General features: G+C 38.6%; 1 pseudogene; it reads left to right on the top strand.

Annotated features, from left to right (window-relative positions):
• The first annotated feature begins 5,705 nt into the window (after positions 1-5,705).
• Positions 5,706-36,984, top strand: LOC118842632 (annotated as a pseudogene).
• The last annotated feature ends 29,448 nt before the right edge of the window (positions 36,985-66,432 follow it).

Raw genomic sequence — 66,432 nt, 5'->3', positions numbered from 1 at the left:
ACTGGAGTAAGCTTGTCGGCCCCTTCACCTTGCTTCCCTTGCTTAAGCTGATGGAAAGAACCTGTGCTTTCCCGGTCAACCCCTTCACCTTGCTTAAGCAGATTGAAAGAACCTGTGCTTTCCCCGGCGTACCTTACACCCCCGCAAAAGCCGGATGGTTAAAAGCAGCTCCTGTTGGAGCCAGAGGCTGCTATAGCTATAGCCACAGCCGAAGCAGGAGCTGCCAGTAGCAGAGCTGACCTACGGGAGGAAGCTGAACAAAGACTTCAGGCCAGTGGGTAATCTTTTTACCATAGAGGGGGAAGTATGATTTTGCTTTATGCAATCATGCTTCTCTGTAGCCTCCTGGTTACTCTTTCAAGGCGTACTTATTGGGCCTGGAAGCTTTTGATCAATATATCAAAATGGGGTTGCTGGTTCATGGGTTGGTTACTGTGGAGCCTAAATATATGTTTTGATTCTTTTGCCTTCTACTTTGAGAGTTTCTTATATCCGGCGGTTCCGAACCTTTCAGACATGTTTATGATCCTCTTTGAGATTATAAACTCTGCCCTCCTAATACATTTGGCGACGAGGATGGGATCGCTAGGTATAAGATCTCTATTTAGAAGCAGAACAATTCCAGAGGAAGAGATGAATACCCCAGGATGGGAGGATCCATTTTATTCCTCCCTAGCAAAAGAATTGGCTAAAAAAGCTGGACCCTGTGAAAACTGGGAACCAAGGCTACGGAGAGGAGATCCTAGGGATTTAGAAAAGTGTTTACAAGAAGTTGGGATTCAGTCAGGGGCATCACTATCTAGGCAAAGCTGGATAGTGTTATCAGCCTACCGGCTAGTATACGAAAGATTGAGATTAAGTGAAAGACATGGGGGCACTCCTACCCCACAGCAAGAAGGGGAATCTCAGATAGCAGGAGACCAAACTGACTCAAATGAGAACTTTTCTATTAATGTTGCTAAGAGCAACAGGAGACCAAAAAAGCCCAGAGTGCATTTCAACCCAGCCCAGAAAGAGCCTGACTGCCTGCTTCGTCCTAGCCATGGTGGCAGAGGAAGTGAGTGGGGGGAAATTGAGACAACGTTAGGGGTCGAGGCACAAAACACTACTGGGGTTCAGGATGTGCCTCACACAGAGAATAGGAGATGGTTAAATGATCAGACAAGGGCTCGACCCATACAAAGGAGGAAGACAGAAACCCGAGGTGAAGATTCATTTACAAGGGAAATTCAGGAAGATTTCTCACCGCAAGAGGTCACAGATATTTTGAGTAGATTCAGCCAAAGAATAGGAGAACCATTGATATCTTGGATGGTAAGACTCAGTGATCAAGGTGCCAGTGGAATATCAGTAGATAGGACAGACTGTATGAGATTCATAGGTATCAGCCATGATCCTCTAGTTCAACAAGCTTTTAGGGAACATCATCAGCAAGGAGATGGTGATAGCAGGACTACTCTGTTGGCATTAGCCGCTGTGGGATGCAATAAGAGATATGCTACTGATTCTATGTGGCCCACTGAGCACAGACCCTGGTATTCACTTAGAGATTGTATCATGAGACTAAAGGAGGAGGTGATGAAGACTGCCATTATGATAGGAACCGCAGACAAATATTACAATGATCCAATGGGACTGCCTCATAGGAATTTAATAATTAGGACAGCTCCCCCTGCTTATAAACAACTAATTTTGAATTTATTACTTGGAGAAGTAGGGAGCCGTCTTACAACAGTGATAAATAAGATTTTACAGTTACATGACTTAGGTGACTGGGGAAGGGATAGATCTCCTCGAGAGAGAAGGGTGAATAACCAGCAAACTTGGCGCCAAAGGAGAGTAACAAGGAAAGAAATGTTTACTGCTTTATTGAGAGCAGGGGTAGGTTTTGAAATGATAGATGGAATTCCAACCAATGAATTATACAGAATGTATAGAGGACTTGATAACAGGAGAACTAGGGAAATAAGAACTGCTCCTGCAAGCCCACAAGCCACTCAGACTGAAGGTGACCTTGTGTGATTAACGGATGAAAACTTGTACATTTGGGGAAAGGCTGGGAGGACAATCCTAGTCTCTATCTAGGATGGGATCCTCTTAGTTTAATTTTCCCATTGTGTTTCCTTGTACATTTGGGGAAAGGCTGAGAGGACAATCCTAGTCTCTATCTAGGGTGGGATCCTCTTGGCTTCCTCATTATGTTCCTTTTGAAAAGAAACATTTCCCACCTGAGTTTGGCTCTGATGTTGGATCTTTGCATAACTGAAATCTCAACCAAACTTGAGATGATTTTATTTGAAGAATAATAGTCCATACTTGTCTACTCTTTTTGCCCTTTGTTTTGGCTAACCTTGTTGCTAGTTTTGTTTCCTTTAGGCTTAAGCACCCTGCACTTTCTGGTGACTGCCTAAGCACATAGCATTCTTGGAATTCCTGCCAGCTCCTTAAAGAACTGACCTCTGGAATGGGACTTTTTGGGGGCAGGGCCATCTCTACATCCAATTTCAGCATGAAGAAGCTATGGAAAATGAGATCTTCACCCCTTGCCCCAAGATTTTGAGCCCCAATCGTTCAAGGGGGGTGGGAATGATGAGAGTGTTCTGTTTACCTATTTTGTGTTATCCTTGCTGTGTTGTTTTATTGTTATGATATTATGGGACCTAGGGGTGGATCACATTTGAATCATAAACCAATATTTAGGAATGTCACCAAATGATATGTTTTGCTTTATTATGAATGATATGTTTTAGTTTCCTTTGTAATTGGATCACAATGTATGTTCTAGGATACATGGCTGATTAGATTATGTATCCTATAACAAGGGGTGGAGAAGTGTGTTGGCAACCAAAAATGGGCTCCTTAGCACTTAGTCAACAAGTGCCCTTGACTAGTTTGGCTTTTTCCCCTGAACTGAATACTGTTTGTATGTTGGACTGGAGTAAGCTTGTCGGCCCCTTCACCTTGCTTCCCTTGCTTAAGCTGATGGAAAGAACCTGTGCTTTCCCGGTCAACCCCTTCACCTTGCTTAAGCAGATTGAAAGAACCTGTGCTTTCCCCGGCGTACCTTACACCCCCGCAAAAGCCGGATGGTTAAAAGCAGCTCCTGTTGGAGCCAGAGGCTGCTATAGCTATAGCCACAGCCGAAGCAGGAGCTGCCAGTAGCAGAGCTGACCTACGGGAGGAAGCTGAACAAAGACTTCAGGCCAGTGGGTAATCTTTTTACCATAGAGGGGGAAGTATGATTTTGCTTTATGCAATCATGCTTCTCTGTAGCCTCCTGGTTACTCTTTCAAGGCGTACTTATTGGGCCTGGAAGCTTTTGATCAATATATCAAAATGGGGTTGCTGGTTCATGGGTTGGTTACTGTGGAGCCTAAATATATGTTTTGATTCTTTTGCCTTCTACTTTGAGAGTTTCTTATATCCGGCGGTTCCGAACCTTTCAGACATGTTTATGATCCTCTTTGAGATTATAAACTCTGCCCTCCTAATACAACCTGTCATCAGAAAGTTGGCTAGCCAAACTTGGAGATGGCTGACCAGCAAGGGATGGATTGTTTGGCTGGAGAAACTTGAGATGTGACAAAATGGCAGATGACTCAATACATATAGAGTGATAATCTTCAAAGCATGCAATAGTTTGTGTGAATATCATCATCCTCATTCTGAAAATGTAGAAATTGCCACTCAGAGAAGAGACCTTGTCCTAGGTCACTCTTCTCTTGTCACATCAGAGACCTTTCAATTTAAATTCAAGTTTTCTTTTGCTTAATCAAGAGTTTTCATCACTCTAACATGGTCCCCTTTTAGACTGAATGCTTCTTGAGACCAAGGCTCATTTTTCATTTCTTCTTTCTTATCTCCTCCATGGCTCAATGCAACGTTTGGCTTTATCCTTAATTAGTATGTGTTGAATAGTTGAAAACCAGCATCAAGAAAGGATTTTTATATGTAATGAAGAGACATTGTTTCAGAAATCAAAATAGGACTCATAATTATGCAAAGCAGTATAGATTAGTGGGTTGAGTGATGGTATTGGGGTCAAGGAAACTTAGGTCAGGGTTCAAGGTCAGGCCACTTAACCCCTCAATGTCAATGAGATATCTCTAAGACCAAGTTACAAATGAGTTGCTGATTTGATTTGGTAGAGGGAATTTCAATATTCCAGGCTGCTCCCCCAAATTGAAATTATTATGAAATCGTATATAACTGAGTATTTCTTCTTGAAAATCTTAGTTATAAGTAGTTAAAAAGCTAAGATTTATACATTACTTTAAGGTCTGCAGAATGTTTTACAAATACTATCACAGTCTATCCTCACAATAATTCCTTTTGGAGATGAGGAAACTAAGGCAAAGAGAATTTAAATGAATTTTTCAGGTTCACATAGCTAGAAAGTGTGTGAAGCAGGATTGGACCTCAGATTTTCCTGGTAGCCAATCGAGCACAGCAACCGCTATATCACCTACCTGGATGGACAGGAGTCTCATTTTCTCTTCTCTCCTCCTCTCTCCTCCCCTCTCCTTTTGTCTCCTCTCCTCTCCTCTTTGTTTTTTTTACTTACTGAATCCCTAGCACCTTGTATAGCACTGGCTATATAGCAGAAGCTTAATAGGTGCTTGCTGAATGAATTAATCATAATGATAACAACCCCTTATATATGTAAATTACTTTAAAATTTACAATGCACTTTAAATACACTGTCATATTTGATCCTTAGTATAAGATTCCAAGGTATGCTGTAGAGTTATTTTAAATGTGCAGATGAAAAAAACCAAACTGAGGCTTAACTAAAGCAGTGAAGTTATTTTTCCAAAGCTCCACAGTTAGTGAATAATCAAGCTAGAACTGGAAAATGTAGGCATTTATTTGTCTGCTTGTTCATTCATTCATCCATTCATTTGTTCATTCATCTATTCATTTATTTATCCTTTAGCTCATTCATTTATCTATTTATCTATATATTTAGTGAGTTATCTGTTTCTTCATTTATTCATTTATCTATGTATTTATATATCTGTTTATTTATTTTTGTCTGTCCTTTTTGGCGATGGTTAGAAATCAGACTGCCTACTGCCTCTTCATTTACTTATCCATGAAGGAAAAAACCAAATAAAACAACAGATACACAATAATAACAACAATAACCCTCCATTCTGAGTTAAGAAGAGAGATAGGTCACTCAGTTCAGGACCTATTAGACATAGGTTACTACTAGTGAGACCTGATTATAGTTGTTTTCTTCAAAGTGATAGTCCTTACCATCTGCCCTCCCATTCTCAAGTCTGGCATGCTACAGATGTGTTTCCTTATTCTCCAGGCTTCTTCTCCTTAATGGTTCTTCTTGCACTAAAACAATCAATTATGGATCCATCATTTTTTTGTGGCAGCTGCTAATGATGCTGAACGTTTTTATCATTATAGACCACCCAACCCAATCTCCCCTTAATCAATACACAACATAAAAACAGCATTGTGGTTCTATGCATCTGTGAGCTCCCCCTGAAAACCCAGCTCCCCGTTTGGAATGAATTAACATCTAATCAGAGAGCAATCATGCCTAATAATTTTTAGATTTGTTTGTATTTCAGAGTCACATCTGTCAAAACAGTGTCGATAGAACAATTATAGAGTCTATCCTCATTAGAAGCTGCTCAGTTATAGGAGCATCTTTCCTATTGTTCCAACTATTACTCAAGCTTATCATGGGCTCCAGCTCGAGTCTGAGTAGAGAAAGAATGAAGAAAGCTCCCACAGAGGCTGAACTTGACAGTCACACGGATTTTCTTACACAGATAGTGCCCACTGTAGCTCATCAGTTGCCATATCGGGTAGGCAGGGCAAATACGGATAGTGCCATTTGATGGATGAAGAGATTAAGGGCCAAGGAGACAAAATAGCTTAGAAATCTTACAACTTAAAGCTGGAGGATGCATTTAGAAATCATCTTTTAAAAAAATTCTCTTTAAAGGTAATAAAATCCAGCTATTCTTAATCTGAGATGTTCATTTATATGTACATACATATACATACATATATGCATATAACCATGTGTGTCCAGGCATACACACATTACGTATGTGTGTATATTTGTTATTGGTCAGTCATTCAGTAGCGTATACCTCTTTGTGACCCCGTGGACCATAACACACCATTGCTATTTGTGAACTCTCCTTGACAAAGATAATGGAGTGGTTTGTCATTTTCTTCTCCAGTAGATGGAGACAAACAAAGGTTAAATGATTTGCCTAGGGTCACACAACTAATAAGTGTCTGAGGTCAGATTTGAATTCAGGTCTTCCTGACTCCAATCCAATTTATCCAATGAGTCACCTAACTGCCTCCGTGTGTGTGTGTGTGTGTGTGTGTGTGTGTGTGTGTGTGTATATGTGTATATATGTATATGTGTGTATATATATGTGTGTATGTGTGTATATGTGTATACATGTATACATGCATGTATACATATATGTATATATGTATGTGTGCGTGTATGTATGTGTATATGCATATATGTGTATATACATATATGCATATATAATATATGAAGATATATTAGTATATATGTAAATATGTATATATAATGCATGTGAGTATATGTCTACACATATAGCAGGTATGTATGCATGTTGCTGTGAGTGTATATACACATGTGTGTATATACTAGGTCCATTTTCCAAAGAGATCATAAACAAGGGGAAAGGACCCACATGTACAACAATATTTATAACAGTTGCTTCTGTGGTGGCAAAGAACTGGAAGTTGAGGAGATGCTCATCAATTGGGGAATGGCTGAACAAGTCTTGGTATATGAATGTAATGGAATACTATTATGCTATAAGAAATGGTGAGCAGGTGGACTTCAGAAAAACCTGGAAATATATGATTTGGTGCTGAGTGAAGTGAGCAGAACCGGGAGAACATTGTACACAGTAACAGCTACACTGTGACATCACCAATTGTTAGACTTAGCTCTTCTGAGCCATGCAAGATTGTAAGAATTCCAAAAGGCCCATAATGGGAAATGCTATTCACATCCAGAGAGGGAGCTATGGAGTCTGAAAGCGGATCGAAGCAGACTATTTTCTTTTTTTTTCTTTTGGTGTTTTTTGTTTTTTACTTTCTTGTGGTTTTTACATATATATGAAGTCAATTACACAAAATGTTTAAAAAATACCTGATCTATTCCTTTCCATTTCGAAACAAGGAAACTGAGGTCTAGAGATGGGAAATGTTTATGTTTTTCAAGGTAATACAGATAGTAAGTGAGAAAATTAAGAACTAAAACCAGGTTAGCAGTTCATCAACAGGTATTTATTAAGTGCTTACTGTATGCCAGGTGTGGTGCTAATTACTGGAGATTCAAAGAAAAGCCAGTTCATAATCTCCACCCTCGAGGAGCTCATATTCTGATAGTGGAGAAAATATGCACATAATTATTAATAGATGAGCTATATACACATTAAAATAGTGGCTATTTCAGAGGGAAAGAACTAATTCTAAACTCTGATTTTCCATTTGTCTTACCCACCCCTGATCATCTCTGCTTCACCTTCCCTTCCTCCTAAAAACTCTTCTGAAGGGAGAGAGCCTTGGAAGTTTTCAGCACTACATGGGGATGTTGAGAGTCCTTGGCTGGTAGACCTTGGGTAGCAGGGGTGTGAGGGGGGGTCTGCCTTTTCTCTATCAGCTATCGCTCTCATTTTAAAAAAATAATATTGTCTTATTGAGTCCAGAGCCCAGTGGGAAGAACAAAAGAAAGTGGCAGATGAAATAAAAAAAAAAGATTAGGACTGAGGAACTAAGGCCTATAAGAACCCAGGGGTCTTTTCTGAGCCTTCTGGTTTTGAGCCAAAAGTATTTGCATTCACAACTTGCCTTCACTTTTACTTTTCAGAGGATTATTTTAAGCCAAACTGAGGCTGTGTCTATATGCTCCTAAATCATTTAGTGAGTTCAATGAAGAAATCAGTCCAATCAGCCAGTTGTTTATCAGTAATTACATGGGTCCTATTTCCTCGACTGTACTATAATCCCCTTGGAGGAAGGGAACCACGGCTTGTACTTTGTATCTCAGGCACTTGGCACTCTCATGAGAGAGGGGAAAGTATGCTTGTCTTGCAGTCAAAAGATCTGGGCTCAAATCCCAGCTTTGCCACTAAACTGGCTGGATGACCTTTGGGCAAGTCTCTTCCCATCTCTGGGACTCATCTGTCAAAAGGAGATAATAAGCCTTGTCTTGCCTAACTCACTGGGTTGTTGCGAGGGTGTAATGGAGTAATGGATGTATAAGGCTGTGTAATGTAAGATAAATGTGAACTGTTATAATTTTTAATGCCTAGTAGGTACTCAATAAATGGTTGTTAGTGTTTTAGCATGGTGATGTAGGGGGAATAAACAACACCAACACTGAACAGGGGGCCAAGAAACCAATGTTCAAATCTTAGATCTGACATTTAGGAGTTCTGTTACTTCGGATAAATTACTACACTTTTCTAAGATTTAATTTCCTCCTCTGTAAAATGGGTTGCAAAAATAATTGTACTGCCTACTTTACAGTGGGTATTGAGGGGACTCGATAGTGACATGTGAGTATAATAGAGACATATAGAGATGTCTATCTGTATGTATATATAAGTATGTGTATGTCTGTATGTATTCGTGTCTGTGTGTGTGTGTGTGTGTAAATTTTTGCTAAAATTTTTCATTGTATCAATGTGTAGTGAAGGTAAGCCTGTGCTATGTTGAATGGAACACAAGGTCTGGTAGGTCCTGCCACCTTGGAAAAATCTTCACATATGAGCCTAGAAATTGCCTTTGTGTCTGTCAGCTGAGGACCGGTCTAGCTAAATGTGGCCACCTGGAATGGTTTTGTTGCTGTCGTTTTGTGGAAGCACCTCATGTATATTGTCTGCTGAAGCATTCAGTGGTTGCAACTCACATTACGGTAGGAGAGCACACATCAGGAAAATCACAGACATCTGAACTATCATAAATAGTAATGAGATGATGGCTGACACACCCACAGAACTTTTTGGTCTCTCAATGGAAAGATTTCTATAATTACTTCCCACAGAGAGACAAGAAGTGAATTGCTATGGAGTATTTTTTCTGAGTTCTTAGGTGGGTCTTGATAATTCCCACATTGAACAATTTTCTTCCACCTTCTGGATGATAACTGAGATTCCACCATTAAAGCTTAAGCTTATTTTCTGTTATGTAGTAAATATCTCAGTTTAATAAAAATAACAAAATCCATTTCTATAAGGTTTAAAGTCTTTTAACATGCTTCCCCACATCTTTCTAAAGTAGATAGGGAAAAGATTATCACTACCATTTTACTGATTAGGACACCAAAGTCTTGAGAAATGCCTTGTCCTTTGTCCATTTTTTTGTTGCTTTTGTTTTTTGGATCTTTGATTTCACTGAGATAGGGAGTTTCCAATGGAAATTCCCTCTACTAATGCTGACAAGCAACTGTTCTGCAACATATAATCTGAAAGAGGTGCCTACGGGCAATAAAAAGTTAAGCAAATTGTTCAGGATTACACAGTCCTTGTGGTCAGAGGGGACACTAGAATCCAGATCATTTTGAGTTCAAGATTGACCTTCTATGTGTTACGCTATGCTGTCTCTCACTCAGAGATAATGCTCAGGATTTTCTGTAGAAGAAAAATGGAGGTGGTCCAGACAAATTAATAATGACTTTGTGAAGGATCTATGATTTTGGCAATGTGGAAGATCTCCCAATATGAAAATTCCTTTGATCAATGTAGACCATAAACCATCTTACTGGATAAAGCCAAGGGGTTGATAGAAGCACATAGATACTGAATGATTTCAAAGTCACACAGAAAACAAGATCAATGCAGGTAGACAAGGCCAAGATTTAGATGTGGAAGTGTCATATCCGTGGTTGCAAGTCACATCAAAACAGTGCTCAAACCAATCCATAAACATTTATTCAGTACCTATTATGTGCCAGGCCCTTTGCTAAGCAATGAGAATACAAAAAGAGGGTTCCTGGCCTCAAAGAGTTTGCAATCTAATGGAGAAAACAAAATGCAAACAAAAAATATACAAAGAAAACTATATAAAGGATAGATAGGGAATAATGAACAGAAGGAAGGCATTGGAATTAAGAGAGGTTGGAGAAAGTGGGGTTTCATTTGGGACTTAAGGAAGCAATGCATTTCCATACTCAGAGCAGAAGAGGAAGAACATTTCAAGAATGGGGAACAGCCAGAGAAAATGTCCAGAGGTGAGAGATGGAAAGTCTTGTTAGTAGAACAGCCAAGAGTTTAGTGTCAGTGGATTGAAAACTACATGTTGGGGAGTAAGGTGTAAGAAGAATGCAAAAGTAGGAGGGGGCTAGGTTATAAAGGGCTTTGAATGCCAAACAGAGAAGTTTATATTTGTTCCTTGAGGCAACAGGAAGCCAATGGAGTTGATTGAGTAGGAGGTGAAATTGTTGGACATGTGTTTTAGGAAAGTCACCTTAGTGGCCGAATGGAGAATGTACTGAAGTGTGGAGAGACTCAAGGAAGGCAGACTCACCAGCAGGTGATTGCAATAATCTAGGTGTGAGGTGATGAGGATCTGTATCAGGGCGGGGACAGTGTCAGAGGAGAGAAGAGGATGTATTGGAGAGATGTTTCAAAAGTAAAATTGAGAGACCTTGGCATCAGATTAGATAGTGTGAGAAAGAGTGAGGAATCTAGGTTATGACCCTGGCTCATTAGGAGGGTGATGTTGATCTTGACAATAATAGGGAAATGGTGGGGGAGAAGGTTTGAAGGAAAGATTAAAATGTAATTTAGGGGGCAGACTAGACATTTTCTTTGATCCTCACAACCTCCCAAATCCCTCCAAAACAGAACTTATGCACCAAAGATAGAGTAAATTCAGTCATCTCTGTAGTTAAGATGCCCAGCATCCAAAAGAACGTTTCTGTTGTTTTATTTTTTTAATCAAAAAACAAAATCTAAAATCTGATGCTCAGTGGCCTGGAGGTCACTCAGCACCTGTCCCCCACGTTTCATACTACTGGCAGTGAGGTAGCATTAGCAGATCTAAGGACATGACACAGACTTGCATCAAAACTTACCCCTGCAGCTCAGCCCTCCCCACCCTCTTTCCAGTGCTATGGAAACCTGGGATCGCAGCTGAGGTAGTTTTCTTGGGCCTCAAGAGCCAGGTTGTCCACAGCCCTTCTGTATCAAAAGCTTGCTAGATGCTGAAACCTGGAAGCACCAATGTTGGGGAAACCAGACTCTGCCAGTGCCAGGAAAAGCAGGCTCTGAACTGCTGGTGCTAGGCCAGAGAGCCATGGAGCACAAAGAGAGGGATAGGTCACCAGAACAGGATACTCTACTGGTGGGGGAGCTGTTCAGCACTCCATCAAGCCTGCAAGCATCCAAGTGGGGTCATTTTTCACCATGCAAAAGGCAGTTGATGCAGAGACCAAGGCTGGTGAATCATGAATCATTCAATATGGAAGGAGGTTGAGATGCTTTGAGATTCAGCCTCTAAGAAAACCCAAACAGAGAGAGGGAGTCAGCAAGTCAGTGATAAGGAAAATAAGGGGAAAAGAAGATTGAAACTACTAACATTTTCAGGAAAAAGAAAACTGAAAAACCTTGAATATAAACAGATAAATCAACAGGAAAAATAGTAACAGCGGAAGGAAATAAGGAAATATGTGTGTATGCATGTATGTATGTATACATAAATACACATATGTATATACACATACATACACCCGTACATAAATATTAGCCATTCTTCAATGGACAAATAAATGGTCAAAAGATAGGGATAAGCTGTTCCTTAAAATGAACAAGCAAGTAAAAAAAACTTCAAAAGCATTCTCAAAACTAATATATATATATATCAACAACAATAAGAGAAATGCAAATTGATGGAACCCAGAAATTTAACCTCCCATACTTCAAAAAGGCAAAAATGACAAGAAATGGCAACACTACATTGGAGAGTTTGTGGAGAGATAGGTAAATTAGTACATTGTTGGTGCAGCTGTGAAATGGCACAAACATTTCAGGAAGCAATTTGGAATTATGTAAATAAAGGGACTAAAAGTTCTTTACACTTTGAATTAGATACTCCATTACTGAACTTGCATCTCATGGAAGTTATCAACAAGAAAAATGTCCCCATATAATTTAAAATATTTATAGCAGCATGTTTTGTGATAGTTAAGCATTGTAAACAAAGTCGATTCCCATCAATGGGGGAATGGCAAACAATTGTGGTACATGGATATAATGAAATGTTACTATGCTGTAAGAAATGATGTGTGTGATGAATATAGAGAAGCGTGGAAAGATTTATGTGAACGGATACGAAGTGAAGTAAGCAAAGTCAAGAAAATATACACAGGAATCAAAACTATATGAATGGAATGAACAATGACAAGAAAATCAAAAGCAAATGTAACAAAAAAGTAAAAGAAAAAAGTAAATGTAACAAAGTTACAAAAATCAAACAAAGCCTTTTCCAATGTATAGATCAATTTGCTGACCTGTTTTCCTCTTCAAAAAGTACTATTTGTCATATTGGATGACTCTCTGGGAAGAGGAGGGGGAGGGATGTATGGGACACTATGGAGATTTAAAAAACAGAAAATATCAATAAAACTCAAAAAAATATTTAATTGGGAAATGTTTAATAAAACTAGTAAAATTATAATAGAATATAGATAATGCAAATTTGTGCTTTTCTAAGCCAATATGCAGCCTGAAGCAATATGTTTCTATTTCAGTTTGACACCTTTGAGTTGGGCATTGTGCAGAGTCAAAGGGTTTACAATAGCCTAGAAACCTCAGCAGCTACAACCCTGGCCCTTTTCCCTCTCCCTCCTAAGCAACAATCTTTTTCGGCAGAGAAGAAACCTATCGGGGTCACTTCCTTCCCCAACAGTACCATAACTGTCCCTATTCCCTCTGAATCTGTCCCCAAGCCCCCACCCAGAAGCAGTCAGAGTCTGAATTTGAATTCAGGTTTTTGGGACTTCAATCCACTGGGCCACTTAGCTGCTTCTTGGTAGCTCCAATGCTTGGCACACTCATCATACGGGAGAAAATATACTTGTTTTGCCATCAAAAGTTCTGGGCTCAAATCCCAGCTCCGCCACTAAACTGGCTAGCTGCCCTTATGGTGCTTGAGATGCAGCTGAAAGGAAGAGAGATTTTTCACTTGCCTCTGTAAAATGAGGTTAATAGCAGCACCTACCTCCCAGGACTGTTGTGAGGTTCAAATGAAATATTATTTATAAAGTGCTCAGACTAGTGTCTGGCACGTGGTAGTTAAATACTTCTTCCCTTTCCTCCATGTAGGGAGTGGATTTCAGGAATGTGGGATGGTCACTGAATAAGTGAGAGACAGGAAATGGATTGTCATGTGTAAGAAACAGTGAGAAGTGAAGTTTGTTTGGATCTCATAGAGAATGAGGGTGAGTAATTTTTAACGAGGCCAGAAAGATAGGTTAGTGCCAGGTTGTGTAGGGCTTTAAAAGCTTTTTAAAAAAGAGTTTATATTTTATGATAGAGGCGATAGGAAGCCACTTGAAGTTGATTGAGTAGGGGAGCCATATGGTCAGATGTGCACTTAAGGAAAATTACTTTGGCAGCAGAGTGGACGATGGACTGGAGTGTGGAGAGACTTGAGTCAGGGAGACCAATTAGGAGGCTATTGAAATGATCTAGGTGAAATGGAACGAGTGACTGATCTGGGGTTTTTAGCTGGGTGAGTAAAGTTAAGGGAGAGGATATTGGGATGTTGGGAAGGAGGACAAGGCAAGTTTTGACCATTGATTGGATGTGTTAGATGAGGAAAATATCAAGGTTAAGAACCTGTGAGATTGGAAAGATGGAAATGCTTTCAGTAGTAGTAAGGAAATTCAGACAGGGCACAGTATGGTGGAGGGAAGAAGATGATGAGGTTAGTTTGGGACATGTGGAATTTGAGATGTCTCTGGGGCTGTTTGAAATGAAAAATGATGCAGCAATGAAGTAAGTCCAATGGCCATATCTGCCAGGAGTCTGAGGCGCTGCTGGTCAGGGCAAAGGTTGAAGGGTTCTGTGTGTATGTTTGTGTTGGGGTAAGGGGGAGTTCAGGGGTCAGACCAGCTTTCGTGTTTATTTGCAATGTGAGATATATAGAGCTTAAAAAAGCAATAAATAAGGCTGTCCTTGGTGAGGCCATAGCTCAGGCAGGGGGACTTCTCACCTCAAGAGAAACAAAATACATCAAGGCCAGAGGATGAAGTGGTAAATCCACAACCGAAGACCATAGAGGAAAATAAAAACTCATTTCTTGGGGAAAGATGTTTGAGAGTTGCCTCTAACTTTGAATTCTATGTGTGCCTACACGATGATGGGAATATGGGAATTCAGGGTTGATGGGGAGGAATAGAATTGAGTAGAGAAAGGATCTAGCTGCACGGATAGGAAGATGGAACATAGACATCAAAGTATGAGAAAGTACAGCATCTGTACTTTAATTAACCTAATAAGATCTCTCTCTCTCTCTCTCTCTGTCTCTCTCTGTCTCTCTCTCCTCTCTCTCCTCTCTCTCTCTCACTCTCTCTCTCTCTCTCTCTCTCCCCCCCCCGTCTCTATCTCTTCTGTCTCTATCTTTCTCTGTCTCTATTTCTGTGTGTCTGTTTTTGTCTCTGTTTCTCTCTCTGTCTCTGTCTCTCTTTCTCTCTCTGTCTCTGTTTGTCTGTCTGTCTCTCTCTCTCTACACACACACACACACACACACACAAACATACACACTCACACACACACACACAAGCATGCATGCACACATGCCAGTAGGGAGATACCTAGTACTACAAAATGATTAGGGATTAAAAGAGCATCCCCTTCTGCCTTTCCCAAAGATCCCACTTATAATTCTTTTCCCTTTTACCCTTAATTCCTTCCCCATTCCCTCAACATTCCACCCCTGTTACTCCTAGCAAGTATCTACTCCCCATAGGATAATGAGTATCTTTGTGTTTGATGTTGGATAACAGGAACCTGTTGGAGACACTTTGTCTGATGACTTGGTTTGTACCAGTCTACGATGCATCTCTGAGTATGAAATTCTGTTCCTGTGAGATAAAAACAGTAGGCACTAGGAGCCAATAAAAATTCCGCTATTGGGGTGAGATAACCTCCATCTTCTCTGTATAACCCTCTCTATCCCTCCTTTCCCCACCTTGATGTCTCGTAAACTTAATCAAGTATTTCATAGAAAAGTCACAGAGCAGAGAAAGGTGTGGGAAATATAGATGTTGCATAGCTTCTGATGTGCATATATGTGTTCAAAAAAGGAAGTTAGAATAGGAAAAGACATTAAAAAGCCAAATCCTTATATTTACACACAAGAAGAAACTAAAACTAGAGAAGTGATAGTTTTACCTGAAGTAAAATTATCAGTAAATAGAAGAACAGGGATTCAACCCTTATCTTCTGATATCATCCCTGATGGATTTTCGACTATTTTCTGCTCCTTTGAATGAGAGAGAAGCTTGATTTGGAAACGTGATGATAGCCAGGTGTATGTATATATTTCTACATCTATCTACCTATTATATACATACTTATGTGCACACACACATATATACACATATATTCATATACACATATACACATAGACATATCTGTGAGTATATATATATCTATATCTATAACCATATCTATATATATATCCACATATATATATATATGTCTGTGTGTGTCAACCCCACCATTTTCATTTTCCTACACTCTTAGATTGAACATTAAAACTTAGATTTTTTTCCAACTCATGCCTTGAAGAGTGAAAAACTCACCTATATGTATGATTTTCTTCACTGTCTTCTCCAGATCACGATTCACCTTCCTAATTTCCATTCTTCTTGAACCGCTCAAGAATTTTCATTTCACACATAACTTTTTAGTCCTATCTATCTATCTACCTATTATATATATACTTATGTGCACACACACATATATACACATATTCATATACACATAGACATATCTGTGAGTATACAGATCTATATCTATATCTATAACCATATCTATATCTATATCCACATATATATATATGTCTGTGTGTGTCAACCCCACCATTTTCATTTTCCTACACTCTTAGATTGAACATTAAAACTTAGATTTTTTTCCAACTCATGCCTTGAAGAGTGAAAAACTCACCTATATGTATGATTTTCTTCACTGTCTTCTCCAGATCACGATTCACCTTTCTAATTTCCATTCTTCTTGAACCGCTCAAGAATTTTCATTTCATACATAACTTTTTAGTCCCGGCTGTATAATTTCTATACTATCTATCCACTTTATAGTGCGTGGCTGAGCCCCAGAGACACATTCTGCATACACAACAAACACACCAGGGCTTAGAGAATGATGGAAATCCTTAATTCAGAAAACATTATATAAATTTCTGATTTCACTAGAAATACCTTTGTTGTTGTTTTTCAGTCTGGTCCGACTCTTCATGACCCCATTTGGGGTCTTCTTGGTAAAGATACTGGAGTACTTTGCCCTTTCCTTCACTAGCTCATTTTACGGATGAGGAAAATGAGGCAAACAGAGTTAAGTGACTTGCCCAAGGTCACACAGCTAGTAAGTGCCTGAGGCTGATTTGAACTAATGTCTTCCTGACCTAGGTCTGCACTATATCTACTACACCACCTAGTTGCCCCAGAAACATCTTACTGTCATTAAATTCAGTTATGCTATGGTAGAAAATCATGGGAAGAGCAACTTAATAGCTATGTGACCTTGGGCAAAAAAACAAAACAAAGCAAAAGACTTTATATCTCTGATTCTTAGCCTTCTCATCTATAAAATCTGTATAATAGTGGGAGGAAATGGGAGTGAATTTATGATTTCATTGATAGGAGAAACTCTCATTGAAGAAACTTCCTTAAAGAATGCAGATGAAGGTCTGCTCTGCAATTTATTTTGTTAGGGAGTTACCTCTCTAAGGATAATAATACTTAGATTTCATTCAACTGAAATGAATGAAATTATTTCATTAATCTTCTCCCTCCAGTTACTAAATCTGAGGGCCTTTTCTCAGTTATCTGTACTGAACACTTTCCCTACTCCTTGGCCACATTCTCTATGGGATCCTCATCAACTATCTTACTTCCCACACCAGAGATTCTGAACTATTAGATCGCTGTATGGCCTTTTCACTCTGAGTCTCTGCTCTCCAGATGAATGTTGCTTCTCCTGGACCACTAATTCAGAAAAAGTCCAGCTATGCTTCGTTTTGCTCCCTCCCCTATGGCCACCTTCTCCACAGTCTCTTCTGTCTCTATGTGTATATCCTTCCTTTCCTCCCTTTCAGGGTTTCTCATCTAGTTTTGGTGCCCACCTTCACACAACTCTACACGATGGCTCCAAGAAGCTATAGTATGTGCCACTGCCATACCCTAGTAAACCATCTTGGCAGATGGGCTAAACCAAGGTGAGAAGAACAAACAGGCCTCAAACCTACTGGTAAGTTAAGGATATATATACCCCAAGCATGTGAAGACTTCCCCCAGCAGAGTGGGTAAATGAGAATAATTTGTTCCAATGACCATGAAGGCAACTGAAGGAGGCATTGCACTATGCTTAGAGCTTGGTCAGACATGGAAGATGCCAGGTCATCCACTCCATCCTGGGTGATAACCGGTCATCTTTTATCCTGCCACTGGATTTTGATGGCTCTGGAAGAAAAAGTGAAGCTCACTTTGTTCAACTCTGTCTCACCCATGATTCAAGATATTACCCTGAGATGCCATGGGTCCTTTTAGAAAATGAAGGACAAACAAAAATCTTGTATGTACCTACTTATGTACCTGTTTCCCTACCCTGTCAAACTATAACATCCCTCAGGGCAGCAGCTATTTCATTTATTCATTTATCTATCTATCTATCTATCTATCTATCTATCTAATCTGTCTGTCTGTCTATCTGTCTATCTAACCTATCTATCTATCTGTCTGTCTATCTATCTGTCTATCTATCTGTCTATCTATCTATCTAATCTATCTATCTGTCTGTCTGTCTATCTGTCTATCTATCTATCTATCTATCTATCTATCTGTCTGTCTATCTATCTATCTACCTATCTATCTATCTATCTATCTATCTATCTATCTATCTATCTATCATCTATCTGTCTATCTGTCTATCTATCTATCTATCTATCTATCTATCTATCTATCTATCTAATCTATCTATCTATCTGTCTGTCTATCTGTCTGTCTGTCTATCTATCTATCTATCTATCTATCTAACCTATCTGTCTGTCTATCTATCTATCTATCTATCTATCTATCTATCTAATCTATCTATCTGTCTGTCTGTCTATCTGTCTATCTGTCTGTCTATATATCTATCTATCTAACCTATCTATCTGTCTGTCTATCTGTCTATCTATCTATCCGTCTGTCTGTCTATTTATCTATCTACCTATGTGTTTATTTATTTGTTTGTTCATTCATTTGTTTAATTACTGGTATTCCTTTGCACCCATCTCACTTAGCGCACGGCCTGCCGCATCACAACACTTACATGCGTATCGGTCGCCATACTTGCTCTGCCACCGCATACAGACTATTATGAAGAAGCCTCTTTGACAATCTTGAAGCACTATAGGAATAAGCGCTCTTCTTTTTCTTTATCACTATTACCTCGTTGTCATTTTTCCTCCAGTGGGGTTCAAAAGAAACCATTCGGAGGAGATAAATGAACGAGCGCTTATTAAGCGCACGTTTCAGGCACGGCGCCAAGGGCTTTACAAATTTTATCTCGTTGGATCCTTACGACTCTGCGAGGTAGATGCTGTTATTACTCCCATTTTATAGTTGAGGAAACTGAGGAAGATGGTGGTAATTAAGTGATTTGCCCAGGATCACACATTGAGTAGTTATCTGAGGTTGGATTTGAATTCAGGTCTTCCTGATCCCAGGCCCAGAGCTCCTTCTGCTTTGTCACTTTTTCATCATCCTGCTATTTCTATTTATATTTAATGTTCTATTGATCATCACCCAGGTGAATAAAATAGCCACCTGTTATCATTGAATAAAACCATTATGCTTTAAACTCATCTTCTGTAGGCTCCCTGAAAGCAACCTTGTTGCCGCTCTGGTAACAGACAGAACAATATGATGACGTGTACCTCGTGCTGTTCCCACATGACCTTGACCTCTGCCTGGTCACTCTATTTTGAAAATTCCTCTCTTCATTAAGCTTGGACATAATGAAATTCGGTATCATTACATCTATTAAAAATGCTGTTCCTGGGGTTTTGTGGATCAATGTTGTCTGGGTGATTGTGGGCAGTGGTTCAATCTGTGATAATAATCTAATTCCAGGATAGTTTATTCGTTGAGTTCCCCAGCACATTTTCAGATCTGTATTTATAGCATGGGGATTTGTTGTCTTTAGTTCTATGACAGATAGCCAGCTTCTGATGGTTAATTCTGACCAGGGGTCATGTATTGGTAGGTATTCAGGAGGTGATAATCATTTTGTTTTATTCTTTCTTTGGGCTACCATTATGTTTTGCAAAGTTGCTATGATTTCTTTATATTATCTACATGGATCACTAAACCCAGGCTCTTTAAGGATAAATCTCTTGTCATTCCTCATTACAATGACCTGGCTGTGAATTATTGTCATAAAGCCTTGCGTTTACATAAATAAATCTACATGTCTCACCCATTTCCCCTTTTTCTCTTTGTCTTCCTCTTCTTGTATATTTAACCCTTTTCAAACAAAATCATAATATTGTGTGCTTCCCTCTGTTAGCCTTCATCTTTCTAGGCATGATCTACCCCTTCTAGTCTATCAATGTTTTTTTAGGTCTCAATTCTTACATTCAATGCTGACCTTCCCATCAAACAATGTTAGCTTGTCATTTATATTAGAGAATCAGAATCAAAGGATCTTAGAGTTGGAAGAGACCTAAATTTCCATTTATTTCAACTTGTGACTAGAAAAGAAATCCTCTTTACGATATGCCCAACAAGTACTTGTGAAATCTCTGCTTGAAAGCTTCTAATGAAGGTAATCTGTTAATTTCACTTTTGAGTAGCATGATTTTTAGGAAGTTTTTCAAAATATCCTTGTCCCTCTGAGGCCAAGCAAAATGCAAAATTTCTTTCATTTAACATCCCTGAAAATGACTTGAATGTGGCAATCATGTCCACCCTTCAAGACGTCTCTTGTCTAAGCTAAGTGGCTCTAAGTTCTTCAGCCATTCCTCACTGGGGATGATAATAAGATCATCTTCCAAGATGCCCTCCTCTGAGTGCTCTCCAGTTTATGTGCCCTTCCTAAAATGTGGTACCCAGAGCAGAAGACCATCCTCCAGACATGTCCAAAGAAGATTGTGTGTGGTTTTGTCCTTCATTCTCAGAGGACCATGACATTAGGGAGAAGATGATGTGACTTGCAATTAACTTCGATTTGATTGAGGGGAAGCTGTGCAAAGTCATCAACCTCACCTTCTTCTCCAGAGCCATCTGAGTCAAGTGGTCTGGTATTAATCAAGACAACTGGAAATGGTCCAGGATGCAGTGGGAGACCTTGGCCCTTTTAAAAAAGCTAAGGTCTTTTCAGGTTCTCAGTTTGAGTGAGGCAACATCCATTCAGTGAATAGGCCTCTTTAAGAAGTGAGTCAAAGGAAGACACCTTAAAACAAGCAAACAAAAAAGCACAGAGGGACTGTTGCTTTCCTGTACAGAATACCATGCCTCTGTTAAGAAATCACATTAGTTTCTTTATTTTAATTGATTCATTATTATGCTGCTTCCTTATATTGCACTCATAGTCCACTAAAATCCAGAGATCATTTTAAGATAAATTGTTTCCCAACCAAACTCCTTCCATATTGCCCTTATGAACTTGATTTATTTTAACTTTGTATTTATTTCAATCACATTGAATGTCACACTCATTCCACTCAGCTCCACATTCTATCCTGTCAGAATCTTTTTGGAACGTTGTTCAACTATCTCATATAGTAAGGCATTTCTCCCAGCTGTGTTCTATTTAAGATTTGATGAACCTCTGATAAACAGCTTTATCTTGTCAATAAAAAAAAATCGAACAAATAGAACTAAGCACAGATCCCTGGGATATTATACTAGGGACCTACCTCCAAACTGACATTGAACCATTAATGATTATTTAAGGGCTTAGATCTTTTAACTAGTTCAAAACCCACTGAACTTCACTATCATGTAACCCACATTTCTGAAAGTTTCCTGTAAGAATAACATAAGAAACTTTGCACAAATACTTTGAAAAAATCTGGGTAAATTTAATCTATGAAATTCTTTAAATTTAGCAGTCCATTAAGAAAAAAAGAAATGAACTTAGTAGGACATGGCTTCTCCTGGTTGAAATCATCTTTGCTCTTTGCAATTATTGCTTCTAGATTTTCAGCCACCTTTTAACAATACAGTCTAGATTTCTATCAGAGGTAGCATCAGAATTCTTGTTTAATAAATGAATGAGAATCACTGGCCTATATTTGCAAACTTGATTCTATTTCCTTTTTTAAAAATTAGGACATTCTTTAGTCATGAAGTACCTCGTCTATCCCACAGTCTTTCAGGAATCATGATGTGTTTGATCAAATCACATTCACCATTTTTTTTCTTTTAGTATTTGAGAATAGTGTTCATCTAGGTCTAGTTATTTGAACTCATCAAGGACTAGGAAGCATTCTTCTGTTATCTTGGATATTAACTCCCTATTAACTGCTTTTCTCTGGTCTTTTCAGGGTCAAAAATACTTAACCTTGACAGAAAAGAGAATCAAAATAAATGGTGAACGGGTTTCTATAATTTTTATCATCACATGAATCTCAAAATAGTAGTCCTGCGCCTTCTTTGCTTCTTTTTTGTTTCTCCAATTTAACTTAAACAAACAAACAACAGAATCTTTTTTGTTGTCCTTAGCTTTACTTTTCAACCCAAGCTAATTCTCAGCTTTAGCTATCTTGACATCATTCTGAACCCTTCCATAATTTTGTATCCCTTTCCCACAAAATGCATTTGCTTCTAATTGTGTGTGTCTTTTAAAAATGGAAATCAGTAGGTGGTTTTCCTGTGTATTTATGTTAATCTGTTGAGATAAATCCATTTTTTTCTTCTCATCAAAACTATTCCTCTTTCTTCAAAATGCCAGTCTTGAGAGCTGTCCATCCCTCTGGAGTTGATTTTGCTGGCTGAACTTGAGGCCATCTCTTTCAAATGTGTTCTGGCAAAATACAGAATCCATGTCAAATTATACCTAGTTTTCTTCTTCTCAATGAAAAATTCTAAAATATTTTTTCTTTCCAATGATGTTATAATTTCTACCTAATAAGCAGTTGTTCCTTGATGGCAGGAATTGAATCAAATTTGCTGTTATGTTATCTTGGAGTGTGTGTGTGTGTGTGTGTGTGTGTGTGTGTGTGTGTGTGAGTGAGAGAGAGAGTGTGAGTGTGTGTGTGTGTGTGTGTGTGTGTGTAAAGGAGACAGACAGACACAGCATATATAAGCAAAATTAAACTTCTTCCTCACTATTATATCATGCCTCTATGCCAAGTTTTTTATCTATTTCCTGATATCCTTATCTATTTTCTCTTTCTGTCCAGGTGGTCTACAATAAATCCCAATGAAAACATCATGTCTATTTCTGCCTCCATTGATCTTCACCCAAATACCTTTGAATATGCTTGTCCCTTCTGTTTTAGGATTTGCTCATATCAATATTTGATGCTTCTTTGACACAGTCTTTTACTTAACCTATTTTTCTTTCAAGCTATTGATGAAATGTTAAGAGGATATGACTAAGGGCTTGGCGGTATCATGAAGGCAAATATATAAAGCTAAAGCTGATTTCTTAATAAATTATTTTATTTGTAAAATGAAGGGGATGGCATATATAGACTCTATATTCCCTCCCATTTCTAAATCTATGAGCTAATGATTCTACAATTGTTTTTATGTCATTTACATTTGGGATTTATTTCTCCTCAATCTCTTATCTTAATCCAGATGGGCCACATGGATCAGATTCCATTTTCTTCTACATCTGGAATATTGTGTTCTGTTATGAGTCCTGCATTTTAGGAGAAAGCTTGACATACTAGAGAACATATTGAAGAGGGTGACTGGGATGGTACAGGGACTGGAGACTATGAAATATAAGGAATGATGGAAGACTTCAAAGATGTTTTCTTAGAAAAGGAAAGATGTAGGAATAGTATGATTATGGTCCTCAAGTAGTTAAAACACTCTCATATAGAGACATAATCATATTTTTTCCATTGGTTACAGGGGATACAATGGTGGGGGGGTGGAATTACAAATTGTAATGGCCTATTTCTGAATCTTTCTAAGAAAAAAAATAATAGAATAAAACCCCTAACAATTGAAACTCTCCATAAGTGGAAGGGGTAAGGAAGTAGTAGATTCCTCATCTCCAGATATCTTTCAATGTAGACCAGCTTGGAAATGATGTAGAAGAGGGAATTCCTGGGCAGATGTTAGTTGATTCTTGTTACACAAAGTTTCTTTTTTTTGGCTTGTTTTTCTGATTTCCTCTCCAATTCTGTTAATGTACTATTGTGTGTCCATTACACAGATTATCATAACCCTACTCCTCCTCTAACTGTTCCAAGCCAGAGATCCCATTTAAGTTTTTCTTGACAAAAATATGGGGGTGGCTTGCCATTTCCTTCTCCAGCCCATTTTACAAATGAGGAAACTGAGACAAACAGCATTAAGTGACTTGTCCAGGCTGGTACAGCTAGTATCTGAAGCCAGATTTGAACTCAGGAAGAGGAATCTTCCTGTTTCCAAGCCAGAAACCCTATCCACTGCACCACCTAGCTGCCCCAGCCCTATGTGTAGTCAAGCACTGATAGTTTTGGACAGACTGATGAACATTTTCTTTCACTAATTAATATTGATTAGTACAAATTTGCCTTTAAACATTTTAGCCATTTGTGAATACAGGATTGTAGAGCTGATATTCCTTATGTTCCCTATCCCAGCAAACCACATCAAAGCGTTAGGTACAGTTTGGGGCACCATATTTCAGGATGGACATTGGTAAGCTGGAGAGCATCCACAAGAAGGCATCCAGGAAGGCAATGGGTTTTATACCATAGCATGCTCAGAATATTTGAAAGATCTGGAAATAAAGGACATAAGTGGGAGATGATAACTGTTTTCCAGAATGTAAAGGGCTCTTCTGCAGAAGCATTAGCTTTGCTTCTCTTGGCCCCAATTTCTGATGCAAATCAACAACATTTACCATACCCTTTGTGTTTGTTGTTTGGTCATTTTAGTTGTATCCAACTCTTTGTGACCCCATTTGGGGTTTTCTTGTCAGAGAAAGCAATTCTTTCTACTTACCACCAGAGTAGTTTGCCATTTCCTTCCCCAGCTCATTTTACAAATGAGGAAACTGAGGCAAGCAAGGTTAAATGTTTTGCCCAGGGTCACACAGCTAGTAAGTGTCTGATGCAAGATTTGAATTCAGATCTTCCTCACTCCAGGCCTGTCACTGTATCCACTATGCCACCTAACAGCCCTACTATAGTCATACTGTATGCCAATTGAGGAGCAATGTGTCAAAATTATAAATAAGAAAATTTAGACTTACTTTGAGGAGCAATTTTATAATAATTAGGGCCTTCCAAAAGTGATGTGGGCCATCTTGAAAGATAGTATGTTCTCCCTCACTGTAGGCCCTCAACCAAAGGCTGAACGGCCATGTGTGATACATGTCATTGAAGGGATTCTTATTCATTGGTGTAGGGGCCCTCCTGGGCCATAAACTTCTTAGTATTCCACATATATGAACCTGTGAATTCATTGAGAATGCTCAGATGAGGAAACTTCCTCTACCCAAGAAATTCAAGACATTCCCTAAAACTTAGAATCTTAGAAAAGAGCCTTCTGAAGGTTCATCTTCTCCACCCTGATCAGGCCCTATGCTAAGTGCTTTACAAATATCACCTATCTGTTCCTTAAAACATACCCGCTAGGTAGATGCTATAATTATCTCCATTTTCTAGTTGAGGAGATGGAGAAAGAAAAAGGTTAAGTGACTTGCCCAAGGTGACCTAGCTAGTAAGTATCAGAGACCAGATTTGAGGGAGACTACCACAGAAATCTGTGTGTAGAAGATGGTGGTTGAGCTTTGGCTTGAAGGAAGACACAGATTCTGACAGATGGAGGTGAGGAGGGAGTGGATTCCAGGCATGGGAGATGGCCAGCATACAGGCATAGATAAGGAAGAGGAACAGAGATGGCCAGGTTGGCAGGACCAAAGAGTATGGGAAGAGAAATGATGTATAATGAGACCAGAAAGATGGGTTGTGGCCAATTTGTGAAAGACTTTAAAAGACAAATTAAAAATGTATATTTTACTCTAGAGAAGAAAAAAAAAAGTGATATCCTGTAGGGGTGGGGAACCTGCTGCCTCGAGGCCACATATGGCCCTTTAAGTCCTCACACATGGCCTTTTGAATCCAAAATTCACAGAACAAATCCCCTTAATAAAAATTTCTCAGAACAAATCCCCTTAATAAAATGATTTGTTCTGTGAAGTTTGGATTCAGTCAAAGGTCCAAATGTAAGGACCTAGAGGGCTACATGCGGCCTTGAGGGTGCAAGTTCCCCACACCTATATTCTGAAGTCTACTAAATAAGGGAGTGAGTTGGTCAAAAAAACACTTAAAAAAAGAAGGCATGGAGGCAGCTGTGTGGGGGATGGGCAAAAGTGTGGAACAGGGGGAAAGCTCTTTGAACTTGAAATCGGAGGCCCTGGGATATAGACTCAGCAATAGCATTTTTAACCTCTGTGACACTCAAGTCATCTCTCTGAATCTCAGATCTCTTTATCTGTAAAGTTAAACTAGTAACACTTATCTTACCTCGCTCAAAGGTATATTAGAAAATCTTGGGAGGGGGCAGCATTTCCTAATGGATGGGCTGTTGTACCTGATGCCAGGAAGGCCTGGATTCAGATGCCATGTCAGTTACTTGTTTTGTGTGACTCTGGACAAATCAACTACTCTCTCTGAGGCCCAGATTTTCCATCTCCAAAATGGGTTTAATGATATGTACAGAACTTAGCTCATAGGGGTTTTGTGCATTATCAAATAATATAACATATGTAAAAGTTTTTTTTTCAACTTAAAGTTCAATTGTTTAGTCATTTTCAGTTGTATTTGACTCTTCTTGATCTCATTTGTGGTTTTCTTGGCAGAGTGGTTTTCCACTTCTTTGGGTTAATGTCACACAGCTAATAAGTTTCTGAGGCTGGATTTGAACTCAGGAAAATGAGTGTTTCTAACTCTAGACCGAGGACTCTATCTGCCAAGCCATCCAGCCTCCACATGAGTGTTATTGTTACTACAGTTATCCCTTCCACATAGCAACTTTCTCCATTGTGGTTTCGAAATATCATGGGTTGGCATAAGAAATTAAATAGGAATTCGGGGGGAATTTTGCAGAAGCTGCAGGTGACACATGAAGGCCAGCAGGTGACACAGAAAAAAGTTAGAAACTCAGAAATGCATAACACATTCATATATATATATATATATACACATACATATATATATATATGCATGTATGTATATAAAATTGCAAAATATTAATTCAATTTTTACAACGCATTATTTACATATATATACATATATGCATATATATATATATTTATTTATTTATTTATTTTTATGTGTGTGTGTGTGTATACTGTATTTCCCCATGTATAAGATGCACCTTAAGACACATTGTATAAGACACAAGTCCGGCATGTGTACGTATGCTTAGTCCATTCTGTTTCATGAATCTGAAGCACCAGTTGTGTCCTCCTTTGAAATCAGTAACTTCTTTTTCATCAGCAGTTCTTCTTGCCTCATGCTGAACCATCTTTGTGGACACAGGAATTCCAATTGCCCTTTGCTCTTCAGTCCATATCTTCAATTCCCTCTCTACATCAGGCCATTTTGCTGACTTGTGTCTCATGGCTTTCTTCTGCCATGGCATTTTCAGTAGGATTTCTTCTTCCCATAGCCAGTCTCAGATTGTTTTCTCGGTTGGGGGAGGACCAAATGCACATGCAGCAGCACGATTTCCATTTACTTTTGCAAGCTGGATCACTTTTAACTTGAATTCAGCACTGTACAAAAACCTTTTCTTAGCCATTTCTGGGCAGAATGTGGCAAAACATAACCTAATATATGTAACAAATGTGAAACATTGACTGCAAAGACAACAAGTGTGAAAAAGCGGGAAATGGAAGTAAAAAAAAATCTACAACAATGAGGGCAAAAACAAGTGCGAAAAAGTGGGAAATGCAATTAAAAAAAATCTACAACCACTGTATAAGAGGCATCTAGTTTTTAGACCCCAAATTTTTTGAAAAAGGGTGCGTCTTATACATGGGGAATATGTATATATATGTATAGCATTGCATATTATCACCCCAATTTTTTAAAATAAGGTACTCTAAATATCCCATAAAAGATAAGGAAAAAGTTCAGACTTCTCAGGCTGAGAAATTTTTCATTGATTCTCCAGATCATAGGTGTACTACACCTCAACCCCTGAAGTGTAGAAGGGAAAATTGTATTTACTGGTTAAAAAATTGTGGTGATAACTGGCGGGTTTTGGCTTGCATAGTATTTGAATGTGTGGTCTCATTTGATCTTCACAACAACCTTGTGATGTAGGGGCTATCACTATCCTCATTTTATAGATAAGAAAAGTGAAGCTGAGATACAATAATTGACTTGCCCAGAGTCACAGTGATAGTGTCTGAGGCGTAATTTGAACTCAGGTCTTTCTGACTCCTACTCAAATATGCTATCCACTGAGCCACTGAGCTATACAACTTTGATGAACAACTCAACAAGATGTAGAAATTTAGCTTATTTTTAACAGTTATGGAAATTTTCTCTACCAATGTAGTTTGGCACCTTTGCTATAGCTTATAGACTTAGAACATTACCTAGAACATTGAGAAATTAAGTGACTTTCCCAGGATCAAGAAATCAGCATCAGAGATGATAATTGATCAGGTCATCGAGTTCCAAGGCCAGCTTTCTATTCTTTACATGGTGCTGTGGTCTACAATTGAAAATATTTAAAATATTCAAATGTATTTTCTTCCAATTTTTTAATTAAAATAAGTACTTTATAATCCAGGAAAAAGAGTTGTTGTAGTTGTTGTTGTTGTTGTGTGTGTGTGTGTGTGTGTGTGTGTTTTGCAGGGGAGGAGATGTCTGACAAAGTATGAATAAATACATATTTATATATTTGCGTACATATTTGTATCATGTATACATATATTCATATTATATCATATATATTAAATATAATTATAACTGGTACCATATGTCACTGTCAAGACTTGGTGACAGTTAATATAATGGATGGGTATAAAGTGTGTTTGTCATTTTCTCTGATGGTGGTAGATCAACAGGATTTTGTTAGAAGGTAAAGTTAGCTATTCTTGAGGTTGATGGGATCTCAGTGGGCCGTCATTTGGTTTCAATACCGAGAATTTTAGGAATACAATTAGATTGCTAAAGGCTGAAAGGGATGTGTGGACAATTTGTCTCCAGTATGATAAATAGTTAATCAATTGATTAACGAATAGATATTCACCAAGTGTTCAAAGAACCTGTGGAGTCTTTTAGCCCTTTGGCAGATCTGGTGAAGATTTACAGAAAGAGACAATGATCCACCTGTACCTGAAGGCATGGATGGATAGCACTGATAGTGGCCCTGCCCAAAGAAATGAAGTCATACATCAGAGGAAGTTTAAGCCTTAACTGAATTTCTAATCTAATAACTATCGCACCCTCCTACACTACTTAAAGTTTTAATCAGCACTTTCATCATAAGAGTTCTGCAAGAGAGGGAATGAATAGATCATTATCCCTCATTTTCATAGAGTTACTGAAATCTCAGTGTGAGACAGCTTTCTGGAAGCCATCTAGTCCAATGCAGATTTGATCAAAAACCTCAATTCCAAAATCTTCAACAAATGGTCAACCACTTTGAGCTTGAAGATCTCCGGTGAAGGGAAAACCATGGGCTCCTAAGGCAGCCCACTCATTTAAGGACAGGAGTAACTTTTATCGTATTTTCCCCTTTCCAAAGCCTAAATATGACCATCTACAATTTCCAGTTCCTGTTCTTCTTGGGGCAAACAGAATAAATCAAATCTCTCTTCCATATGTCAATTTTTTAAATACTTGAAGATATTTGTCATCGTACCCTAGCTAAGCAGTTAGGTGAAGCAGTGGATAGAGGGGCCACTGAGCTTGTAAGCCAGAAGACATGAGTTCAAAACTAACCTTAGACATTCACTTATTCACTTGCTTATATGACCCTCGGCAAGTCATTTAATCTATACCTGTCTTAGTTTCCTCAACTGCAAAATCAGGATAATAATAGCACCTATTTCATAGGATTGTTGTGGGGATCAAATAAGATAATATTTGTAAAAGAATTATCACAGTACCTGGCACATAGCACACATTCATTAAATGCTTATTTACTGTCTTCCTTATACCAGGTTTGTTTTTCTTTTCTTTCCCAGTTGAAAATCTGTATTAATAGAATTATAGAAATTTGAAATCAGATGGTATTTTTGTGGCCAAACATATACATATACGTGTGTGTGTATGTATATGTGTGTATATCTATATCTATGTAGATATAGATATAGACACAGATGGACATACATATTTCAACTTACATCTGAAGTAGTCTACCAGCCTGTTAGACCTCCAACAAGTGCAAACCCTTTGCCTCCCAAACAAAACTATTCTTAATTTCTTTAGGTAATCCTTAAATGCCATAATCTTAAATCCACTAATCATTTGGTATAATGGTGTGTTGGCAAACAAAATGGGCTCTTAGCACTCAGTTCAACCAAGTGGCCTTGAAGAGTTTGGTCTTTGTTTCCTTGATTAGATTGAGAATCCTTGGTGACCTCCTTGCCTCAGGGAGGGCCTAGTTTACACATGGGTTTGAGTGACAAGTTTGGGACATCAGAGGCTTTTAGACCACGTGAGTTTAAGTAGCCTCTTTGTGACGATTTTAGGTCACGTGGGTGAGTCGCATGTGTGACTCCCCCTTGACCCTGAAAACGATATAAAACCGGGGATTGACTTTCTCTCTTTCGGAGCTCTTACCCACAACTGCGGTGGCATGCATACCTAGATGTTGGTAACTATGAATTGTATTTGGTCTGTCTGTCGATGTTTGTAATTTGTTTATATTTGCTCCAAAGTTCAGGGTGCTGGATTTTTCCCTGAATTAAGTGAATGGCATTTGTATGCTGAATTAAAGTAAGCTTTTTAACCCCTTAACGTTGCTTTCCTTAGTAAAGCAGATCAAAAGAACCTGTGCTTTTGCAGCGTGCTGGTAGCGTGCTTGTTGTTGGGCTTGTGTTGGTCTTTCACCACAACAGCTGCTAGCCTGATTGTTAAAACAAATGGTAATTTAAATTTGAAGATCTCTCCCACCCATTAATAGGCCCACGTGACCTGCTTATATCACAGGAAGCCTAAGTCACATGTAGTGGGAGGAGCTTGCTGAATGAGAGGAACTGGAAGGGTGGAGCAGGAAATTCTCAGAGTTGTTGGAGCTGAGGGAGAGAGAGAAGGTGTGCTAGCTGTGCTGTGAGTGTTTGTTGGTGGTGAGGCCCCAGCAGGGGGCAGGGAGGTTATGGAATGGAATGGAATGGTTCTTTGCTGAGATAATATGTATTAGTTTCTTTGCTGCAATGATGGATTGGACTTATTGGTTTTGAGATCTGGGTCTCTGGTGTCTGAATAAATGTTTTACTTTTTCTACATTCTATATGGAGAGTCTCATATTTTGCAATACAGAACTACATAGGCGTATTGACAATTATCTTCTATATTGCTCATACATATGGCAATCTTCATCAGGACACTCTGTGGCTAACCAATTTTTTTTCAAGAGTAGGGTACAAAACTGAACACAGTAGACTAGACGTGATATGAAATATTTAAGAAATGAGGAAACAGGTTCAGATAATGTCAGTGACTTGTCCATTGTCACATAACTAATAATTCAAGGAGTCAGAATTTAAATTAATATTTCTTATATACGTGACAAAGTTTTGTTTTCCTTATGTCTTAGTGCAAAATGCTATGCTCAGGACTGCCAGGAATGCCAAGATAAATAAGGCACTATCTCTACTTTCAGGAGACATACAGTCTAATGGGCATATAAGGCAGGGATATAAAACCAGGGCATATGGTACAATTTTAAAAGTCACGAAGAAGTCTGATAAATTGTAGAATAGATTTAGATCTAGAGCTGGAAGGGAGATTAGGGGTCATGTGATCCAAACCCCTCATTTTACTGATGAAGAAACTGAGGTAAAATAACTTGCATTAGGTCAAACAGGTAGTATCAGAGACAGGATTTGAACCCAGATCCTCTGATTCCAGAGACAATTTCTTTTCATTGTACCTGGCTTAGGTTGGAAGGAGGAGAGGGAAGTTTTTGTAGACTGTTGTTCAGTTTTGCCTTACTCTCCATGACCCCATTTGCAGTTTTCTTGGCAGAGATAATGAAGTGGTCTTCCATTTCCTTCTCCAGGTCATTTGACAGATGAGGAAACTGAGGCAAACAGAGTTAAGTGACATGTCCAGGGTCACACATCTAGTAAGTGTCTGAAGCTTGATTGGAACTCAGGAAGATGACTCCAGGCTAGGCACTCTATCCACTATGCCTCCTAGTTGCCCCTTTTCACAGAGAAAGTGGCATTTAATCTGGGCCTTAAAGAATAGTTAGGGTTTGATAAGGAGAGCATAAGGATAAGGAAGATAGATGAAATGGAAACAAACACACAAGCAAAGGCATGGAGGTGGGGATATTAAAGACATGCTCATGAGATGATTAATAGCAATGGTGATGCTAATTCTCAATTCTATAGCAATTGCAGATTTCTGACCCCCTTAAAACAACCTTGTTTATGTGGAATAGTTCTACTCTCTCCATTTTATATATGAGGAAACTGGGCTATCAGAGATGGCGAATAGTCACAGTATACCCTGTGACGGTTTACTGATGTTAGTTAGACCAAAGGAACCTTTACAATTCTGATCACTTTGTACATCCTGGATCATCTGAATCTCTGTGAGGGTACCAATGAAAAGATCTTTACAAGCAATTTGAAAAATGGGAGCCAAAAATAGGACTACAGAATCTCCCACCAGAAAGGATATTTCAGTTCCTTTAATTTCTCTCAAACACTCTCAAGATAACCTCTTAGCTATTCCAGTGTTAGAGGGAGAGACAGAAAACTCAAAGCATTCACAATGTCTTCTCTTTTCCTACATTTATTGACCAAATCATATCCTCCATAGGGGCCAATATATCTACAAAACAGATATCTCAATCAAGAAGAAACCCCCTGCCTTTTGGTTAATTTTTCTGCCTCAAATCTCTCCTCATGCCCATCCATCCTCCATTCAACTGTCAAGGTTTTCTTTTTTTTTTATTTTCCCTAAAGTACAGGTCAGAACTTGTTATCTCTTTAACTCAAAAAAAGTACATTTCCCTTTGATCTGTCCAGAATCAGATATAGAAATTCTGTCTGTCATTTAAAGCCTTCCAGGACCTTGTCTTTTCTTCCCTTTTCTTTTTTCTTACATTTTACTCTTCCCAGTACTCTATGATCCAGTGACATCGACCTCATCATTGTTCCTCCTAGCAGACCCTCCATTTCTGGACTGGATGTCTCTTCACTGGCTCTCCTCCATGCCTGGAATATGTGTCTTCTCCATTTTGCTTCCTGGCTTACTTTAAGACTTAAGCTTCAACCATACCTTTTTCGAGGCACATTCAAGTCCCTCTCTATCCCACCCCCCTACGCCCCCTGTTTCCATTTACAATATATATGTCTGCCATTTTTTTGCATATTTCCTATTTCATTAGAATGTGAGCTCCTTGAGGGAAGAAACCAGGTTTTCACATTTCCTTGTATCTGTAAGGCTTGGGGGCCGGGGGGGAGGGGATTATGTTTGTCACATAAGGACTTAATTACTACTTTGTATTTTTTTCCTGTATTAAATTCTCTGCTTTACTCCTAACTCATTACATGTCTTTGAGAAAATCATTTCCTCTCTTTGGGTCTGTGTTCCCTAATCTAGAACATGAGATAGTTGATCTAGATGATCTCTAAGGACATTTCCAACTCTGACATTCTGTGATCTGAAGTGTCAAGAAGTCTTCAGCCACTACCCTTGCATTCTTGCTGGTCCAGCATCTAGGAAGGATCTGTATCTTCCCTGCCTATTCCCTATAGTGCTGAGCTTGGGCAAGAGATGGCATATGGAAAGAAGGTCTGATTCAGGCATCTCCTGAATAACCTGAGGTCAGGGCTTATCAGTAGTCACCCATTTTTGGTAAATTTGTATAGTGTCTCCTTTGTCTCCAAATCCTTTTGAGATTTGCATAATGTTATATGAATACCATGGTTACTCATGGCAGTGTAATAAAATATAAACTACAGTTTGTGAAGGACTTAACTATTCTCAGCAACATAATGATCCAAGACAATCCTTAGGAACTTATGATGAAAAAGCACTACCTACCTCCAGTGGAAGAACTGATGGAGTCTGAAGGCAAATCGCAAATTGAAGTATTTCTTTTTACTTTCTTTGTTTTTCTTTATTTCTTATTTTTGGTCTGCATTTTCTTTTACAGAAAGGTTTTGCATGACTGCACATGTAAAATCTATATCAAATTGCCTTCTCAAGGAAGGGGGAGGAGAAGGAGGAAGAAAAAGAATTTATAACTCAAAATTTAAATACATATATATGTATATCTATCTATCTTATTTTAATTTAATAGAAAGATAAAGTAAAAATAAACAAATAAACTGCACAGTTTTAATTTAGTGCCCTTCCTATCTTAGTTCACACTTTACTTTCTAGGCTATTCACACATTACCTCTTGTCTCACGTTCAAGGCCATTTGGCTTGTTTGCTTTTCCCCTTAAATAGCATTTTATCTCCTATCTCCATATCTTTACACCAGCTTTCTTACAGGTCTGGAATCTTTTTCCTTTTTGCCTCCAATGCTCGGCGCCTGTAAGTACCTTTAAGACTTAGTTCAAGTGCTACATCCCCTTTGTGAGAAACCCTTGCTGATTTCTCCAGTCACGTTAATGCTTTCCTGTGGATAAATATCTCATTTATTTTGCACATTTTAAAATTACCTGTGTTTGCATATGTTGTTGCTCCCTTCTTTAACTCTCAATAGAATATGAGTTTCTGGAACAAAGAATCTTTTCTTTTTGCCTTTGTGTCCTCAATACCTAGCCCAGTGCCTGGCATGTGTTATGTACATAATATATACTTGTCGAACTGAATTGAATTCACCTTTATCCACTTCCTATGCGAGACCTTTACATCAGCTCCCACGGCCCATTATTACCACTCAATCATTTTAAAAAATTCTTTTCATTTCTTTGTTCGTGTTATATTTATGTTGCATATCTTCAGTCCGCAGTAGAATGCTAGCTCTTTGAGTGTACTATTATATTTTGCCTTTGCATCTCCAGTGCCTAACTTAGTGTCTGGCCCATTTGGACTGAGCCTGTGATTTCACTCTTATAAGGCTTTTCCCCTAAAGGAATTAGCCCTACCAATAAAAATGAGCTATTATTCTGCCATTTAGAGTTGTCTGGGGCCCTGAGGGGAAAAGTGACTTACTTGATTCATGTAATGTGGCCTAGATGGATCAGAGATGAGACTCAGATCCAAGACTTCCTGATCCCCAAGTCATGTTCCTCTCCACTTGGCCATGGTATCTGGGTCCTGATCATAGCAATGCTTTATAACTATTTGTTGAATTTAATTGTATTAAAATATGTCACTTTCATCATTATCTTGCTATGAATTTCATAAAGACGAATTCAATTCAGTTCAAAAAGTACATATCAAACTCATTTGAGTTTTGTACAAAGAAGATTTGGAGGAATTGTGTGGCCTCTATTGAGGCCAACCTGGCAGATCCCTCTGTTTCTCAGTGAAAGAGTATTCCCTGAAACACATTCCCTGAAGCATCAGTGTTGATGTTTCCTTCAATGACTTCCCCTCTGTAGGAGATTTATCCATGATCTATCCACACAAAAGATAACAAGTCAGAGAAATGAACACAGTGAAATGTAAAATAACCAATATTGCCTTATATCTGGAAATTCCCCAGGGTCAATTCAGATGGCTCAGCCAAAAGGATTTGGCCAGCAAAATAAATATTTACAAATCATTCCAGCTGATTGCTCTTGCACTATGAATTTTCTGCCAGTATCCAGTAGATATGCTGTTCAAATTAGACATGTCTTTCAGATAGTTACAATCACAATACAAAATTATGAACTCCTATAAGAAGGAGAATAAAAAGGCCAACTCTCCATTCATGTTTAAAACTGGAGCTACATGATTAGAAAATCCTAAGGTGCTGATCTGAAATATTATAAATCCTCAGCTCTTGGAGAGGAAAACTTTAAAAGTTCCCTGGAAATGGGCTCTGCAGTAGGTCAGCATATTCAGAGAAAATGTTGGCCTCTAATGGATTCTGGAAGAAAAACTACCTAAAGAGCCTGTTAGAGAGAGACTAATCTACTTACAGTCACTCGTGGACTCTCTACTTGAGCAAGTCAGTGGTTATGCCTACATGACTTATGTAAATCTATATTATCCATAAGAAAGCTCTTTCTCATATGCTAAGATGGACTATATAAGTTGTGTCCGTAGTTGAAATCATACCACCATAGAAAGTAAGATCTGAATGATTTAACTCAAGGAATCAAAATTTAAGGAAACAATTATGATCACTCAACAAGAGTTTGTTGCACCTAAAAATCAATTAGTCTGTCACTGTCCAACATGGCAAAAGGCTTCAGGAAGAGAACTGAAAGATAAGACATTTCTACCCGTTAGTAAACAGTTTTTGGTTACTAAAAATATCCCTCGCAATACGTAGCGAAAGAAAAAGGAATATTCAGATAAATCAGAATCTATAATTGAAGAAGATGTTGGTGAAGGGGAGTGGGCAGGTAAATTTACAACTCAGGCATTACAGATGTGATAGAAGAATTTAAGAAGGTTGCCCTGGAAAACAAGGATAGTATCATACTTTGAGACTGCTGAGCTTTAATGAGGGAGAATAGCAGATATGGAAGAGGGTGGAGAAAATGAACTTTTGGGGATAGAGGAGGCTACTTTGGAAACCAAGTAAATAGCCGAACATAACAAAACAGCTAGGTGGCACAGTGCATAAAGCACCTGGCCTAGAGTCAGGAAAACCTGAGTTCAAATCTGGCCTCAGACACTTACTAGCTATGTGGCCCTGGACAAGTCATTTAACCCTGTTTGCCTTAGTTTCCTCATCTGTAAAATGAACTGGAGAAGAAAATGGAAATAACTCCAGTATCTTTGCCAAGAAAACACCAAAAGGGGTCACAAAGAATTAGAAATGACTAAACAACAGCAACAAAGCTAAAAATGATGTTGGAAGTGATGATTCTATTAACAAAACAGAACTTCTTATCTTTACATCATATACAATAATTTTATTGGACTACAAGACTGGCTGTTTGACTATGATGAGTGACATGAACTTGTAACAGTAATACATATGTATTAAAATATTCCATGATCATATGAAGAAAATAGTGACCATCAAAAATCATCCTCATCTTCCACTACCTCCTATGCATTCAATTCATCTATGCAGTCATGATGAAGTGATAAAAATCATAAAAAGTCATCGAGACAGTTGCAGAAGGGGGAGAAGAACTTGGTATTCATATGTATCTTCTCGTTTTCCTGAAATTTGTACAAGCTGTTATTCCAATAATAGACTATGACTACACAAGACACTTTGCAATGTAATGAAGAGATAAATTCTATGCTAATTATTGACTCTAATTTTAAAGGAATTAACCCATAGATGTGACCATATTCAACAATGAATACAATTTCTATAATAAAAGGACTATTATGTTTATTCATTAAACAGAAAAGACATTCCATTACCAGCTTTGTTTAACAAAAACCTGTGTGCAAAGAAAAGGATAAAGCACAGTGTTAGAAAATTTTGTATGGAATACAGAGCTGAGAAGAACCTTTAGAATGTAGAATGTCAGAGTTTGAAAGAGAAACTTAGAAGGAAGGTTGTTAGAACAGCAAAGGACTTTGGTGATTATCTAGACTAGGAGTCTCATTTTTCACTTGAGAAAATTGAATCCCAGAACATGGAAGTGATTTGTTCAAAGTAACAGTTGGTAAGTCAATAGTGGAGATAGAACTGAAATCGAGATGTTGTTTTGTTTTGTTTTTACTCTTTTAATCTCCTTTTCCTTTTCTAACCTCGAATCTACTGCTCTTTCCAACAAACCACACTCCTACTAAATGTTTACCTTCCCTGAATAGGAGTAAAACCTAAGCCACAGCAGTAAGGACACCAAATTCTATCCACTAAGCAAGGCCACATCGTGTCTATGATATGTTTTTCTAAATACACCATTTTACAACTACATAGCCACACATTTCTCCTACTCCTTTCCATGTTTATGAGGTACTTTCTTTAAGTCAGTAGTGTACGGCAAACAATTGACAGATACTAGGAAACTTGTCAAAAGCCACACATCTGCCAGTTTGTCTCAACCTCCAGGCTAAAATCAAGTATGAATCAAGGAGGAATTCATGTATTAACAATAATAATAGCTGACATTAATATAGGCTTTAAGTTCTGAAAAGTGTTTTATATGCATTATCTCATTTAATACTCATAACAGCGCTGTGGAGTAGGCATTATAGGTATTATTATTTTCATTTTACAGAAGAAAAAATCTTGGAGAAGTTAAAACACTTGCTAACAGTTACACAGATATTTCAAAGATGGGCTTCAACTACCACTTTTCCCTGACTCCACGGCCCAAATCCTTTTCACTTTTCACATTGGCTTTTGGGCTCAGATGTACCATTTCCTTCCCTTAAATTCATTATCAAATGTCTCTCTTTCTTACTCACTTCTAATCATTCTTTTCAGAAACAAGAAGCTAAAGATTATATTTCTATTTCAGTTCAATGATTTGAACAATTTATTTTATATTTTACACTTAATTTTTACTTTGTTTTCTTGATGAGGTAAAATAAAAGAGACTGGCCATTAGAAGGCAGCAGAAATAGGCATAATGGTGGCATAAACATGAAAAAAATCTCTACAGATAAAAAGGCATTTACTCCAGTTAAAGTTGGCAGAAGCATCCTATTTCTTCTAATTTACATATGACTTACATGAGGACATTGAAGGTTAAAGTTGGGGATCTCTGATTCGTACAAGTGTTTGATATTCGTAGGACAAATATATATTCCTTAGTTATGGTATCGATCGAATAAATTGGATTTTAGTTTACCATCGTAAGGTAGAGATGAACCATATCATTGAATTAACCCTAATTTGGAATAGTAAGTTAGTTGAACTCTGCCAGAACCAAACCAAGCTAAGATGATCTGAAGAGCTTAGGGCTGATCTCTGGAGAAACTTCAGGTTGAATATTTGAAGAGAGCTTAGAGTATGATACAACAATTATTAACAATGATATGAACAAGAGTAGGGAAAACATTGTTTTGTTTTATTTCCTTTTGTTTTGTTTTCTCCACTGCCATCTTTTGTTTGGAAGAAGAAAGGTAAGTTTTATATTTGTTTTTCCCTGAACTGACACCTACTGCCTAGGAGGCAGAAACCCCTCAACATCTATGCAAGGCAGCAGAAGAAAAGACGTTCTTCAGATCTCTGATGAAGGGCTTTATGCTTTGTGGGATGCAGAGTTTAGTTCTGACTCAGGGCCCAGTTAATGGAACAGATCTAGAAGAGCTCTGCTGATGACAGGCTTAGAGTTTCTGCTTTTGTTGAAAGAGTATAGTACCACTTCAACTGGGAAAGAGAGCAGCCCAGTTGGACTAACTAGAGGAAAAGTGATAATGTCCAGAGATAGAACATGGAAACACAGAATAGGAGGAACCGAAAGAGAAATAGTCTGGAATATAAGTGAATGACTGTACTTGTTCCTGAGATAGATAAAGGCTATCCAGGATTACAGTACAGAGCTATAAGTTGTATCTGACATACACTTTCCCTACTCTTGTTCATCTGTACAAAGGGTCTTTAAGATTCCATCTACTCTCCTCCTATGAACACTTTGCACACTTTTGTAGAGTGTGCCCTCAGCTTATGGAACAATGTTATCTTATTATCATTACTGCTTTGCTTTCTTCTAGGAAAATGTTTTGATTGAGAATAAATATGGTTCATCTGGCTGGTTTCTCTAATGGGAAGTAAGTAGTGTAGTCTTAATGACTAGAGTTCATTATGGTAGGAGAGGAGCCACATCTATCTCTAGGATGCTGAGAGTTGTATGGAAGTACCAGAAGCCATGCTGCTGAGAAACCTCAGTCTCCAAAATTGTAAATCTAGATTGGGTGAACAAGCTAGGTCAGAGAACAAGTTCTGAGAACTGTATGTTTATTGCGAGGGCGGGAGAGGATTGGTTCAAGTCTATGGTCATTCTATACTAACATGATTTAAAATAAATTATTCCAAAATTTTCAAAACTATCTGTATTTTTCTGGTTTTTTTATTCTGGTCAATGTATTTTTAGAGAGAAGTACAGCCCTAGATCTATGAAAACTTAATTGTTATCAAGATACAATAATAAAATTTTGAGAGGAAATCTGATTTTGTCCAAGGATACAAAAAAAATCAGATGCCCAAAGATTTTTAAGTATAAAGTAAAAGCATATTTGTACTTCTCTATTTTTGTTCTTTATAATTAAATTTTATTTGATATAATTGAAATTATTAATGTTCTTCTTACTGCCTATATATTCTTAAACAAATAAATCTGAACCCTATTTGCCTCATCTGTACAATGAGGAGATTAAACTCAATGATTTTCAGCTTTAAATCTCACGGTCCTGCAGAGTCCTTCTCATCTCACCACAGTGTGGAAATTGGCTCTTGAAGTCTATCCCAACCAAATAGAAACTGCTAATTCTAACCAAGCTGGAAGAACAAAACTTAGTATATAGACACTGTAATAGGCAGTATATCTCTCCTCTGAACATTATGTTTTGGAAATCTCATAACCAGAAATTTATATAAAAGATTTATATTATCCACCAAAAATATCTCATGAAACTATCAATAAACATTTGCAGGGCTACAATTGGCACTAGTGGAAGAAGGAGCCACACTTTGGAAATTATCACTCCTTGAAGTACTGCAACAAAAAAACAAGTGTTACCATTCTATCGATTTAATTGTCAGAATTCTGGTGTGCTTCTGACTCCCTGCTCTAGCTTAGCCTTTGGATTTTAGAGATGTGTGTGTGTGTGTGTGTGTGTGTGTGTGTGTGTGTGTGTCTAGCAATGAAAGGTACATAGTCCTATTTGGCCAAAGGTTTGCTCTTTGAGACAGAGATGGTATTAACATTGTGTAGCCTTTACAACTTCTGCGTGATTGCAGTCCCATGGCAGCAAAGACCCAGAGATCTGAGGTTCAGCCCCCTACTTCCATGTATTTTTCAGAGATGTAGCCACTCCTGCAGATCAGCCACCTCCCCCATATGGAATTTAAATGTCCTAGCACACTGGGATTTCCCCAGCACTGTTGACTCTGACCAGTCCCTTCCCAGTTATATTGGGGAATTATTGTGGGTAGTATTTTGCAGCGGGTGGGGGAAGGGGTTTGGTAGCACAGGATGCTTCTCTGTGCATGGGTGGAGTCAAGTAGTTCACGTAGGGCATGGTTCATTAAGGAATTTCTCCCAGGCAGTTTCTAGGGCATGGCCCATTTCTCCCCTGGTGTATCCCTGAGTTTGTCTCTCTTTAACAAAGGTGCTGCTATTTATCACGTGATGATTCTAGATATGTCAAAGCATCATATATTTAGAGCTCAAAGGGACCTTAGAAGCCATTTAGTCTAACTCCTCCCCAGTTTTACAGGTGAGGAAATAGAGGCCCAGAAATCAGCCTGCTAAATGTCACATAGCAAATAAAGAGGAAGAGCCAAGATTTGAATTCAGGTTCCGTGATTCCAAATCTAGCCTACTTTCTAATATATCATAGTTCCTCCTTCATCTTGCTTGACTTCAATTTCATTTTCTATTAAGATGGGATCATTGAACAGATGATCTCTAAAGTCCTATCTGCCTCTGAAGTTTATGATCCATTGATGCTATGATCCTCATGGGTAGCTCACTGAAATAAAGTCTTGTCTTGTACTGTCCTGGAAAAGCTGTACCCCAGGTGAGAGTTCCCTGATCTGTGTATCTACTAGTAATAGGAAAGAATGGGCTTTGTCCAAACTGGACAAGGACCATGGCCACAGATGGAAATTGACTTCAGACTCATTTGGTGTGACTTATATCTGAGAATATGATTTTTAACTGCATCCCTCTTTCTTTGCTTTCTTCCCCCTTCCCCACCACCATGTCTAATTATGATTGAAAATGATTTAAAAAGTGACATATGCCCTCATGACTTTGTAAGTAAAGACTTGCCTTATGACATTTCTACCTTGCATGGCCTTTACTAAGTCAAAATGAAAGAGACGATTGCATCTACCTATCCTCATTTGTTTCTATAATGGTGTTTTGCCCAAGTAAGGAAAAAAATTATTAGGAGGCAAAAGAGGGCTCACCGTTTCCCTTGAGCTGCTTCAGTGCTATCAGGGTCATTAACTGAACAATAGAGACTCATTCAATCATGCTCTCAGTCAGATTGGCTGACAATGTCACAAACTAGGTTCTGTTAAAAGCCCTGAATGCTCTTTTTAAGACCTAAGGCCCTCCTCCCTTGATATCTTATCATGGCATAGAATTATCCCAGGATTCTGAAAGACAAAGCCAACAGAGTACAAATTCTGGCAGGTCCTATGAAGCTGTAGATGCTTTGAGAACTGGTCCTAAAAGAAATTATGCTTCCATCATCAGAAGCCAAGCCTGGCTAGGTTTGTAAAGATTCATGATAAGGTTGACTCTAGGTTTATGATGACGATAACAATAACACTCCACACAATAAGGCAAGGAAAGGATATGATTTGTCTAGGGAGTGCCTATTTTGATGAAATAGATCTTAGGTACTGACTCAATCAAGCATTGATGAAGCATTGGCCTATAGGCCAAGAACTGTGCTGGGTTCTAGAACACTGAAACAAGAATGATACACCCTCAGCTTTCAAGGTGCCTACATTCGAATGGGGAAAATAAAATCTATATTAAAAATCTAATTTTAAAATATTTAAAATCTACATTTAAAATATCTAAAATAAATACTTTTTCAGAGTTAAGACATTAGCATTGTAAAAATAAAGAAAAGTGACCCAAAGGAAGTATAACTTAACTCAAGCTTTGAAGAAAACTAGGGTGTTAAGAGGTTGAGGGGAGAAAGAAGTGCATTTTGGGTGTGGCAGGCAATTTGCAAAGGCATAGAAACAGTCAATATCATGTTGACTTTGAAGAGCAGCAAGAAGGCTGGGCCACTGTGTGAAAGGATTGATGTATGGTAGGCCTGGGAAGGTCAATTTGATCTACAAATGCCCAAAAGATGACTTTGTATTTGATCCCAGAGATCACAGGAAGCCACTGGAGTTCATTAAGCAGGGGAGTGATGTGGTCCAAACTGTGCTTTAGGACTATCATTTTAGCATTAGTATGGAAAATGGACTGGAGTGAGGAGAGATTTGAAGTAGGGAGCTTAATTCAGAGTCTGTGATAGTCCAGCTGAGAAGTGATAAGGACATGACCTAGGGTCATAGAATGGAGAAGCATTTATTAAGTTCTTACTATGTGCTAAGAATTGTGCTAAGTTCTGGAGATAGAATAGAGCACCATGACAATCCCTGCCATCAAGGAGGTCCCATTCTAATTGGGTAGGAATAAAAGAAGAATTAGTTTCATACAAGAAGGAAAAAAAACAGATGGTTCTTGTGATTTGGCAGGCAAAATAAGAGGACAGATGGTAAGGCCCTGAGGACCTTGGGTAGCCATAGCAGGGCAGATGGTCCTCAGAAAATGACTGTTAGGAAGAAGGTAGTCATTCCAAGAAAAGGAGAGCAGGGCTCAGGATTATCTCTTGGGAGGGTAGGGATAGGAGGTCAGCATCAAGCTGAGAGTGGTCATCAAGTGTCTGAGTAAAGGCGATTGGATGGGGAAAGGGCAAGTTCCCCAGAGTGGTCATTGATGGTGTTGCTCCATCATTGTCATTGTCCATCATGGAGACCATGACAGGTTGGCATAGAGAAGGGAACTGACTCAAGAGATGTTGCAGATGGTCGGTCAAATAGCATTTATTAAGTGTCCACTACTTTCTAGGCACTCTGATAATCTCAGAGATAGAATTAACAAAATTGTCAATGGATTAGATATGAGATGAGGGAAAAGGGGACATTGGAGATGACTCCAGGCTTAGGAACTTGAGTGGCTGGTAGGATAGTGCTGCCCTCAGAAGAAAAGAGGAGTTTCAAAAGAGAGGTGAAAAGTTTGTTTTAGACATGTTGAAACAGAGATTCCAGTTTGAAAGGTTTAATGGGCAGCTGGTGATTCAGGGCTACAACTCATGGTAAAGTCAAAGACTATATATAGATCCAGAAATCATCTGCACAGAGATGATAATTGAACCCATGGGAGCTAATGAGGTTGTTAAAAATGTGTAGAGAGAGAAGAGAGCCTAGGAGAGAGTCTTGGAGTACAATCCCCCATTAGTGAATGTAATACGGGTTAATGATCCAGCAAAGTAGACTGAGGAGTGTTCAGACAGAGAAAAAGAAAACCAAAGGAGAGGTGTTGTAGAAACTCAGAGAGGAGGTGATTGACAGTGCTAAAGATTTCATGGAGCTAAAGAAGTATAGGAGGGAGATAATGCCATTATATTTGGCAATTAAGTGATTGATCATTTGTAATCCTGGAGAGAGACGTTTTAGTTGAGTGACTAGGTCATAAACCAGTTTGTAAAAGATTGAGTAATGTGTGAGAGGAGAAGAAGTAGAGAATAGACAGCATCCAGTGGATATTTGACTATAAAAAGAAGAAAGATTATATAGTTTGAGAGGGATGGTAGGATCAAATAAGGATATTTTTTTAAGATGGTGGGGGGAACCTGGCTGTGTTCATAGGCATCAGGGAATGAGTCAGTAAACAGGGAGAGACTGAAGGAGAGAGAGAGAGAGAGAGAGAGAGAGAGAGAGAGAGAGAGAGAGAGAGAGATGACACTATCATTTGTTCAAAGAAAAGAAAAGTAAAAGCCAAGCAATATAATGTACTTTAAAACAATGTTAACAGTCTTAGAAATGCAGTTTCATAGACACAAAAATTGGAGTTGGGAGAGACCTCAGAAAATAAACTGTTAAAAAACTGTAGAATGTTAAAATATAGAATATATATTTGTAGGGCTGAATGAATGTGTTATTTTCCTCATATTTCCTCAAACCCCAATCATGATGATATTGGGTGAAGGTGGAAACTATCAGCTTTAAAGTGACATTCGAAGGGACTTTGGGAAGATCTATTATCAAAAGGTTGTAAAAAGGACTTTATGTCAAAATACACAATATGTGGACTGCATTACACTCCATTACTCCAGTAACATATATGGGCTTAATGATTTACCTCGTGTTGGAGAAAACTACTCCAACAGACTCCATAATTGGGGTTTTTTAAAAATGCCCGCAATATGTTAGTATTACACTATAAATCGACCAGCACACTTAGGCAGGCAGGCATAATAAAAAGATGTATGTGACAAAAAAATACTGCACTTTAGAAATGGGCTTGGGAGAATACTCCAATCTGATTGGCTTTTGGCCCAGGTAATTATCTCTGAAGGAAAGTACCTTTCAAGACTAGAAATGGTCTTCCCCCCACCAGAAACCAACCACATCCAAGTGAGTTATTAAATAAAATCCATATTAAAACATCTTGGATTTATGTCCACTTTCATATTCTATCCTTCCTAAAAGGTGACTCTCCTTGAAACAGATAGTTGAAGATTTTAAAATCAAATGCATTCCCCACAGGTTGTCATGGGTCATCAATAGCAACTTCCAGTGGCTAGAACAGGAACATGGCCAAGTTCCAAACTTTGGTAACTGTGAGGGAAGTCAATCTGAGCAGTCTTTCTCAACTTTGAGTTCTGTTGATTTTTTAAATATTTTGACAACTGTATTTTTATATAATTACAGTTACCATTGTAATCCTATGTATTTTATTTTATACCTTAAAAACCATTGGTCTGTAAAATGGACCGTGGTCTTCACCAGACTACCGAAGGGGTCCTGGATGCATAAAAAAGGTTAAGAATCTCTAGTTTCTTGTATTCAGGATGAAAGGATGTGTGAGGGGATGGAGAAGGACAGAGTATTTAGATTTTTCCCCCTAGAAGAACTAACCTGGGATTTAAGATTGACAAAGAAGATGTCCATAGTTCTAGTTCAGGCAACCAGGGAAGCTACCAATGGTCAAAAGCAGGCCTGAATAACATATGGCCCTCTAGACGCTTGCAGTTTGCCAAAGGATTTCAGGCAGCCTGCCACTGAGCACACCCTCCTGTTTGTCATATGACCTATGGCAACCAACCGTTGTCAGTCTGTCTCTAGTTACCTTTACTTGTAAAAGGATCTGCTGAAAACCTATTGGCTTACCTGGAGAGGTTTAGTATATTTTAATTTTGTCCCCTACCTAATGCCAAGTTGTACAGGTCTGGTCAAAAGAGTCGACATGCTTGATGTCTTATGGCAGAGATTTCTTTTTAATCATCTACCTTACTGAAGGTCTCTGAGTCAGCCCTTGTGTAGTAGTTGGTGCAGACACCAGACTGACCAAGTACACTGACAAATCCTTACTAGAGTGCTGAAAAATGCAGTCCCTCTCCTCTTCCACCAGCCTTTGGTAATGTCTCAACCACCACTGATATCTCACAAACAAATAGGACTTTACAAGGGAAATAAAAGAAGTTGTTTTCACACATTACAACAAGAGATCTTCTCAATAACCTGATGTAGACCATAAAGTTATTATCATCCTCATTTTGCACATCAAGAAACTAAGACTCAGAAATGCCAAGAAATTTCTCTATGGACACATTGCTTGGGAGTGTCAGGGCTGGGTTTGAGCCTAGGTCACTGGATAAGAAACCTAGCACTTGTGTGAAGTGTGCTGAAGCACACTACTCCCTCCCATTTTTCTTTCAGATTTGTTCTTTGGGATTTTGTGCTTGGCATGTTCTAAACATATTATGTATCTATATATCTATACATCTACATAACTATATCTATATGTGTACATATGTATATATGTTCACATGTATGTGCATATGTGTGTAGATAGGTCTATGTCTCTATATATACACACCCACATATGTGTATATCTACACAATCATACATGTGTGTATAAAATGTTTGCTTATGGAAGACTCCTCACTCCCCCAATACTATTAGGTCACCTGAGCCCACCACCCTGAACTAATTTCACAGGTTAAGACCTGCCACACAATTGAACCACGCCTTGATGAAACAAACAACATAAGAAATGGAAAAAATGGTGGGAACTCTGGGCTTTGCTTAGATAGGATGGTAGGAACAATGTCCTAACCCCTCTCCCCATGCAAGTAAGTGTCTGAGATACGATTTGAATTTGTTTTTCCTCAATCTGAGTCTAGAACTGCATCCACAATAACAGTCTTATTTATTAATTACCAATGAGCATGTGTATATATGTGTGAGGGGGGTGGGTGGATCCTCAGACAGTTTTCATGGACAAGGTGGCATTTGAGTTGATTTCCAAAGGTAAAGAATAAGACAGGAAGCACTGGGAAAGGGGGTTCTAGGCATAGAAAACATGAGCAGGAGAACAAAGGCCGGAAACTGGGAACGTGGATCTGAGATAGTTTGGAGGCCGGTTTGGCTGGGGAATCAAGCATATCATGAGATAAGACAAGCAGGGCAATACCCAATTCAATTCCACAATGGTTTCTTAAGAGCCCACTACATTCAGGCTTCTGTCCCAGGAGCTAAGGAACATGCAAAGTTTAATAAGAAATCTTCCTCGTCCTCAGAGATCCAGGAAGTTCAAATAACTAGTGAGCCAGCCTCAAACCCAGAAGGAGCCCGGGCAAGTACTGCCAACAGACATTGGCTGTGTTACTTGGGCCAATCACCTGACCCCTAGTGATCTAGGTAGCTTTCTAAGATTCTGAGTTGTGGAAGAGATGTAAACCTGCTTTGGAATACAGGGAGTTTACTCATCTGAAAGTTTTCTATACCAGTGAATTCACTGGTCTAAGTCCCTACCCTCTCTTTATCCTTGTCCACAAGGAGTTTACAATCAAATAAAGGAGATAATGCGTACAGAAATGACAATACATAATAGGTCCATGTGAAGTGTATAACAGTAGGTCAGTGAGCTAAGTCTATTCTAAACAAGGCTATATCATAGTTCTGATTAGAGTGTCTCTGTGTGTTTTGGGGAGAAACAGGATCAGAAAAAGTTTAATGAATGAAGTGGCATTTGAAGGATGGGTAAGCCGTTTTTAAATTTTATTATAAAGTTAATAAAACAGAGAGCCAAACTATAAATTTTTGTGCCTGGGACAAGTAATGGGAAGTGTACCAACAGCTGAGCTACAGTGAGGGGGGTAGAACATTACCCTACACGAGAAAAGGTAAGAGACCCTGAGATACATACGTAAATATATTCAGCTATCACCAAGAGTGGAAGTGAGAGGTGGAATCAGGTTGGAAGGGGGCATTCACCACCTGGTAACTCCCTATTTCAAATGATGACTCTTGCTAACTAGATGCTAAGTTCTGTTGTTTCTACACTGCTGAAGTACAAAAAAAATGATGTCAGCATTCTCCAAATTCGATGCCCTGGAGCAAAAACTCAGTAGCTCAGCATTAGTTATGGCTCTGCTGTCAATAACGGCAAATCAAATAAACATACATAATCCCTAATCAAACTTTACATGAAACCTTTGGCATTTACCAAAGTAGAACTAAACAAATTAACATATAAAAAGAACAAAAACTCATTTCCTCTACATGTAGGACTAAAATTTCAATGGGAAGAAAGAGGACTACGGTGAAGAAAAGCATGAGTGTGCCAATCATGGAACAAGAGGATGGATTCAAGTTCAGGAGATATAAATTTTTATACATGAATGAAGTGTAGAATTGTTTTGTGTTAATATGTGTTGTAGTAAATACAAGAAATAAGTAAATAGATGATAGATATATGAAAGCTGATAAAGAGACAAACAGATGAAAGATTTTACTAAGGGGTTGGGACAACAGGTTTTTAAGGTTGACAACAGATCACTAAGCATTCATTAAGTACCTATTACATGCCCAGTACTATGCTAAGAGTCAGGCAAAAAATGGCCCTTGTTCTGCAAGAGCTTATTGTCTAATTTGAGAGGCAATAGGCAATCCATGATGGACAAATAACATATCTGTGTCTAACTGTTGATATAACTTAAAGATATATATATATATATATATATATATATATATGTATATATGTATATGTATATATGTGCTTATGTATGTACATAAATATACATACACATATGTATATATGTGTATGTGTGTGTGAATATATATATATAATATACATATATAATTTATGTATATATGTATGGGCAGCTAGGTGGCTAAGTAGACACTGGGTCTGGAGTCAGGAAGACTGGTTTTCATGAGTTCAAATCCGGCCTTAGACACTTACCAGCTGTATGACCCTGGGCAAGTCACCTAACGCTGTTCGCCTCAATTTCGTCATCTGTAAAATGAGCTGGAGAAGTAAATCATAAACCACTCAATATCTTTGCCAAGAAATCCCCAAATTGGATCATGAAGAACTGGACACACCTGAAATGACCAAATGGCAAGTTGGTCTGTATATATAGGGAGAGGGAGAGGGAAGGGGTGGGGTGGGGAGAGAGAGAGAGAGAGAGAGAGAGAGAGAGAGAGCAGATGGAAGACCCTAGCATTAAGGAGGATTAGGAAAGACTTCTTGTAGAAGGTAAGATTTTAGCTGGAACTTGAAGTAGGTCGGGGAAGACAGGAGGCAGATATCAGAAGATTGAATTTTGGATATAGGGAACAGTCAGTAAAGGTTCTCAGATTCCAGAGATGGAGTATCTTTTTTGAGGACCAGCAATGGGGCCAATGTCTCTGGATCATATAGTTTGTGGAGGGGAGCAAAGTATAAGAAGACTGGAAAATAGAAAGAAGTCAGGTTATGAATGCCACATAGAAGATTTTGTATTTGGTCCCTGGGGGAAGAGAGGGCCACTTGAATTTATTGAGGAGAAGCCCTGAAATCTCAAGATTCTGTGTCTTACAGATATAATGGTTTCTGAGATATGGAGTTTCCATTGGTTTGCAAGCAGTTTCTTTAGTTTGATTGATAAGGTCCTCATTTCTTTATGCAGATGAGCCTATTTTCTCCAAGACTAAGCCAAAGGAGCAAAAATATGGCTACTTTTAGCATTTAATAATAATAATTTAATCTCTATGGTGCTTGAATAGTTCCTATTTGTTCTTAACAACTTATGTTTTAGATTCCTAATGAACAGGTTGGACTATGTCAGATCCCTTCTCAAAAGTCTTCGATGGTTCCATATTACCTCTAGGATTACCTCCATAAAAAAAAACACAAAAATCCTACTTATATGATCTTATGAAAAGCAAAGTGAGCAGAATCAGGAGAACATTGTACAAAGTAATAGCAATATTATGTGATGAAGAATTGTGAATGACTTAGCTATCCTCAGCAATATGATGATCCAAGACCACCTCAAAGGACTAATGATGAAGCATACTCTCTGCCTCCAGAGAAATAAATGATATTGTCTGAATATAGACTGAAACATTTTATTTCTCCACTTTCATTCGTTTTCTATTTGTCTTGTACAATACGACTAATATGGAAATGTGTTACATGATTGCACGTATATAACTTATATCTCATTGCTTACTGTCTCAGGAAGAGAAAATAGGAGGGAGGGAGAGAAAGACTTTGGAACTCAAAACTTTTTTTAAAAAATGATAGAAAGTTGTTTTAGCATAATTGGGGAAAAATAAAATATATAATAATAATAATAATCCCACCATAGCTTGGTTCTCACCTACCTTTCTAGTCTTATTTCCTAGGACTCTTCTTTACACACTGCTCTAGTCAAACTGAGCCATTAGCTGATGTCCCAATAGGATGCTTCATTTCCTGCCCCCATATGTTTGCCCATGTTTGGAATAAAGTTCTTCTCAAGTCTACCTCAAATAATTTCTAGCTTCACTCAAACTAAAACTCAGTTGCACTTCCTGCATAAGGCCTTAGCATTCTCTCCCTCTTGAAATTAATTCGTATTAGGTTCATAGCATGGACTCAGAGCTTGAGGGGAACTTGGAAGCCATCAGGTGAAAACTCCATATTTTAAAGATGAGGAAACTAAGACACACAGAGCTTAAGTGACTCATCCAATGTCACAGAGCTTAGAAGTAGCTGAGGTAAGATTTGAATTCAGCTCTTTTTAATTTTAAGTCCAGTGCTCTATCCATTAGGCCACCTAGCTATGTTTCCTTACTCATATATATGGTATAACTCCCAATAGAATGTAAGCTAATTGAATTTAGCAACTCTTTTAATTTAATTTAATTATTTTTTTATTTTATCTTTGTATCTCCAGCACCCAGTAGAGAACTTTGAAGATAGAGGTAGGAACTTAATCAAATTTGGTTGAATTGATTTTAAATTTTAATTTCATTTTTCAATGAATAAACATTCATCTTCCCCTCCTTCCCAATTCCCATCCCCATTTACAAGAGAAAAAAAGAGAAAACCCTTGTAACATGTGCATTGTCATGCAAAACAAATTCCTACATTGTCCATGTCTAGATGTATATGTCTTATTCTCCTTCTTTGATATAACATGCTTCTAGGAAGTATCATTTGTGTTATTCTTCTTTTATAGAAATGGAAGTCTAAAGACATTGTGTGGTTTGTCCTCAGTCCTAAGTGGGAAATTCCAGATTCATCTCTGACTTCTCTGACCAGCACTCATTGTGCCATAGAATGATCCCTCCAACTAAGAAGATGCTCCATCACTCCTTCCCTCTTTGGTGAATTGAACCTCAATAAAGTACGACTGCATCTTTTGACCTGTAGATGTTGTTGTTTATGAAAAGCAAAGATAGCTCAGTATTGTTTGATTCACACGGATGAAAATGATATATCACCCCAGTGCTTGTCCTTAGTCTGGGAATGAGCAGAGCTTCTTTCTGTCTTCTTCTCCCTCCCATTCCTTACAGCCCTTCAGAAGCAGGCCTGTCCTGACCCTTGAGGCTTCAAGAGCTCTTGGCTTTCAGAGGACATATTTAATACCTAGCCCACACAGACTGTGGTCACCCCCAAAGCCTCATTTTTGCTTTGTAACCAAAGGGGACATCTTAAATATATAGAATGACCCTCTGGAGCTGCACCTGACTGTTGTTTTTTTTTTTCTTCTGCCTCCCAATCTTTTAATTTGTCTGTAAAATTGTACAGTTTCCTTATGACCACTCTGGATTTTTCATTATCCTGAGGCAGTGGAAATACAGCCTGGTGAACAATGTCTGTGTTTACGAGAACTCCCTTGCACTGCATTTGCAATATCTCTGGCAGCCAATCATAAGGAACGAAGGAAATGATTGCCTTCAAGGGCACCTGGCACCCTGGGGGCTTAGGCTCTAGTCTGAATATCAAAAAGGGATGGTCAAAATGGCCACTCACTCAGTTGCCTACTGTTACCCCCCTCACTTTTGCTGAAGGCTGAGAAGCTATCAATTTTTTTTTTATTTCTATTCCTTGACAGGGGAACTCTTCCTCTTAAAGATAATGGAGCCTCAGAATGATCTTCTCAAATGTGAATCTAGACAGAGTAGTGTACTAATATAGGGTTGTGTGTGTGTGTGTTTATACACACACGTGTGTATGTGTTGCCCATAGAGGTTATGTGTACACATGGATTTGCCTATATGTACCTCAAACGGATTGTTGATACCTTCAATCTCCTCTGTGCAACCTTCCCAATAGGAGACTTTGATTCCTGCTGGGTAGGAACCTGAAGACCAAAGTTCTAGGAACAGACACATTTTTCCTCAGAGAAGGCATTTTGGACTAAGATTATATCTGTATTACCCTTAAATATTATTATTCTAATGGAAACAGATTCAAGCTTTGCTCTTGAATGCCACTGAGTCCTTAAATGGTGAGTGAATGCCCCTGTGCTAATAATAGCTAACATATTTAGTGCCAACTAGGTGCCAGGAACTGTGCTAAGGAAATTAAAATTATTATCCCACTTGATCCTCACAAACACCCTGAGAGTCAGGTCCTATTATTCTCATCCCCATTTAACACATGAGGAAACTGAGACATAGATTAGGTAACTTACCCACGGTCACATGACTACTAAGTGTCTGAGGCCACATTTGAAGTCAGGTCTTCCTGACTTGAGGCCCAATGCTCTGTCAGCTGTGCTCCAGAGTTGCTGCATCTCAAAGCTTGACTTTCCATGAAATTCCAATTACACAAGATTATGACACATAGTAGTGAATAACCCCATTTATCCAAGCCAGTAGTAAAAGGAAACAAGTGAAGTTAGAGACATTGGAATATACTGGACAATGTGCAGAGTGAATGAGCTCCCCCACTTAGGAACAAGATACCTCATTTCCACTATAAGAGAAAAAGAATTCTTGATCTCACCCAAGGGGAAATTCCCCTAAATATCTAAAGAGGCATACTGGGAATAGTGGAATGCTCCAGGGTCTGGATGCTCTTTTTTAAGCTTCTTCCCAGTCTTTCGATCCAAGGACCACTTCCTCAATAGAACATATAACCATGTGTGTATCCTCTACTGAAGCCAAGAGTCAGAAGAAGAGGAGGATTTCTCCTCTCCCAGCTCTTGCCAACTCAGCCCCTCATGGAGTATGAAATAATCATTCTACCAAGTAAATGCCAAGCTTGATTCCACTAGTATAGGGTCATATCTACATCTCTTGCCAGGCACAGACATAGAAAGCAGGGCCTCTGTCAGTACTCCAGACACCTGGTCATAGTACATAGTTTGCATTCTGTAGTGTCCTGATGGAAAGAACACACACAGATCATAGTTAGGGGTGGGGTGAGTTAGTGGGTAGTGATAGAGATGTTTAAAAACAAGGAAAAAAGAAAGGTCATCCAGAAACAAAAGAAAATATGTAATATAAGGAAGAGATACAAACAGGGAAATTTTGTTACTACTTTATTGAATTATTATACATTTAAAAAACAAATTGCATAAAAAATTACTGTCCCATTTATTTTTTTTTTGTTCCACATATATTGATGATTAAGTTACAAAGAAGAAGAAAAAAATAAAAGCACTCACCTAGATGTAGGAGGCCTAAATTTAATTTCCAGTTTTGTCATATTTTACTTTGTGACCTTGGACAATTTGCTGCAGCTTTTTGAATTTCAATGCCTTTATTTAAAATGAGTGTTAGACTAATTCAACCCACAAATGCAACATCCTTCATCCCTTTCATCTACCCCATACCCTCTTTCTCTCTCTCTGTAGCTTGATTTCCCTTTCCCTCTCTCTATCCTGACAAGTTGAAGTTTCCTCAAAAGAAGGCAGCTATGATATGTTGCTACTCTCAGGGTTCTAAAGCTAACCCTTGTGGGTGACTAGTCCTACTAACCATTTGAGTCATGGCCCCTCACTAGTGTGCTTCCCATGAATAGATCAGCCATTAATATTCAATTAATATGAACCAAACTATTTTGGGGGAATGCAAACACCTAATATCTATGTAACGTTTCACTCACAGACATGAATCCTACTCTCCCACCAAAGCATGGACTTGTAGTATCCATGGGGAGAATGCGAGCATGCCAAAAGACAAGATAATAGAGTACCCTTATAGGGAATCTTTATGCCCAGGGTAACTCACAACTCTGCAAGGGCTTCAGTGTCCTTATTTTGTCTCAGGAACATAAGGAATATAGCTTCTATATTGAATAAACATTTCTATTGAAAAGCCAAGGTGATATATTCTATGGTGGGCTATCAACCATCACATGGCACAGTATCTTAACAGGGGAAATTGATCTTCTAGGCTCATGCTCTGTGTTGTATCACTGCTCAACTGGGTTTGTCCTTTGAAAACAACTGTAGTATCTATCACTTTTCACTGCAGACTTAGCTGATACCTGCAACTGAAATAATACTTTGCTTTTAGTGTTTTCTTAACATTGACAAGAAACTTCTCCAATTCTTTTCCATTGTCAGGATTCTACTTCTCCACATCTCAACAATGACAGTCATAATGCAGAGACAACTGGTTTTCCCTCTTCTCTCTTCTCTTCTTATTCTCAGCAACAAGTGGCAACAGAGAACAGAGTCTAAACTCTCCACTCTTTCTTCTTAGTGGCAAATTATATATACAATAACGAACTACCCTGCCATGTGTGAATCAGCAAATGCTTTCTTCATGATTCTCAACCGCTGCTTTTCTCAGAGCACTGAAGCAGACATGATCTAGACAAGTGAACTGTCAAGGGTCACCTTCATTACAATAGACTTTACAGCTGAATGGAATGTTGGAGATCAACTAGCTCAACCCCCTCGTTTTACACATGAGTAAACTGACCCTGCACCTTGTTCAAGGTCACATGCACACGCGCACACACACACACAAATACACACAAACACACACACACACACACACACACACACACAAATGAATAACTCAGTTGGGAGCCCAAGTCAGGTACTCTGAATCATGGAAGTTCAGAATTTAATAAGGTGCCTAGGGCATCATGGGTGCTTAATAATGTTGATTGATTGACTCCAAAGCCAGTTGTTCTTTGAATTACATTACCCTGTCTTAACATGAGTTGATCTCTATGGTCTCTTCAAACTCTTACAATCTGTATTTTTTATAATTATCCAGAAAAAATGGGAGTGGCAAAGAGGGGCAATCCAACAGATGGCCAGTACCAGAAAAATCAAAAGGACTATGTCAGTAAGCTTGACCTTTTATTCATTCACCATTCATTGAGGACCAATTACGTCACCAGCTGATCTCTAAAGTTCCTTCCAGGTCTGAAATTCTGATATGGATTATTTTGGTTTTGTCCTGTCCCTCCTATTCATTCCTATCTCCTCCATCCCAGTCCTAAAACATGCTTTATTTATTTCCCTTCTTTTAATGCCTACCCTTTTAAATATTGCATCACCCAGGCATTGTCGTATAGTCCATATCTAGACTCTCTGGAATTATTAGAGGAATGTGAGCTGAGGTCTAAATAAGCCAAGAGACTTTTGTTCTTTAATATGGAAATCTTTGCAAAATGGACTTTTCATGCTTTCTCCTTCTTAAATATACCTCTTAAGAGTGGCCTGGACTTGCAATTAGGAGATCTTTAAATCCCAGCTGTTACATTCACTAAGCATATGTCCCTGAGCAAATCACTTCATCTAACTGAGGCCCGATTTCATCATCTGTAAAAAGGGAACAGTGCTTCTGCTACTCATTTCACAGGTTTATTGTGAGGAAAGTGATTTGCAAATAGTAATGTACCACATAGAGGTGAGTTATTACTTAGGAAAGTATTGAATCTTTCACTGATTCAGGATGCTAATCATGAAATTACGAATGTTAGTTATTCTTAATACCTTACTTGCTGAAAGAAGTAGGTGGTACAGCAATTAGAACTTGAACCTAGAATCAAGAAGGCCTGAGTTCTAATTCAGCCTCAGACATTCAGCGTTTTTGTGACCTTGGGCAAGCCTTAACTGCTGTCTGCCTTTGTTGCCTCAACCATAAAATGAGGATAATAGATCTTACATCCTATGGTTGTTGTAAGAATCAAATAAAATAATATTTATACAGTATAATTACAAATAATAGAGTCAATCCTTAACATTCGCACACATTTTCACTTTCCCCTTGACAACCAGGCACATTTGCAGTTTAGAGCAGTGGAGAAAAAAATGAGAAGTGATGATGGGCAAGTTTATATCCGCAAAAAGGAGGAAAGTATTTGTAAAAGTGTTTGAGAATTTTCTCCAAAAAGTGCTAAAGTAACCTCTCAAGTGCATGATGAGGGACTTGAAAAAAGTGGAAAAGCAGCTACATTTGTGGATAAACGAGATGATGGTCACCCTCCCCCCACCCCTCTTCCCAGGGCTGCACCAGACCAGGAAGGGCAGGGTGGGAGTTCTGAGCTAGTACGGGGTGGAGACTCAACCTAGGCATGTGCTTTTTATTAGGGAACAGTTCAACCTTGGGGCAGAGAGAGAGATTAGAGATGGCAGGTTCCCCTTCCCCCTTTTTTGTTTTACCTTGGGGTTCTTCCGACATCACCACTCCTCCCCCCAACATTGCCTCTCCTCTCCAACATTTTACGGATTATTTCATGGTTACTGTGTTAGGAAAAGTGAATATTATCAAAATTAATGTTTTGTTAGGAAGAATTGTATGAATTGTATTTTCAACACTCACCAGTGAAAGATTACAGTTTTTGGTGGTCTCAGGAACCTAATCCCTTATTTCCCATAGGTTCAATGTATCAACATTTGAGTTTTTAACTTCATCCTGTTTTCCAGAAGCATTATCCCTGTGAAAGTTGAGGATTTATTGTATTTGCACAGAAGAATAACATAATGTCACATAGCAGGTACTACATAAATTTTATTATTATTGTCATCATTATATCCAAACAAAAAACTCCTCTGATATATCCAAACAAGTGATCCCATAGTCTCCCTCCAGTTTCCACTAATGAGGAAGCCTCTTAGGCAGCCTAGACTCTTTTTAGACAGCTCAACGATGAGAATGTTCCTTGTTAAATGAAGCCAAAATCTGAGTCTCTGCAGCTTCTCTACCCATTGCCCCTAATTCTGACCTCTGAAGTCAAATGAAACAAGTCTGTTCCCCATTCCATGTAATGGCTTTTCTGACACTAGAAGAAGGCAGGTATCATATTTCTCCTACATCTTCTCTTCTTCAGGCAAAAAATATCCTCTTTTATTTTAATTAATTCTTTTCAACTGGGCCTCTGACTTTTCTGGTCATAGATTAGACTCTAGACCGGAGGTGTCAAACACAGCCTCATGCTGCCTGCAACACTCCAGCACTCCTGACCCCAGCCACAACCAGATTAAAAAAGGAATTGGTAGATATTTAACAAAATAAATAAAAATATAATAAAACATAGAGAACATTACATTTTCAAACTTGGTCAATATGTAGCCCAGAGTGATCCTTACATATGGATTAATGGCCCATTTCTATTTGAATTTGACCCCAGTGCTCTGGACTGTCTCATCCAACTAGTCAATGTTTAACAACAGGATTTTTTTTCTTTTTAGGGGGCAGGAGTATATCCCCATGGTACAATTTTAAGTTTAATCTGCATTATTAATATTTTTTCTATCACTTTCTTATGTCTAGACAATCAACAAAACGATAAATCAAGTGCTAATTTGTAGCATTTGCTAATTTCTGAGGGGCAAATGCTGACAATGAAAACTTAACCATCCGTTCTCTGAGGGTTCTAGCAGGCTTCAGCACACTGCTGTCTATATCACTCCTAAGATGTGACACCTAGAACTAAATACAATACCCCCGCATGATCTTACCAAGATAAAAGACAGTGGGATGGGGACCTGTCTCACGTGGTGGTCAGGCAATAAGCATTTTTTAAGAATCTACTTTATTCTCGGCACCGCGGTGAATGTCCTGCACACTTTCGTCTATGAAGACAGTCTGTTGCCACATTTGTTTGTCACATGATTGACATGTGTCTAGCTTGCAATCAAAGACTGAGATCCATTCCATATAACCTTGCTGCTGCATCCTGTCACCCCCTTCCTATATTTGTATGTCTGATTTTTGGAACGTAAGTGTAAGATGGTACTAGTATCTTTATTCACCCAGTTTGATTGAGATCAAAGCTGAATTTGTGGAATTTGAAGTTTGACCATTGGTTCACAGAATGTTAAGAGCTAGAAGGAATCTCAGAAACTACCATAACCCTCTCATTTTTCGGGGGAGGAAATTGGCACTCAGAGAAAGTAATTGCTTTGCTTAAGTTCACACAAGTTTAGTGGCAGGGGAGGACCTAGAATCTAGAATCTTTTCCTGATGTTTACTACTAGGCAAAGTAAAGGAGTTTGGGCTGCCAGAATTTCCTCTCTGTTATGCCCAACTCTCCTTCATTCACATATGGAGTGGTGTTTATATAAAAATAAGAACTAGACCTCCAAACTCACTTTTGTTGTGTTCTGTCTGACTTTTTGTGGCTCCATTTGGGGTTTTCTTGGCAGAGACACTGGAGTGGTTTGCCACATCCTTCTCCAGTTCATTTTACAGATGATAAAACTGAGGCAAGCAGGGTTAAGTGACTTGCTTAGGGTCGCAGGGCTGGTAAGTGTCTGAGGCCAGATTTGAACTCACAAAATGAGTCATCTGACTCTGGTAACACTAACCACTGCACCATCTAGCTGCACCTTAAATTCACTACTATAACAAATTCCTAGATGAGGATTCTCCCACCCCCAACAAACCTGGTTAGCACCTTCCCTGTAGTCTACTTTGTTAGAAAGCTGTCTGTTAAGTGACTTGCCCATCCAGTCAGTATATGTTAGAGGCGAACTTTGAACTCAGGTCTTTTTGCTTCTGAGGTCAATTCTCTATCTCCTATGTCATGGTGCCACTTATTCCTCCTTAGAAAAATTCCTTTTGTAAGAATGACAACTTTCTTTCATGGAGAAGAAGTATAATATGACAGAAAGAGGACTTACTTCGGAGTCAGGAGACCTGAGGTCTAGCACAAATTCTGCCCCTGATTCATCATGAGTATATCATTTGATCTATGTAAACTTCCATTACTTTTCTTTTTAAAAAATGTATATTACCTTCGACTATACCAACCTCAAAGGGTTGTTCCAATAATCAAATGAGAGGATATCAGTAAAAGGACTTTGAAAATGTGAAAATTATTTATACATATATGTACATAGATACTTCTGTATTCTATGTTTATATATATGTATACAGACATATAAATATAACTATAATTCCATTCTTAGCTCTCAGAGTCCCCTTGAACCTTTTTACACTGTAGGTATGGAAAAAAAAACCCTACAGTCCACTGCTGTACCCCACCACTGCATAACCAGGCCCCTGGTGTCAAGACATTGAGTTGTCAAGGGTCTGGGAGGGGAAAAGAGATACTTGTGCAAAAGCTTGCTTAATAAAATTCTATCCCCTCCTTTCCCTTTTGCATATATGACTGGTATGGAATCATTACCCCAGGCTTCTCTCATTTTGTTATTCTTTTAGATATCTTAGCCCTATGACAATTCCTGCAGGTATTGTTACCATGATGAAACTGTGGGCAAATGCCTTCCCAGAGCAAAGAATGTTGCCCCTAGGAAGGACAATAGGCAGCATAAGATCAACATATGGTACTTGCTTCTAGGTTGTTCTAGTCACAATCCATAGTGCCCTGATAACTCTACCTACCAGGCTGCTAGGCAGTGCAGTGGATAGATCACCGGACGTGGAGTCTGGTGGATCTGAGTTCAAAACCGAGGCTCGGACACTTACTAAATGTGTGACTCTGGGCAAGTCACTTAACCCTTATTTGCCTCAGTTCTTCGTCTATAAAATGGGGACACTTTGGAGAAGAAAATGGCAAACTACTCCAGTATATTTGCAAAGAAAACCCTGTGGCCATGGGGTCATGAAGAGTTGGACACACTGGACAACAATTCTGCCTACATCAGCATTCTATTTTTGTACTTTCCTTTTCTAGTATTGCACTACCCGGATTTAGGGTGTGCTCAGGGAAGATGGGTATCTCTGCTGTGAAGGCTGACGAGCCCTTTTCAGGGCTTCGTTGTCCACCTTTGGTGTCCACCTGTTCCACCCAACTCTCACCTATGGTTCCAAGAAGCTGTAGCCTGCACAGTGGCTACACCCCGGTAAACCATTTCAGCAGAAGGGCTAAACCAGATTGAGGGTAACCAAGGGATCTCAAACCCAATGGTGAATTTGAGGGGTGTCTACCCCAAGCACATGAAGACTTTCCCTGGTGGAATGGGTGGATGAGAACAATATGTTCCAACGGCCATGAATGCAGCTGAAGCAGGTGCTGTGGAGTGCTTAGAGCTTGGTTAGACATCAAAGCCACCAAAGTCATCCACTGCATCTTGAGCCATCACCAGCCATCTTAATTCTGTCCTGCCACTGGCTTCTGGTGACTCTGACAGAGAGAGTGAGGCCAATGACTTCGTGTAATAACTCTGCCTCGCTTAAATCCAATTTACGTGTGAATCAAAAGACATCACCGGTACCATTTTACCATTATTGTATGACCAGAACCTCTCTCTCGAATCTGTCCCACAGTCAATTTATTGTTTTCTCTGCCTAGTTGTAAGAAGATAAATTGATTAGCCATCCTCCACTTGGTGGGATAACCTCTCTGTAAGACCTGCCTATTTATACCTGGTTTGATTTTCCCTTTTTGTACTCAAACAGCAAAACCAGAAAATAATGCTGAGTACTGAATTAATATAGCAACTATGGGGGAAAAAGAGCGCTTGGTTAAAGTGCTTAAGAGGAATAATACAAGCAGCATTTGTATAGTATTTTGAGGTTTACCGATTGCTTTCCCCCCAGCAACCCTATGAAGAAGGCTGAATAAGTAACATTACCTCCATTTTGCAGATGAAAAAAAAGAGGCTCAGAGAATTTGACTCTCCTTATGTCACATATCTAGTAGGTAACTGAGGCAATAGTCTAACTCAGCCTCCTGATTGTAAATCTAGCGCTCATTCCCCTAGGCGAGCACTGATGTGTGTTGTAAGGTGAATAGATGCTGGTCTAGGTACTGAGAATAATAGATTGTAGAAAGAGTCTCATTAGTGGTGAATGTGAAAGCTGAAAACAAACATGGAGTGACGAGGGAAGAAGGACGTTTAGAGATGAGATACTAATATTCTCTTCCCTTGACTTAGATTTCCTTTATCTGTGTATTCATTGGGGCAAGCTAGGGTATGCATATGGGGGTTTGACCAGACTGGGCTTGTAGCTGGCTTGTGATTAACACCCTACATACATACATACATATATATACATATATGTGTGTGTGTGTGTGTGTGTATGTGTGTGTGTGTATGTATATATATATATATATATATATATATATATATATATATATATATCAGGATGGAGCAAACAATATTGTATTATAAGATGTCATACTGTCTAGAAGCAGTTTGGGGTTCAATGGAGGAATGGCTAGATTTGTATTCAGAAAGATCTGAGTTCAAGGCCTACCTCGAACACTTACAATCTAGGATAATTCACTTAAGCAATTTTCTTGCTTGTAAAATTGAGACGGTAGTAATAACACCTATCTCACAGGGCTATCGGGAGAATCAAATGGGATAATTTATGTAAAGCCCTCTGCAAACCTTAAAGTGCTCTGTAACTGCGAGCTAGCGTTATTATTAACTGTACAATTGTATCTGAATCAGGGGCACAGCTGACTTTGCCTCCAGGTTTGAGTCAACAGTATGATATGTGACAGTCGAAACAAAACAAACAAAGAACAACTGAGTGAGACAAAACAAAACCTACCCGAAATCTTTTAGCTTTCATGAAGAAAAAGAAACACATTGAACAGGAACGAGGAATAGAAGGCCTGGTTGTATTCTGCCTTCGTCAGACCGTATCTGGAGCATGTATCTTAGCTAGGGGTGCCATTTTAGAAAAGGCTACTAATAAGTTGGAGGGTGATCAGAACAGCCTCCAGAAATGGTTGAAGGAATCGGGATTGTTAATCCTGGAGAAGAGAGCCTTTAGGGAGCAGTTTTTGAAAGGCTGTCAAATGGAGGATAGGAGGATCTCTCCACTTTTGATTGATCTTAGACACCAGAAGTAGGAGGGACGGGAGGAAGCAGCAGAGAGGCAAATGCTGGCTCGATATGAGGAAAAAAAATAATCTTTCTAAGGAGTAGAGCTATTGAATAGTAAAATGTGTGGCTTCTGGAGGTCATGTATTTTCACTCTGTGGAGTATTTCAAGCAGAGGCTAGATGACCACTTGGGCATGTGATGGAAGCAACACTTGTGCAGGAATGAGTTGGCCTCTGAAGTTTCATTAAGTTCTTGGAACTTACTATTCTATAAGAGACTAGTTGGCAAATACAGGTATCATGAGGCTTACCTAGCTGGTCACGTAAAGCCATGATCCCAAGCAAAGAGAACTGTTGTGACCTTGCCTACCGACAAGTGACTTTATTGTGATAGAATTTATTTAAAGAAAATATTTTGTTGAAGTCACCTTCCCCTAGACAGACATCTTTCCCTTAAGGTGATATAATATCAGAATAAGGGTAATTTTGATTTTCAATAAGTCAAGTATATTAAACTTTCCTCAACAGATTCTCTCAGGAGGGATGTATTAATCTCCATGTACAATATCAGATGTAGTCCAAGGAAAAGAAAAAAGACTTGTACTGTATCCAGGTGTCCCACACATCGCCAACATGGTTATGCCAATGTTGGCCTTCCTAGATGCACACAGGTCCTTCCCCCAAATCAGATCTGATCTCCTGACTTTTCAACTCAAGTCAACACACATATATGCAATGACTTCTGTGTGCAAGCCTCGATCTGTGCTACGTAAGCACTGGCTTTAAAAAAAAAAATATATATATATATGTGTGTGTGTGTGTGTATGTATGTGTGCATATGTACATAGATACATACATATATATACACATAGATGGATGTGTATATGTATGTATATATGCATATTTATATGCACATGTATGCATATATGTGTGCCTATATATGCATGTATATGTATATGTGTGCGTGTATGTGTGTGTGTGTGTATTCCTTATTCCCAGGAATCTGATAGTCTGGGAAATATAGGAAGATTAGAGACATCAGAATGTAAGTATGACAAGAAGAAAAACATGAAAGATGCAGAAGATGGCTCTATATATTGTACTATATAAAAATCTGAGGAAGGAGTGATCATTTGCAGGCCAAGAGGTATCAAGAAGTCATCATGGAAAAATGTCGTGACTGGGCCGTAAAGGAAAGTAAAATTTCAACCTATACAATAAATGAATAATTTTTGAAAATTTATTATGGCATGTATTGTGTGGGAAGAGTTGTGCTAAGTGATACAGAAATAAAATATATCCTCTGTCCTCAAAAAGATCCCTTCCAAAAAAAAGAAGGGAAGGGTATACGTAGTTGAGGCAGCCAGATTGGTTTGGTAAATTAAAAGGACAATACATTGAGACACAGGGAAGTTGACTGACATGCCCTTTCCAGTAGGAGTGGCAATATTGCTATCATTGTAGTTTTAGAGTTGGAAAGGAGGGTAAGGGAAACAGAGAGTGGTCCTTCAAGCTGGCTGGAGAGAAGATGGCAAGGAACCAAAGTGAAGTCTTGTGGGAACTGTTCGCATGATTTGGCTACCCTTGAGGCACTCCTAGAGATATAGAGAAAGTGCATTCCAGGGAAGATGAACAGTCCCTCTGTGGAGGCAAGTGACTGGAGAGAATAGCATAGAATTCAGGTTCTAACTTGAGGGATATCAATCAACAGATATCTATTAAGTGCCTACTCTGGGCCATGTATGAGCTAGGTACTGAGAAGTATAAATACAGAAAGAGCAGTGCCTGCCTTCAAGGCGCTTATGTTCTATGGATGTAAAAAGCCAGGACAGAGAGCTTGGAGGCAGATTTCAACCCAACTTCATACTCTATTTTCAATACTAAAACTCACTCCAGACTGTCTTCCATTTCCTGATAGGGCCAAACTATTAATTTCCTGTTTCCTGTCACCAAACCCTTCTGGGCCTGGGTTTCCTTATACAAAAACAAACAAACCAACAAACAAAAACAACCACCTGAGAAAATTAATGTAAACAATATTTAAAACCCTTCTGAGACTCTGATACACTATCTTCAAAGGGCTCTAATAGTCTGTTCTCTAACATCTTTTCCAGATCTATGATTCTAACATTATTTGATTAATACTCAAATGGCAATAAAGGGGTAAGCTATCGTTTCCTATTTAAAAAAATAAAAATAAAAAATAAAACTTTATGGCTTAGTGGAAAGTGTCTTGCACTGAGACTCATATTACTTGGGTTGGACTCCCACTTCTACTTCTGATGTGACCTGGGGCATGTATTCTAAGCCCTCTGTTTTGGGTAATAACCCTATTTTTCCTACCTCACAAAGCTACTTGGGATATTTAAACAAGAGAAGCTCCTAGAAAGCCCCCTGTAACTGCATAGTGCTATATAAGCGTGAGTTATTATTATCTAACCCAACATCCCAGCTAGTCTGGTAATTATTTAACATCAGCATTGCTGTACTTTCTTCACAAGATTCTCTTATCCCCAGTTTAAGTCTTCCCCATGGGACAGCTTAAGCAGCTCTATCTTTCTAATGACCAAACATCTATCTCTATAAGTGGAAATTAAATCAACCTTTTGTTTAGCCACCAGTCTGTTGTTTATTTTTCAAGTTCATGAGTTTATATGCTTTGAATAGGAAGTGCATAAAAATGTCTCTTTTATTTTTGTCCCATTTACATTGGTGCTGATAATGGTCATTACCAAGCCATTAGAGGCGAGAAAGTATCTTTTCCCTACCCAAGATGGGTTCCATTTCTGCATGTTGGCTATATGCAGATTGGCCAATATGTTAAAGTGTTGCTTTTTTCCCTTTAACTTCACCCTCTGATACAGATGGTTTCATGTCATCCACATAATTTTCCCCAGTGATGCACTGTGGGATTATATAAAATGTTTCATAAGATCTGTTTCTTCAATCAAAGCGAGAGTGTGTTGAATGGAATTTGGAATGAATTCGATGCCACCACATAAGGATCTTGAGATGCTTATATAAGGGTGGGTTACAATTACATGAGAAACATCTTTTTTTTCATTCTGAGGGGGGAAGGAAAAGTGGGGATTCATGGGCTGATTCCATATGTGTGTGCATTCTTTTTTTAGTTTAACACCAGAACAAAATCATTTATAAGTTTTATGATATCATAATTCTAAAATTTTTGCAGAAGTGTCAAGAGGGGGTGTTCATGGTCTCTACAGCTATTTAATAAAGACATAATATCAGCATCCTAGGAAATTTTGGAAGAGGAGCTTTTAGAAAGGTTCTTTTTAGATGCATCAGCCAGATGTTCTCATTTCAAACCTTTTGCCCCTCATACTTGCACAACCATGCCAGCAAGAATCCTGTTGCTAATGGGTTACTTCATTCTTCCATTGAGGCCACTTATTGTTGAACTGGGAAGAGAGGTATGGGTTGAGATAGATGATTCTCTTTAAAATGATAGACTCCAGCTCTGAGATTCTGGACTTCTGTACAGTTGTGTTTATGTCAGTTTTATTTTCCCAATCTGTGGACCACAGACATGGGGATATCAAAGAATTATTGCATGGCATCCATCACTGAATCCATAAGCACACCAAACATTGCCATGTTAAGTTTTATTTAGAAAACATACCTGATGTAGACTGAGTAAATAAAACGTCTTACGCGAAGGTGCTTTACTTGCTTTCAAAGGTATATTGCTATTAACACGATTGTGCTTATAATAATACAAATTCCTTTAAAATAATTGTAGAAATCATAGTAGCTTTTTATTTTTTCAATCAACTGATGTGAATGATACCACTGCTAATAATAATAGCATATATTTATATAGTACTTCAATATTCGAAAAGAGCTTTAAATATTTGAAAAGAGCCATACATACATTATCTTATTTGAACCTCACAACAACTGGAAAGTTAAGTTCTGTCAGTCTCATTTTACAGATGAGGAAACTGAGATAAGTGAAGTGACTTGCCCAGTGTCACGCAGCTAAGAATTGTTTGAGGGAGGATTTTAACTCCAATCTTCCCGACCTGGAGTCCAACACTTGTATCCGCTGTGCCACCTAGGGGCTAACTGTCACGAGCACATAAAATATTGTCCTTTTGATGTTAAAAAGGAGTCCCATCTAAAGGTTAGGAGTCTTTAGTCTCTATGATATGTGCCATGAGAATAGAAGGAAAAGCAGAGCTCTAAATCCACATGCATTCCAAAGTAGATATAACTCTTCTGCTGGGAATATAGACATGGAGACTTGGTAAAGTAGGGATTCTAGCACACAGGCATTACCCAGAATTCTAAATACTTCTTGAGC

The sequence above is a fragment of the Trichosurus vulpecula genome, chromosome 3, assembly GCF_011100635.1.
Source record: "Trichosurus vulpecula isolate mTriVul1 chromosome 3, mTriVul1.pri, whole genome shotgun sequence".
Lineage (NCBI taxonomy): Eukaryota > Metazoa > Chordata > Mammalia > Diprotodontia > Phalangeridae > Trichosurus > Trichosurus vulpecula.
This window is presented reverse-complemented; position numbering and strand designations above follow the sequence as displayed.